Source organism: Armigeres subalbatus, unplaced genomic scaffold, assembly GCF_024139115.2.
Source record: "Armigeres subalbatus isolate Guangzhou_Male unplaced genomic scaffold, GZ_Asu_2 Contig123, whole genome shotgun sequence".
Classification (NCBI taxonomy): Eukaryota; Metazoa; Arthropoda; class Insecta; order Diptera; family Culicidae; genus Armigeres; species Armigeres subalbatus.
The window spans coordinates 128,797-198,394 of NW_026941990.1; the positions used below are offsets into that span (position 1 = coordinate 128,797).

The window sequence follows — 69,598 nt, forward strand, 5'->3', positions numbered from 1 at the left end:
AAATTATGCGCATAATGTATGTACATTGCACAAGCTTTGAAGGAAAGAGCATTTCAAGCATTATTCGCAATTTCTTTAAAACGAACATCATCCTCAAGATTTCCTTAAGATTAATTTGAGATCATAAAAGCATAGTTTCGACTCCGAAATACGTTGGAGGATAGATGATAATTCGCATAGACATATTCTTCCCCACATACTCCCGGTTGAACGTAGTAGGAGGATAACTACAGATGCTTGTCCTGCAAATTTTCTTTAAGTCCAATCCTCAATTTGGCGAAATATTTTTGTCGATATTTGCGAAGGTCTTACGCCAGAAATCGGATGTCATCATTTTTTCTTAAAACATGTTTTATTTCCATAGATACAGAATGCGAAACTCGAATGGATTCTGGCTTTGAAGGTTAGAGCATTTCAAGCACGAGACGAGCCAGCCTTAGGCTGGAAGTCTCATAATGAGGACATAATAAAAACATTTCAAGCATTATTCGCAATTTCTTCAAAACGAAAAGCATCCTCTCGGAATCATTGAGTGCTTCCCGTCGTAATCGCATAGTTTCGACTCCGAAAATGGATCGCTGATGAATTTCCGTCGGAATCTGCGAAGGATTTCTGTTGGTATTCACGAAGAACTTACGTCAGAAAGATAGAACATTTGGAGCACTATTCGCAATATTTATAAACCAACAAGCATCCTGAGTCGATGGTTCCGAAAGCATAATCAAGACTCTAAAACACTTTGGAGGCGACGATTTGACGATTAATTTTTTGTCCGGAACACATTAGACCGGCGGAGTGAAAACTGACGAATTAGTTTATTCGTGCAAAGAGTTACCCAATGTGATGGATGCTTGTCCTGCAAATTTTCTTTAAGTCCAATCCTCTAGTATTTCTAATGTAAACTATAGATAGTGGAATATATAGATGAGCGAGGAAAGCCAATTACTTTAATTTCAATGACGTCACGATTTCAATGACAATTATTTTAATTACATATAAGCAAGTATGAACAGCATTTTAATGAAATTCTAATACATAAACAACAAAAAAACCAAACAAAATATAAAATAAAAAATAAAATATTTGTATACAAATTGCACATAATGTATGTAGAAGCTTTGAAGGTTAGAGCATTTCAAGCACGAGACGAGCCAGCCTTAGGCTGGAAGTCTGCTAATGAGGACATAATAAAAAACATTTCAAGCATTACTATAATGTAAACAATTTACCCAAAGCTGAGTTTAATTCGCAATTTCTTCAAAACGAAAAGCATCCTCAAGCCCTTGAAATTAATTTCAAAATAGAGAATATTGAATTTACTCAAATTAGCATAGTTTCGACTCCGAAATATTTGGAGGATAGAACATTTGAAGCATTAATTTTTGTTCGGAACACATTATTTCAAGAGCATGATAGTATGTCTTGACGTTTGCATCTTGCTCTAGTTTTGTCAACAATCATGGGAAAGAAAGGGAAAACTACCCTAATTTGGGTAATTTTTTCTGCGATGTTCTCACCAGTGCGTATATTGAACTCAAATTTAGGGTTGATTCATCTGTCCGTGACAATTAGTTTATTCGTGCAAAGAGTTACCCAATGTGATTTAAACGCACATTGGTTTAAATTGTATCAACGAAGGCAGAGTCTATTATATATAGAGTTACGCAAAGAGTGAAGCCAAATCTACCTATTGAACTGTCAAACCGTCTACCTATCGAGCAAAGTAAACAAATGATTGTTGGTAAGGCGGAAGTATTGTTATCGCCTGATGATTATTATGGCGAATTAAAACTCATGAATTGAAATGTATTAGATTTGTTCTAGAAACAGCTTCAAAAACTTCAATACACCCCCAATAAAGTTGCAACAAGAAATTCACGTGTTTGCACTCTGTAGGTGACTTTGGTTATAACTTTCATAAATTATGATAATTCGCATAGACATATTCTTCCCCCACATACTCACTTGAAGGGTTGAACAAAAATGAAAGTTTTCAACATAATAACAAGAGCATCATTCAGAATAAGAGTAAGAAGATCCTCTTTGCGCAACTCTATATAATTGAACGTAGTAGGGTTCTTTTGGAGGATAACTACAGATGATTGTCCTCCAAAGTTTTTAAAGTCCAATCCTCAATTTTGGTGGATTGGAAAAGGAAGAACCCAGAATTTTCTTTCAGACGTCATCATTTTTCTTAAAACATGCTTTATTGGTTTAGATACAGAATGCGAAAGTCGAATGGACTCATTCGTTCTGAGGAAATTTAATGAGCACTTATAAGGTTCCAATTTGGACGTCGTTTGAATCTTTAATTCTAATACATAAACAACAAGAAAAAACCAAACAAAATCAAATAGCCTAAGTCTCATAAAACTAATAAAAAAACCTGATTAATCCACCTAGCCGTAATAGTGCCTTTCTCGTGAATTATTAAAAAATAGTATTTTGGCCATTACTCTTCAGCCCATAGTCGATCTGCCCAATTTCCAATAGGAATCAATGGTAGAATATCTTGCGTCGAATGCAATTTGTTGCGAGTAAATCCATTAAGGATAAGTGCCTGAAAAATGAGTGACATTTTTTTACTCAATTTTTCTTTAACAAAGTGGCATTTTGGCATAACTTGAGCATAGTCCGATCTGACCAATTTTCAATAGGAAACGATGAAGAGTATCCTGCGTCGAATGCAACTTGTTGCGAGTAAATCGGTTATTGGGATAAGTGCATGAAAATGACAGACATTTTTTCTGTAATAAAATGATATTTGGCCATAACCTTCCCCCACATAGTCCGATCTGACCAATTTTCAATAGGAAACAATGACAGAGTGTCCTCGTCGAATGCAACTTGTTGCGAGTAAATCAGTTAAGGATAAGTACCTGAAAAATGGGTGACATTTTTTTGGGTAGGTGCGCACAGACGAACACACACACACACACACACACACACACATACACACAGACATCACCTCAATTCGTCGAGCTGATCGATCGGTATATAACACTATGGGTCTCAGCCTTCTATAAAAGTTTGTTTTGAGCGATCATATAGCCTTTACCGTATACTTAGTATACGAGAAAGGCAAAAAACCAAACAAAATATAAAAATAAAAAATAAAAATATTTGTATACAAATTGCGCACCTAATGTATGTAGAAGCTTTGAAGGATAGAGCATTTCAAGCACGAGACGAGCCAGCCTTAGGCTGGAAGTCTCGCTAATGAGGACATAATAAAAAACATTTCAAGCATTATTCACAATTTCTTCAAAACGAAAAGCATCCTCAAGCCCTTGAAATTAATTTGAGATCATAAAAGCATAGTTTCGACTCCGAAATACGTTGGAGGATAGAACATTTGAAGCATTAATTTTTTGTTCGGAACACATTATTTCAAGAGCATGATAGTATGTCTTGACTGCAATCGTTATGACTAAACGGAAACATATTTCAACTATACAATTAGTTTATTCGTGCAAAGAGTTACCCAATGTGATTTAAACGCACATTGGTTTAAATTGTATCAACGACATCCGTTTAAATCAAAACTTTCATAAATTATGATAATTCGCATAGACATATTCTTCCCCCACATATTCATGTTGAACGTAGTAGGTTTTTTTGGAAAGGAAGAACCCAGAATTTTCTTTCAGATGTCATCATTTTTTCTTAAAACATGTTTTATTTCCATAGATACAGAATGCGAAACTCGAATGGACTCATTCGTTCTGAGGAAATTTAATGAGCACTTATAAGGTTCCAATTTGGAGGATAACTACAGAAAATGCAGAGGAAAGCCAATTACTTTAATTTCATTAAATCTAACAAAATTCTGTCTTAAGAGATTTTCTCGCCAAGTTTCTGAATATTGTTAAAATCAACACTTTCGGAAAATTCACATAGAACATAAAAAATTAACCTTTTAGCCAAAAATCCATCAACGAATTCGAAGATATTTTCAGTATAAAACAGCGGCCCTACCCGTTAATCCATACCCGGACAAATCTGATATAGGAATAATCCCGTACACGTAAAAAAAATTTCATGTTATATATTATTAATATTTCTAATACTTTTTTGTCAAAGCAGACGCTTAATGATATGTATAAAAGAATTAGTATTAGTCAAGATACATTCCGAAACTTATACTTTTCATTAAATTATGAATGTTATTAGCTTTTTGATGTGGGGAGCATTCATTAGGTGGCATAATGAAGAGTATAAGAATTTTCTGAATGGTTTTTTGCCATAACATATAAGGTTATTTTTTTACGTAGCGGGGAGCCATTATATTGAGAATCTGATCTCAACATTTTGGTTCGACCAACATACACTGCCAAAAATATCTATATAAGATATATGTGTCGCCGTTATAAAATTTTGCAATAGCTCCACCCTGATATAATCGATATAGAACCACACATAAATTAAATAATTGCTAATTCGAGACCACACATAAAGTTTATTTGGATATATATTTTATTAGTAGTTCGCGTGGAGAATGGTTATGTGTGCACTGATATACATCATAAGTTAAATCTATGGATTTTTGCCAATAAATATGTGTGGATTTTTAGTAGTGTAGCTTTCACCCGCATAATAAAAAACAACATGTTATATGGTCAGAATCATTATTACGATGTAAGATATAGCTTCACAGTTTACGTTGCGGTTATCAAATACTTTTCGGCGATTCAACCATAACTGCTCGACATCAACGCTAAATGTCAATGTATAAATATGCTGTCCTGAAAATGTTTTATATTTCCTGCATTATATGTCAACATTTTATCATACTCGTCGAGCGAAAATTTTGCAGGCGAAAACGGCCGATTTTTTATGGTGACATAACTTAACAACCCATTCAACATATTGTTATTTGTCAAATAACCATACCACAAACTGTTGAAACTTTATATGAGATTGTTCATATACAGTTGTCAACAGTACAGGATACTGTTGCCGACCGCACGGGAAAATGTCCATGTACAGTTTGTAATTATGCGGGCAAGCACATTACAATCAAAGTTGTTCAAGCGAATATTCGCACGTGCATCATGCCGATGGTGTCGATTCTGCCAAAATGAAATGTACACACTTAAATCATTTCACAGATTTCGGTGAATTTTGTTGAATTCCACCTGGAAACTTCAACAGCAGATTTGTTCGGTAATTATTTTCCCAAATTCTCGGTAGATTTTCCTTTGTTCAACTGTCAAAACCACCGAAAATCTGTAAAATTATTCACCGAACAGTTCTGCTGTTGAGATTTCGGTGAAATTTCACAGAAATCTGCGATTTATTTTAAGTGTGTATAGAAGAATTTTCCATCATCTTCCGTTGTCTATTCAAATCTTGGCTTTGTCTCATATCTGAGACTAGAAATACTAGAATAAGAGATCGGCGAAGACGCCATCTTGTTTCCAATCGAACCGTCAAAAGCGGTTCCAATTCGACTTGTTTACTTTTTGCTTCCATAAGAAGCAAGCAAAAAGTCCAAGTGTTGCCAGTATAATTTAACCGATTTCATGCATTTTCATACGTTGCCATTTCGTCAGTTTTTCACTCCGCCGGTCTCTGGTTATAGGGTTGCTATCTGAGACCAGTCTTGCAAAATGTCGTGCACGGTTACTGGCTAAAAACCCATTAATGGGTAAAAAGTACATTTTCGATGGTCCATTAATCTGTCAAAAGGGGTAAATTTTTAAACTGACAACAAGGGTGAAAAAATACCTATATTCAAATCTTGTTTTGGAGAGAAAATGTATATTTTTTTACCCATTAATGGGCGAAAAATAGTTGTAAACATTTCTTCATCTGTACTCCCGTTTTCTTACTGCTAGGGATATTAAATCAACGAACTCGCGTTAAATGTAAGTAAACGACTACAGTCTTTTAAATACGATCTATCATTATTACTAAACATTCCTAATTGCTCCAAGGTCTTCGGGTGCGGAATGCCAGAGAAAAATAGAATCGACCATCTTATATTTCTGCCTGACGATAACGTAATAGAAGAAATGGTAAGTCATTGAAATAAATATGTGAACAGTGCTTTAGATTCATTAGAATTTCGTTAAAGGGAAATCGTGGGGTAATTAATCCATGAAGGACTTGGTCCAGAGAAGCCTGAAAGCCATCTGAAATGCGGGATTCACTAATGGAAGAAATCATTCGGAGACTAACCGTTACCATCCAAGAAGATTTCATTAGGCGTTATTTGCATGCGGGGTACATAATTAGGTGTACATAGTAGATATATTTGGTGAATAAAAATGTGCTTTTTGTTGATTTCTGTTTTTGTTTTCATGTTTAAGAATCTGCAAATAATCAGTATCAAAGCAAACACAATTTCATTGCCGGAAAAAGGGTATTTATTACCCATTTTGGGTAAAAATTTGAGCTTGTCCCTGATGGGTAAAATAATACCCATCTTCTGACAGAAACATGACTTACCCATTAATGGGTAAATCGGTTTTACTCATTAAATGAGTAGTGGCGGTTTTGACGAAAATGGGTGCCATAGTACCCATTAATGGGTTTTAGCCAGTAACCGTGTGACCATCACCAGATGATCAGATATGAAAAAAAACCACCACGCTTTTAAACGATGTTCTTTACTGACAATCCAATGAGAATAGATAGAAGGTGAGGAAGAAGACCAAATGCAAGTGTATTAGTGGATGATAGAAAATGTAAACAGCAAATGGTGACAGCAATTTGCACGGCTTCTTATGGGTGCTCGTTCGAAAATTAATTGGTACAATAAAAGAACAACAGAATTGAATGTTCCTAAATAAAATGTATTGTAATTTTATGATATTTTAATGTAATTCTATTGTATTTTCTTTTCGGGTAATGAGTGAACGATTTTTAGGGGATACTATAGATAGTAGAATCTATAGATGAGCGAAAGCATGGCTGAGTCGATTTTTTGCCCGTGCACACGCGCATATGACGTTACAGCCCTTAACGTTTCCATTGAAATGGTGACGTCATGCTCGTTTGGAGACACGTTTGACAGTTCGTTTGGAGACAGTGGATTTATCTTCGCTCATCTATATATTCCACTATCTATAGGGGATACGTAATATCTGAACAGGCCCTTACATGAAAAGGCCTATTGAGCACAAGGTTAAATGTTGCACTACTTCTATATCTTAGTATTTTACTTTAATCGTGTAACGAACCATTGCATCATGACGTCACAAGACCATTTTTTTTACCCGTGTTCAAATGGGGAGTCAATGTTGTATAAAAAGTTTAAGAAGGATATTCTCGGGTACTTATCCAAAAGGGCGTATGTAATTTTGTAAACAAAGATTCTTACGTTGATTTGTCCAATATCTAATGGCACTCCCACGCAAAACCTACACCACCAACAGGTAGCCGAAGCCCTCCCTACCTGTCGGAGGTGATGGTTTGCGTGGGTGTGCCATCAGAGGGGGAAAATCAAAATCGACACTCACAAAAAACTCCGCATTATATTCATGAGTTCACACATGGATTTTTGCAATGGGGGTAGCGAAATATGGATTCCATATTTTCGATACATATATTCCATGCGCCCACATGCATTTCATGAGTGTTCACACATACTATCCATGTGGGTCATAGTATTCATGTGTGAATTTGTATGCAAATAAGTATGTGCCGACGCATGATATGCATATTTCAAAATACATGGATTTTTGCCATAAAGTATGTGTCGATTTTCCTGAGTGGACGTTTGAATCTTTGTTTACAAAATCACATACGACCTTTTGAATAAGTACCCGAGATCATTTGAATTTTTCATGAGTTGTCCAAAATGGCATCAGGAAGCCGCGCCCGCATCTCAGAAAGCCACAGGTAGGTGACATTATTTTGACTCAAATTTTTGAGTTTTTCTATTGTCTATTTCATTAAATTTTTGCAGACCAAGGCCGGAGTGGTCTCTGTGCGCATTGGTCCTCCATGTCCTATTTGTATTCTCCAGGATGTCTGCAGATGATTTACCTGGTACGGTGGCGAAACTATGGTCTTGCTTGGTCTGGGTAAGGGGGATTTTTTTGGCGGTGGTGGCGGAACGATGTTCAAGGGAAGAGCTGAGCAAAATAGATATGTTTACGTACGTTTTCGACAGTTTCTCCCATGGATAACCATAAAAACGTATCTATTCTGCGCAACTCTGGAGAGGCCAGTTCAAGCGTTAAGCACCAAACACAATAGGGGCAGTAGGGGGCAATATGAGCCACCCTCATTTTGAGCTTATTGACAAGTTTTATCATGTAAAAGAAAAGATATTTTAGTTACTAGATAAAGATTGTCCCTTTGTTCTGCTGTCCGGAACATGTTGGGTACCAAGCTGTCAAATCGTATGAATTTTCCTTCTTTGACATTTAACTCCCCTATCCTCGCCAGCAAAAGATGTTCCGGACAGCGACGACAGCGACAATCTGTATCTGGTAACTAAAATATCTTTTTTGAAAAAGTTATATGATCTTTTAAGAGGATGCTCCACATATGCATCAACGTGAAAAAACTGCATTAAAATACACTTGAAAATGTAAATTTTCGCTGTATAGGCAAAATTATTATAAGATTTGAAGTTTATAAACAAGGTTTTGACACAAAACTGATTCAAATACAGGTAAAAAATACACCACAATCAAAAGATATATTAAAATTGAATATTGTGTACACATGTTTGTATTGATACAAATCTGAATTTATCATAAAACTTTTTTTTCCCAAAACCAGTCTCTATGGAGCAATATGGGCATACCTGCACAGAGCAAGATATCAGGCCTTAAAATGCGAAAAGTTCAAATTTCAGTAGTCAAATAGGGGAAGTGCACCGGTTTTGGCCAACTTAGTGCCTAATTTGGCCAACCATAAAAATACATATTTTCCTAAATAATCGATCAGTTAAAAGCAGCGTTGAATCGTGAGGATATATCTCTTGTTGGAACTAATAAAACCCTCCTGAATTGCTTTATTTTGGAGTTTTTCGCAAAATTGACCAAATAAGGAACATGGCCAAAACCGGTACAGTTCCCCTACAAGAATATTATCATATATGTAAGATTCATTACGGAAAAATTACAACAGAGCATTACTGCGATTGAAACAGAAAAAATGACCATTGATCAATTGAAATGTGGCTGTTCAAACGGTGAAGAGCGGCAAATCGGTTCAGTCCGCTGTTGTGCGGTTTTTTAATTTCATTTGGAATGGAATACTAACAACTGTATACGATACTTTTTTCGCCTAAATAAACGTTTTGGATGAATGGCCCATACTGCCCCAAATGGTGGCTCATATTGCCCTTGTATAGTCGGGAACACACATTGAAATCAATACATTTTCAAAAGTGCATTCCAACAATTTCCAAACGCATTTTCGTCATTCATCGACGTAACATGAAAGGTAACGTTCTCTAGTATAAGTCAACTACATTTGAACGATATTTTTGAGCTTTTCAGCGCTTTTCGGAGCAATTTCCTTTGGTGGCCCATACTGCCCTGATCACTTTATCAGCGGAACAGCGACGGAATAACAAACTTGACTGCCTATATATTTTCTGCCAAATTTGCCATTTCCATTGCCGTTCCGATGGCGTTGTGTTTGATTCTTCACGGTTCATACCATTTACAAAATCAATTTTGTCTAACGTAATTTGATGCCTAGAAGTTATGTTTACAGTGGGGTTGCTTTTTACGCGGTAAGATTACATCAAGCCCGCAGTCCACTGTTTGTCATAATGACAAATATTCAGTATAAATATATACGTGAAGGGCATTAAATATTTGTAAAAGAACTTTTTATATTAGGCTAGGGGACCCATAGTGTTTATTCATTAATCGACTCAGCTCGACTAACTAAGCCTTCAAGGTAAAGTCTGTGTAAGCAGAAAAACTCATCATTTTTGACACATTCCCTTACCTGATTTGCTCATCACAAGTTGCAGGAAATCCTGTCAATTGTCCTGATCGGACAATAGGTTTAAAAGTTGTGGGCTATATGTATGTACATACCACTATGGGGATCCCATACAAGCGAGCAGTCAAAATAAAATTGACTTTTAAAGTGATTTTCCACTTAGTTTTAGCTGTGTATGGTCGGAAATAGCATGAATATACAATTTCCAACCCCCTTTGGGGATCGTCTATGAATTACGTAATTATTTTTTCATAGGTTCGATTAACGTGACAAAGCAAACCTATTTGGGAAGTTGAAATTTCGTGCGTTTTCTTAAGGAGAAGGAAGGGGGCTGTACAAAAACTAAGTTCAGCAATTTATGGACATTATGGCGGCGATCATGTTAAATGACATTAATTTCATGACATTCCGTGATATTTTTTGTTCTCACTCTCATGCCTCACAATTTGTATTTAGGAACAATTTGTTTGACAAAGTACTAGGATCTGAAGGATCATAAAGCATTAAATGTTAATCAAATAATCAGAATTGAAAATAACTTTTGAAAAAGGGTATTAGCAAATTAGAAATCGCAATCCCATGACATTTTTACGTGTACAAGTTATTCAAAAATGAGATTAATATATTCTCAAAAATGTGGACATTCATTGTGGAATGTAAGAATGCTCCATTCTTCCGAAAAGCAAAATTCTTTTAATTTAAATAACAACACTATTTGAATTACTTTGATTTGTTTTCATGATTTCTACAAGTTATATACAGCATCATTCTTTTTCTGTGTCAAGGTTTAAGTCTTCAATGATATTTTCTTCAATTCCATCAACGATGGAAGATGAGATAAATTCATCTAAAGTATTAGAAGATAAAGAACTTTTGAAAATCTTCAAATATTACAAAATTACGCATGGCATAAGAATAACTAAGTGAAAAATTTTTTCCAACGTCTCCTCGTTATCCAAATCGAGCTTAAAATGGATCTGATTCATGTAAGGCACGAAGGAAAATGTCAACATTTGCCTCTCTTGATCATTTTCTTGCATTATGAGTTCTAAATTTCTTCAACTGTTTATATTGACTTTCCGCTGGTTGTTCAGCCAGTGAACCTCAAAGTGTAGATGAGTGAATAAATATTTCCCTACCATTAGCCAGACATTCATGAACACTAGCAGGAATTTCATACGCTCCGTTCTAACTAAGATGTTGTTCGTCTTTACTTTTTGCAATAAACATGTCGGGAATTATTGATTCCAGGAGATTTATAAATATTTACATATTATGAAATCTCATATTTAGTTCTCCATCAGTAGCTAATGAATAGCTCAGAAAATTAGGTTTAGAGAATGACTCAAACCACTCAAGCCCCAAACGCATTTCAGCTGGAATGGCGACGGAAACGGTAAAATTTGACAGGAAATATGAGCGAACTGTTAAATCCTTCCGTTACCGTTGTGCTGCATTGCATTGGGGGTTTTATTCATTTACTCCTTTGAAAAGTTAATTAAATGAGCTCAAATGGTTATAAATAAAGTCGAAGTTATTACCAATAAATGTATTTTGACCATACCCTTTGAGCGCATAGTTCAGTCTGACCCATTTTCAATAGGAAACGATGGGACTAGATTTCCCATCGAATGAAACTTGTTATGAGAAAATCGGACACAAATAAGTGTCTAAATGGCGATTGCGTTCTTTTGCGCACATACATACAGACGCGCATGCACACACATACAGACATCACCTCAATTCTTCGCGCTGAGTTAGTTGATATATACCACTAGGGTCTCCGGGCCTTCTATCAAACATTCGTTTTGGAATGAGCATTAACCTTGGAGTACGAGAGAGGCAAAACACGGTAAAAAACAAATGAAAAAAATCAGAGTGACTTAACTCTGTTAATTGCAAATACTGGCAAGAAATTCTTTCAGGACATTTTAGTCGAAGCTTTGTCCTTGATGTGTATCATAAAAGAACCTGGGATTCCTGAGGAAAAAAGTTCTTCACTATCAAAGTTGAAAATAGCGTCGTTTTGGAAAAAATATTGCTTCCGCATTTTTTCAATTTTTTCACAGTGTAACTATTAGTTTTGCACACCATTTAAAAGCTTATACAATAACCTTTGTAATGATGTATTAACATTGAAGAAAAACATTTAAAAATATTTCAATAAATAGTTGAAAATAAAATATTTTTTCAGAAAATTTGCTAACTTTTTTACCCATTTCTGACTTTGCCACCTTATATCTTTGGAACTAGTGCACCTAGAGACTTCAAATTCAGAATTTCTCTTAATTAGAGTATTGACAATGGAGAGAAAATATTTTAAAATAATTCGGAAGACATGACATTTTCGATTAATGACCGCCCGAAATCCTATAGTGCATACTAATGTTTATGATGAACAAGAAAAGGTACCAAAAGGTCATGGCGAATAAGCATCACATAAAATAATAATACAGATTCCATTCGACTCCATGGCAGCAATAAAAAAACCTTTTTTCATGATTTTAAATGTACACCGGAGAAGTTTTCTACACGGGTTAGACGTATCGCGTAAATCAAAACCATAATAACGACCAAGCATCCGCGTAAATTCTGAAATCCTCGTAAAAAATCCATAAAAATCGCTAATAAAAAAACTACTAAAAGAACCGCGTAAATACCACAATATGCGTCGGAAATAGATCTCTGAAATCGTGTTAAAAACCGTGTACACCTAAAATTTGAGTAAAAATCCGAGTAAAGAAACACGTAAAATCGACTTTGGTGTCACACAAATGAAGATATGTCGAGTAAAAACAAAATTTACGAATTTCGAACGTGCCAAAATCGAATGGGATCTGTCCCAAGTAGCATTGACGAGGCTAGTGATGTGATGACTGAAGTGTAATTAAATCAAGTAGGGTAACGATACCAATAGTGGACCCTCGACCTCCTAGAGGGTTCGAGTCCCTCCAAGACATGTGATTTTTTTTTCGAACGGTTACCCTAGGCAGATGTTTGTTGAGTTATTTGAATTGAACTATGATATATAAATGATATTTCAAGTGATTCAAGAAAAGGATAATCAGATTTCGTGTTCTTTTATAGTTATTTGAGTTTAGATTGAGCTTTTATTAGTTCATTTTGAAATTTAGCTGATATGTAATAGATGTATTATGAATGCTAAGTATTAGTATATGTACCTATGTGTTTAGTACGCTTTCCTGATTGTGGAGCGTATGTATCCACGTTGCGTTTCTTTGTAGATGCAGCACTCTTTCCTAAATGTGGAGCGAATGTATCCAAGCTGTGTTTCTTTGTAGACGTGGCACTCTTTCCTAAATGTGGAGCGTATGTATCCATGCTGCGTTTCTTTGTAGACGTGGCATTCTTTTCTAAATGTGGAGCGTATGTATCCATGCTGCGTTTCTTTGTAGACGCGGCTTTCTTTCCTGAATGTGGAGCGTATGTATCCATGCTGCGTTTCTTGTAGACGTGGCTTTCTTTCCTGAATGTGGAGCGTATGTATCCATGCTGCGTTTCTTTGTAGACGTGGCCTTCTTTCCTGAATGTGGAGCGTATGTATCCATGCTGCGTTTCTTTGTAGACGCGGCCTTCTTTTCCCTATAAGTGGAGCGTATGTATCCATGCTGCGTTTCTTTGTAGACGTGGCCTTCTTTTTCAAATGTGTGCGGCGTATGTATCCATGCTGCGTTTCTTTGTAGACGTGGCCTTCTGTTCTAAATGTGGAGCATATGTATCCATGCTGCGTTTCTTTGTAGGCGCGGCTTTCTTTTCTAAATGTGGAGCGTATGTATCCATGCTGCGTTTCTTTGTAGACGCGGATTTCTTTCCTGAATGTGGAACGTATGTATCCATGCTGCGTTTCTTTGTAGGCGCGGCTTCCTTTCCTAAATATGGAGCGTATGTATCCATGCTGCGTTTCTTTGTAGACGTGGCCTTCTTTTCTAAATGTGGAGCGTATGTATCCATGCTGCGTTTCTTTGTAGACGTGGCCTTCTTTCCTGAATGTGGAGCGTATGTATCCATGCTGCGTTTCTTTGTAGACGCGGCTTTCTTTCCTATAAGTGGAGCGTATGTATCCATGCTGCGTTTCTTTGTAGACGTGGCCTTCTTTTTCAAATGTGGAGCGTATGTATCCATGCTGCGTTTCTTTGTAGACGTGGCCTTCTGTTCTAAATGTGGAGCATATGTATCCATGCTGCGTTTCTTTGTAGGCGCAGCTTTCTTTCCTAAATGTGGAGCGTATGTATCCATGCTGCGTTTCTTTGTAGACGCGGCTTTCTTTCCTGAATGTGGAACGTATGTATCCATGCTGCGTTTCTTTGTAGGCGCGGCTTCCTTTCCTAAATGTGGAGCGTATGTATCCATGCTGCGTTTCTTTGTAGACGTGGCCTTCTTTCCTGAATGTGGAGCGTATGTATCCATGCTGCGTTTCTTTGTAGACGCGGCTTTCTTTCCTATAAGTGGAGCGTATGTATCCATGCTGCGTTTCTTTGTAGACGCGGATTTCTTTCCTGAATGTGGAACGTATGTATCCATGCTGCGTTTCTTTGTAGGCGCGGCTTCCTTTCCTAAATATGGAGCGTATGTATCCATGCTGCGTTTCTTTGTAGACGTGGCCTTCTTTCCTGAATGTGGAGCGTATGTATCCATGCTGCGTTTCTTTGTAGACGTGGCCTTCTTTTTCAAATGTGGAGCGTATGTATCCATGCTGCGTTTCTTTGTAGACGTGGCCTTCTGTTCTAAATGTGGAGCATATGTATCCATGCTGCGTTTCTTTGTAGGCGCAGCTTTCTTTCCTAAATGTGGAGCGTATGTATCCATGCTGCGTTTCTTTGTAGACGTGGCCTTCTTTTTCAAATGTGGAGCGTATGTATCCATGCTGCGTTTCTTTGTAGACGTGGCATTCTTTTCTAAATGTGGAGCGTATGTATCCATGCTGCGTTTCTTTGTAGACGCGGCTTCCTTTCCTGAATGTGGAGCGTATGTATCCATGCTGCGTTTCTTTGTAGGCGCGGCTTTCTTTCCTGAATGTGGAGCGTATGTATCCATGCTGCGTTTCTTTGTAGACGCGGCTTTCTTTCCTATAAGTGGAGCGTATGTATCCATGCTGCGTTTCTTTGTAGACGTGGCCTTCTTTTTCAAATGTGGAGCGTATGTATCCATGCTGCGTTTCTTTGTAGACGTGGCATTCTTTTCTAAATGTGGAGCGTATGTATCCATGCTGCGTTTCTTTGTAGGCGCGGCTTTCTTTCCTGAATGTGGAGCGTATGTATCCATGCTGCGTTTCTTTGTAGACGCGGCTTTCTTTCCTATAAGTGGAGCGTATGTATCCATGCTGCGTTTCTTTGTAGACGTGGCCTTCTTTTCTAAATGTGGAGCGTATGTATCCATGCTGCGTTTCTTTGTAGACGCGGCTTTCTTTCCTATAAGTGGAGCGTATGTATCCATGCTGCGTTTCTTTGTAGACGCGGCTTTCTTTCCTGAATGTGGAGCGTATGTATCCATGCTGCGTTTCTTTGTAGACGCGGCTTTCTTTCCTATAAGTGGAGCGTATGTATCCATGCTGCGTTTCTTTGTAGACGTGGCCTTCTTTTCTAAATGTGGAGCGTATGTATCCATGCTGCGTTTCTTTGTAGACGCGGCTTTCTTTCCTATAAGTGGAGCGTATGTATCCATGCTGCGTTTCTTTGTAGACGTGGCATTCTTTTCTAAATGTGGAGCGTATGTATCCATGCTGCGTTTCTTTGTAGACGTGGCCTTCTTTTCTAAATATGGAGCGTATGTATCCATGCTGCGTTTCTTTGTAGACGCGGCTTTCTTTCCTATAAGTGGAGCGTATGTATCCATGCTGCGTTTCTTTGTAGACGCGGCTTTCTTTCCTATAAGTGGAGCGTATGTATCCATGCTGCGTTTCTTTGTAGACGTGGCCTTCTTTTCTAAATGTGGAGCGTATGTATCCATGCTGCGTTTCTTTGTAGACGCGGCTTTCTTTCCTATAAGTGGAGCGTATGTATCCATGCTGCGTTTCTTTTTAGACGTGGCATTCTTTCTAAATGTGGAGCGTATGTATCCATGCTGCGTTTCTTTGTAGACGTGCCATTCTTTTCTAAATGTGGAGCGTATGTATCCATGCTGCGTTTCTTTGTGGACGTGGCCTTCTTTTCTAAATGTGGAGCGTATGTATCCATGCTGCGTTTCTTTGTAGACGTGGCCTTCTTTTCTAAATGTGGAGCGTATGTATCCATGCTGCGTTTCTTTGTAGACGGGGCCTTCTTTCCTATTTGTGGAGCGTGTGTATCCATGCTGCGTCTCTCTGTACCCGCAGCTTTCTTTCCGATATGTGGAGCGTATGTATCCATGCTGCGTTTCTTTGTAGACGTGGCATTCTTTTTCTAAATGTGGAGCCTATGTATCCATGCTGCGTTTCTTTGTAGACGTGGCACTCTTTCCTAAATTTGGAGCGTATATATCCATGCTGCGTTTCTTTGTAGACGCGGCTTTCTTTCCTATAAGTGGAGCGTATGTATCCATGCTGCGTTTCTTTGTAGACGTGGCCTTCTTTTCTAAATGTGGAGCGTATGTATCCATGCTGCGTTTCTTTGTAGACGTGGCCTTCTTTTTCTAAATGTGGAGCGTATGTATCCATGCTGCGTTTCTTTTGTAGACGTGGCCTTCTTTCCTGAATGTGGAGCGTATGTATCCATGCTGCGTTTCTTTTGTAGACGCGGCTTTCTTTCCTATAAGTGGAGCGTATGTATCCATGCTGCGTTTCTTTGAAGACGTGGCCTTCTTTTCTAAATGTGGAGCGTATGTATCCATGCTGCGTTTCTGTGTAGACGTGGCCTTCTTTCCTGAATGTGGAGCGTATGTATCCATGCTGCGTTTCTTTGTAGACGCGGCTTTCTTTCCTATAAGTGGAGCGTATGCATCCATGCTGCGTTTCTTTGTAGACGTGGCATTCTTTTCTAAATGTGGAGCGTATGTATCCATGCTGCGTTTCTTTGAAGACGTGGCCTTCTTTTCTAAATGTGGAGCGTATGTATCCATGCTGCGTTTCTGTGTAGACGTGGCCTTCTTTCCTGAATGTGGAGCGTATGTATCCATGCTGCGTTTCTTTTGTAGACGTGGCCTTCTTTCCTATAAGTGGAGCGTATGTATCCATGCTGCGTTTCTTTGTAGGCGCAGCTTTCTTTTCCTAAATGTGGAGCGTATGTATCCATGCTGCGTTTCTTTTGTAGACGCGGCTTTCTTTCCTATAAGTGGAGCGTATGTATCCATGCTGCGTTTCTTTGTAGACGTGTCCTTCTTTTTCAAATGTGGAGCGTATGTATCCATGCTGCGTTTCTTTGTAGACGTGGCCTTCTTTCCTGAATGTGGAGCGTATGTATCCATGCTGCGTTTCTTTGTAGACGCGGCTTTCTTTCCTATAAGTGGAGCGTATGTATCCATGCTGCGTTTCTTTGTAGACGTGGCCTTCTTTTCTAAATGTGGAGCGTATGTATCCATGCTGCGTTTCTTTGTAGACGTGGCATTCTTTTCTAAATGTGGAGCGTATGTATCCATGCTGCGTTTCTTTGTAGGCGTGGCCTTCTTTCCTGAATGTGGAGCGTATGTATCCATGCTGCGTTTCTTTGTAGACGTGGCATTCTTTTCTAAATGTGGAGCGTATGTATCCATGCTGCGTTTCTTTGTAGACGTGGCATTCTTTTCTAAATGTGGAGCGTATGTATCCATGCTGCGTTTCTTTGTAGACGTGGCCTTCTTTTCTAAATGTGGAGCGTATGTATCCATGCTGCGTTTCTTTGTAGACGTGGCCTTCTTTTCTAAATGTGGAGCGTATGTATCCATGCTGCGTTTCTTTGTAGACGTGGCCTTCTTTCCTATAAGTGGAGCGTATGTATCCATGCTGCGTTTCTTTGTAGGCGCAGCTTTCTTTCCTAAATGTGGAGCGTATGTATCCATGCTGCGTTTCTTTGTAGACGTGGCCTTCTTTTCTAAATGTGGAGCGTATGTATCCATGCTGCGTTTCTTTTGTAGACGTGGCATTTTTCCTAAATTTGGAGCGTATGTATCCATGCTGCGTTTCTTTGTAGACGTGGCATTCTTTTCTAAATGTGGAGCGTATGTATCCATGCTGCGTTTCTTTGTAGACGTGGCCTTCTTTTCTAAATGTGGAGCGTATGTATCCATGCTGCGTTTCTTTGTAGACGTGGCCTTCTTTCCTATAAGTGGAGCGTATGTATCCATGCTGCGTTTCTTTGTAGGCGCAGCTTTCTTTCCTAAATGTGGAGCGTATGTATCCATGCTGCGTTTCTTTGTAGACGTGGCATTCTTTTCTAAATGTGGAGCCTATGTATCCATGCTGCGTTTCTTTGTAGACGTGGCACTCTTTCCTAAATTTGGAGCGTATATATCCATGCTGCGTTTCTTTGTAGACGTGGCCTTCTTTTCTAAATGTGGAGCGTATGTATCCATGCTGCGTTTCTTTGTAGACGTGGCCTTCTTTTCTAAATGTGGAGCGTATGTATCCATGCTGCGTTTCTTTGTAGACGTGGCCTTCTTTCCTATAAGTGGAGCGTATGTATCCATGCTGCGTTTCTTTGTAGGCGTGGCCTTCTTTTCTAAATGTGGAGCGTATGTATCCATGCTGCGTTTCTTTGTAGACGTGGCCTTCTTTCCTGAATGTGGAGCGTATGTATCCATGCTGCGTTTCTTTGTAGACGCGGCTTTCTTTCCTATAAGTGGAGCGTATGTATCCATGCTGCGTTTCTTTGTAGACGTGGCCTTCTTTCCTATAAGTGGAGCGTATGTATCCATGCTGCGTTTCTTTGTAGGCGCAGCTTTCTTTCCTAAATGTGGAGCGTATGTATCCATGCTGCGTTTCTTTGTAGACGCGGCTTTCTTTCCTATAAGTGGAGCGTATGTATCCATGCTGCGTTTCTTTGTAGACGTGGCCTTCTTTTCTAAATGTGGAGCGTATGTATCCATGCTGCGTTTCTTTGTAGACGTGGCCTTCTTTCCTAAATGTGGAGCGTATGTATCCATGCTGCGTTTCTTTGTAGGCGCAGCTTTCTTTCCTAAATGTGGAGCGTATGTATCCATGCTGCGTTTCTTTTGTAGACGCGGCTTTCTTTCCTATAAGTGGAGCGTATGTATCCATGCTGCGTTTCTTTGTAGACGTGGCCTTCTTTTCTAAATGTGGAGCGTATGTATCCATGCTGCGTTTCTTTGTAGACGTGGCATTCTTTTCTAAATGTGGAGCGTATGTATCCATGCTGCGTTTCTTTGTAGGCGTGGCCTTCTTTCCTGAATGTGGAGCGTATGTATCCATGCTGCGTTTCTTTGTAGGCGTGGCCTTCTTTTCTAAATGTGGAGCGTATGTATCCATGCTGCGTTTCTTTGTAGACGTGGCCTTCTTTCCTGAATGTGGAGCGTATGTATCCATGCTGCGTTTCTTTGTAGACGCGGCTTTCTTTCCTATAAGTGGAGCGTATGTATCCATGCTGCGTTTCTTTGTAGACGTGGCATTCTTTTCTAAATATGGAGCGTATGTATCCATGCTGCGTTTCTTTGTAGACGCGGCTTTCTTTCCTATAAGTGGAGCGTATGTATCCATGCTGCGTTTCTTTGTAGACGTGGGGTTTTTTTCTAAATGTGGAGCGTATGTATCCATGCTGCGTTTCTTTGTAGACGTGCCATTCTTTTCTAAATGTGGAGCGTATGTATCCATGCTGCGTTTCTTTGTAGACGTGGCCTTCTTTTCTAAATGTGGAGCGTATGTATCCATGCTGCGTTTCTTTGTAGACGTGGCCTTCTTTTCTAAATGTGGAGCGTATGTATCCATGCTGCGTTTCTTTGTAGACGTGGCCTTCTTTCCTAAATTTGGAGCGTATGTATCCATGCTGCGTTTCTTTGTAGACGCGGCTTTCTTTCCTATAAGTGGAGCGTATGTATCCATGCTGCGTTTCTTTGTAGACGTGGCCTTCTTTTCTAAATGTGGAGCCTATGTATCCATGCTGCGTTTCTTTGTAGACGTGGCACTCTTTCCTAAATTCGGAGCGTATATATCCATGCTGCGTTTCTTTGTAGACGTGGCATTCTTTTCTAAATGTGGAGCCTATGTATCCATGCTGCGTTTCTTTGTAGGCGCAGCTTTCTTTCCTAAATGTGGAGCGTATGTATCCATGCTGCGTTTCTTTGTAGACGTGGCCTTCTTTTTCAAATGTGGAGCGTATGTATCCATGCTGCGTTTCTTTGTAGACGTGGCCTTCTTTTCTAAATGTGGAGCGTATGTATCCATGCTGCGTTTCTTTGTAGACGTGGCCTTCTTTCCTATAAGTGGAGCGTATGTATCCATGCTGCGTTTCTTTGTAGACGTGGCCTTCTTTTCTAAATGTGGAGCGTATGTATCCATGCTGCGTTTCTTTGTAGACGTGGCCTTCTTTCCTATAAGTGGAGCGTATGTATCCATGCTGCGTTTCTTTGTAGACGTGGCCTTCTTTTCTAAATGTGGAGCGTATGTATCCATGCTGCGTTTCTTTGTAGGCGTGGCTTTCTTTCCTGAATGTTGAGCGTATGTATCCATGCTGCGTTTCTTTGTTGGCGCGGCTTCCTTTCCTAAATGTGGAGCGTATGTATCCATGCTGCGTTTCTTTGTAGACGTGGCCTTCTTTCCTGAATGTGGAGCGTAAGTACCCATGCTGCGTTTCTTTGTGAACGCGGATTTCTTTCCTGAATGTGGAGCGTATGTATCCATGCTGCGTTTCTTTGTAGGCGCAGCTTTCTTTCCTATAAATGTGGAGCGTATGTATCCATGCTGCGTTTCTTTGTAGACGCGGCTTTCTTTCCTGTAAGTGTAGCGTATGTATTCATGCTGCGTTTCTTTGTAGACGCGGCTTTCTTTCCTGAATGTGGAGCGTATGTATCCATGCTGCGTTTCTTTGTAGACGCGGCTTTCTTTCCTATAAGTGGGGCGTATGTATTCATGCTGCGTTTCTTTTGTAGACGTGGCATTCTTTTCTAAATGTGGAGCGTATGTATCCATGCTGCGTTTCTTTGTAGACGTCAATTTTAATTTATCTCGTTTCGAGTTAATCGGTTTTAGGGTATGTGCCATAAAATGAGTAAGTTTAGTTGCGTACTTGCATACATACTCACACAAGACATACTCACACACAATAGTTCTTCCGAGTCGAGTCGATTAATAACACTATGGGTCTCCGGGCCTATCATAAAAAGTAATTTTGAGGTGATTCTATAGATCTTCCGTGTACTTCGTATACGAGAAAGGTGAAAGACTGATTGTATTCAGAAAATGGATTGACAAGAACATCTTATACTCAAATCTATAAATTGCGTAACATTCCGTGGAATTCCATTGTCGGGGGCATGCATCCCGAAAAAGTTCAACAAATTGAATAAATTCTAAAGATATACGAAATCTGACAATTTATTTTTGAATGCAGTCAATTTTTCTGGTTGATATGTTCTTACAATAATTATAGGTAGGAGAACGCTTAAAGTAACTCACTCAGGTGCTCTCAAGCGTGGGGTACTTTTTCTACCCACCAGAAGCACCACTGTTGTATGATTGATTTATATAAAGAGAGTGAATTTTGACCTTTGAAACAGTTTTGAAATTCTTTCATTTATAATGTTATTCCGTTTAGTTTACAGTTTACTACTGATTTGCGTTTTATTTGTTTCTTTTCATGTACCATCGAGCCCAAGATGCAACACTGGTCGAGATCCAGCAACGCCTCGGAAAGAGGAAACAAAATTTAAAAAGAAAAGAATTAATTAAATAACCCATAATAGTAGTTGGATTATGTAGCTAGGCCTAAATTTAGGTAAATTCTTGATGTAAAATGTAGTTATAAGCTAATTTGTATTATTTAAATAATTGTACCTTGTTGATATACCAAAAAGATGAGGAGGTTTTGCGCCCGTTTGAGTGAGAACTGAGAATTGTTCAACTCAAGCGGGCTTTTCCCTGCTCCCAATAAAATAATAAATCACAAAAACTAAATAGTAATTCTAAAATTCTTTTGTTTTTGAGCTGCATTAGGTACATGCATATTAAATCGCAATTCTATTATTGCATTAAAACGAAATAATGAAGATATCAAATAAGTCAAAGGAATACAGTTTTGGATGTGTTTTATTTATTATATATGAAATTTTGCCAACATTTGTATACAATATCTTGAAAATCGTTTGAATTTAAGAACTTACCTGCAAAAATATATCGTTTTCTTGAATCCCTTCATGATGTAAATTTCAAATAGAATCACCAACGATAATCGAGTTGCAGCAAAACACCACAAACACTTTGAGAGGAATACAGCGAAATCACACGCACACTTTCTTATATTTTGGGAACTCAATAGATTATTCAGAAAAAAATATCTAAATAATGTATGCGTCGCATTTATAAGTGTTTGCAATAATATTACCCAAGTCTAATCGGAATGGATCCACACTTGAATTAAATTCTTTTCTTATTTGGGACCACAATTGAGTTATGTTCGAATAAAGCATTTGTTTTTAAGATGCGTGGAAAAGGGTAATGTGTGTGCTTATATACCGTTAGTAAATCTATAAATATTTGTCAATAAAATGTGTATTTTTAGTAGTGTATAACATTGTTATTTGTCTTGTGATGAAGAAAATATTGGAAGAAACATACATCAAATGATTGGAACCTGGGACGGGACTTGCAAAGAGGAAAAAAGTGTAACTTCATCTGCTGCCAGTCAACCGCTGTCACGAACTGTCAGATGCTGCCAGCAGCTTTTTGTGTGAAAGTATTGGTATCCCAAATAATATATTCCGTATGATTTTTGTTTTACGAAGACTTTTTCACTTTAGCGAGTATCCCAAATCATCCGAGTCTCGTTTTGATCGTCGTCCAGTGCAGTTGAGTTCTTTCGTTCTACTTTTGTGCGGCGATTCGCACTAAAAGTAGAACAATAGAACCAGAGCATTAATTGCGGTCGAAACAAAAGTGTGTAGGAGCTGCCAACATGTTCGTGCGAGCAAAAGGTTGATCGATTGTTGTCAAGGCAATGCCCTGGCTAATAATTCGATCAATCCATTGCGAATGCGCACATGTAAAGCGTAAGGATTATTGGGGAAAGAGATGAGATTTTGATAAAGTATGAATAAACTTAAAGACACTCTCACCCGCACACGAAAGGCACACATGCACATATGCAGATTCAAAACACCTTAAAAAAAGTAAAAAAAATACACATGCATATATACTGATGGACTTGGGTGTTCGTCATGTTTTTACAGTAATTTCTGTGAAAACATGACGAATACTGTTGTCCGCCAGTGTCTGTTATTTGGAAGCGCTTGGATGGGAGGTCCACGCTTTCTTACTTCCCTTTCGATTCCAAGCTATTGAGCGACCTCAGGCATTCCTGGAGTCGCTCGTATCTAGGAGTCATCTCTGTGGTACATCCCATGCAGCACAGGTCAGGTGAAACTGGTTGCAGCAACCTTATTCTGACTGAATCTGGTCACATATAAGTTATTGTGATATATATGCATGCATGTGCTGCTCGGGATGCTGCGTAGTTGGCCTGGCCATATGAAAAGAAAAATGACGGAATATACACGCCCGTTTCAAATCACTCAGAGACTGAGTGAAATTGTTGCCGTCTCTTTTTTTCTCACGGAAAAATTACTCAATTTTCGTAAAAAGTAGAACTACACAAATATAGAGTTGCTCCACTTTTTAAGAAAATGGAGAAAATTTTCCGTGGGAAAAAAAGAGACGGCAATACCATTTCACTCAGTCTCTGAGTGATTTGAAACGGGTGTGTAGAAACCGTCATTTTCCAGGATGCTTTCAAGTATTGGCTACGCCAGTATGAGATTAGATTGGCGAGTATCCCAAATCATCGGGTTAGCGTATTATTAATCAGTTATACACGTTTGTAACGTGTGTATAAAAATCCTAATTCACTAATTCACGAATTTGATACATTTTTATTGTGCTCAGAAGAGTCTACCTGGGGCTTAGGTGAAACAGTTGAAAATCGATGGTCAACTGTGATTCAAAGAAGAACAAGTGGCAAAACAAGGGAAAAGAAGCAGCGCCTTTGCAAGTCTCGTCTCAGACTGGGGTGGTATTGTGCACCTCGACTCGAAACGAGCAAACCATGCAAACTCTCATACGAAAGAGCTATCGAAAGAAGATGCTCAATGAGGCCCCTGGTTTCTTGGGATGGTTGTGAAGAAAGGCGGTACCTTTGAAGTCTACCTCTCATCGTTTTGGTACCCATGGTTTGGAATCCACGAGTCGAGCGGTGTAGGTTGGGCGATTGACGCGTGTCCGGCAATACAACTTTCCTAACGAAAACTGGCTATTGTGTTTCCTCGAGCTGTTTGTGTTTGTATATATCTTATTCGTCGAACAATTTCATTTAGATGCCTCTGACACTCTGATATTTCCAGAGTGAACAGGGAAAATACAAGAACTTCAGTTGCAATATTGATCCAGATTAAATGCGCGAGCAAGGCTGCTCGACCCATCGAGCAAGATTGCTTGACGACCCATTGCTGCTCGATCCATCGCGCAAGATTGCTCGAAAGCCCAAGCAAGCGAAGTTGCTGATAGCGCATCTTGCTATCAAATTGTGCCGCTGAATGAAAACTATACCACCCACCGCTGGCAGCATCCAGCCACCAACAAAAAATATGTACAAATAGCAGCATGAAACAATGCAATGGCTTGTTTTCATATTCGCTAATCATATCGGACAATGCACTATCCGATAAAATTATTGTGAAATAAACATAATGTAAACGGTTATTAGCATGTGAAAAATTCCTGTTTACATTATGCTAATGTCGCGCTAGTATTGCCGATTGTTCATTGTCCGCTAGAACTAGCGAATATGACCACCAATCAATTGAAAAGAAGAAAGTTAAAGTTAGAAAAGTTAACCCTTGTTTTCTTTGGAAGAGGACCCAATATTCATATGGACCAATGCAGGAAATTTGCTGAATAAAATACAGCAATGAAACAACTATTCAAGCACTTCTTTCTCAAAACCCCTTGCCTAGCCAAACATATGACACCTGTAGGCACCATCATTAGTGTCCTTTGCTGTCTCTGTGAATTCCAGGAGGGTGTTTTTCAAAAATTGAACTTTTCAATAGTTCGAGCAAAGACGATTTCGATGGAAAATATGAGGAAAATTAGCAAATTTTCAAACACTTTTTTCTCAAAACCCCTGGCCTAGCCAAACATATGACACCCGTAGGCACCATCATTGGGGTGTCCTTTGCTGTCTCTGTGAATTCCAGGAGGGTGTTTTTCAAAAATTGAACTTTTCAATAGTTCGAGCAAAGACGATTTCAGTGGAAAATATGAGGAAAATTAGCAAATATTCAAACACTTTTTTCTCAAAATCCCTGGCCTAACCAAACACATGACACCCGTAGGCACCATCATTGGGGTGTCCTTTGCTGCCTCTGTGAATTCCAGGAGGGTGTTTTCCAAAATTGAACTTTTCAATAATTTGAGCAAAGACGATTTCAGTGGAAAATATGAGGAAAATTAGCAAATATTCAAACACTTTTTTCTCAAAACCCCTTGCCTAGCCAAACATATGACACCCGTAGGCACCATCATTGGTGTGTCCTTTGCTGCCTCTGTGAATTCCAGGAGGGTGTTTTTCCAAAAATTGAACTTTTCAATAGTTCGAGCAAAGACGATTTCGATGGAAAATATGAGGAAAATTAGCAAATATTCAAACACTTTTTTCTCAAAACCCCTGGCCCAGCCAAACATATGACACCCGTAGGCACCATCATTGGGGTGTCCTTTGCTGCCTCTGTGAATTCCAGGAGGGTGTTTTTCCAAAATTGAACTTTTCAATAGTTCGAGCAAAGACGATTTCAGTGGAAAATATGAGGAAAATTAGCAAATATTCAAACACTTTTTCTCAAAACTCCTGGCCTAGCCAAACATAATGACACCCTGTAGGCACCATCATTGGGGTGTCCTTTGCTGCCTCTGTGAATTCCAGGAGGGTGTTTTTCCAAAATTGAACTTTTCAATAATTTGAGCAAAGACGATTTCAGTGGAAAATATATGAGGAAAATTAGCAAATATTTAAACACTTTTTTCTCAAAACCCCTGGCCTAGCCAAACATATGACACCCGTAGGCACCATCATTGGGGTGTCCTTTGCTGCCTCTGTGAATTCCAGGAGGGTGTTTTTCCAAAAATTGAACTTTTCAATAATTCGAGCAAAGACGATTTCAGTGGAAAATATGAGGAAAATTAGCAAATATTCGAACACTTTTTTCTCAAAACTCCTGGCCTAGCCAAACATACGACACCCGTAGGCACCATCATTGGGGTGTCCTTTGCTGCCTCTGTGAATTCCAGGAGGGTGTTTTTCCAAAAATTGAACTTTTCAATAATTTGAGCAAAAGACGATTTCAGTGGAAAATATGAGGAAAATTAGCAAATATTCAAACACTTTTTCTCAAAACCCTGGCCTAGCCAAACATATGACACCCGTAGACACCATCATTGGGGTGTCCTTTGCTGCCTCTGTGAATTCCAGGAGGGTGTTTTTCCAAAATTGAACTTTTCAATAGTTCGAGCAAAGCCGATTTCGATGGAAAATATGAGGAAAATTAGCAAATATTCAAACACTTTTTCGCAAAACCCTGGCCTAGCCAAACATATGACACCCTGTAGGCACCATCATTGGGGTGTCCTTTGCTGCCTCTGTGAATTCCAGGAGGGTGTTTTCCAAAATTGAACATTTCAATAGTTCGAGCAAAGACGATTTCGATGGAAAATATGAGGAAAATTAGCAAATATTCAAACACTTTTTCTCAAAACCCCTGGCCTAGCCAAACATATGACACCTGTAGGCACCATCATTGGGGTGTCCTTTGCTGCCTCTGTGAATTCCAGGAGGGTGTTTTTCCAAAATTGAACTTTTCAATAATTTGAGCAAAGACGATTTCAGTGGAAAATATGAGGAAAATTAGCAAATATTCAAACACTTTTTCTCAAAACCCTGGCCTAGCCAAACATATGACACCCGTAGACACCATCATTGGGGTGTCCTTTGCTGCCTCTGTGAATTCCAGGAGGGTGTTTTTTCCAAAAATTGAACTTTTCAATAGTTCGAGCAAAGACGATTTCAGTGGAAATCATGAGGAAAATAGCAAAAATTTAAACACTTTTTTCTCAAAACTCCTCGCCGAGCCGAACATAAGACACCATTACGCACCATCATTGGGCTATCCATTGCTGCCTCTGTGAATTCCAGGAGGGTGTTTTTCCAAATATTGAACTTTTTAATAGTTCGAGCAAAGACGATTTCAGTGGAAAATATGAGGAAAATTAGCAAATATTCAAACACTTTTTCTCAAAACCCTGGCCTAGCCAAACATATGACACCCGTAGACACCATCATTGGGTGTCCTTTGCTGCCTCTGTGAATTCCAGGAGGTGTTTTTCCAAAATTGAACTTTTAATAGATCGAGCAAAGACGATTTCAGTGGAAAATATGAGGAAAATTAGCAAATATTCAAACACTTTTTCTCAAAACCCTGGCCTAGCCAAACATATGACACCTGTAGACACCATCATTGGGGTGTCCTTTGCTGCCTCTGTGAATTCCAGGAGGGTGTTTTTCCAAAATTGAACTTTTAATAGTTCGAGCAAAGACGATTTCAGTGGAAAATATGAGGAAAATTAGCAAATATTCAAACACTTTTTCTCAAAACCCCTGGCCTAGCCAAACATATGACACCCGTAGGCACCATCATTGGGGTGTCCTTTGCTGCCTCGGTGAATTCCAGGAGGGTGTTTGTCCAAAAATTGAACTTTTCAATAATCCGAGCAAAGACGATTTCAGTGGAAATATGAGGAAAATTAGCAAATATTCAAACACTTTTTTCTCAAAACCCCTGGCCTAGCCAAACATATGACACCCGTAGACACTATCATTGGGGTGTCCTTTGCTGCCTCTGTGAATTCCAGGAGGGTGTTTTTCCAAAAATTGAACTTTTTAATAGTTCGAGCAAAGACGATTTCAGTGGAAATCATGAGGAAAATTAGCAAATATTTAAACACTTTTTCTCAAAACTCCTGGCCTAGCCAAACATATGACACCAGTAGGCACCATCATTGGGGTATCCATTGCTGCCTCTGTGACTTCCAGGAGGGGGTTTTTGCAAGTATTGAACTTTTTAATAGTTCGAGCAAAGACGATTTCAGTGGAAAATATGAGGAAAATTAGCAAATATTCAAACACTTTTTTCTCAAAACCCCTGGCCTAGCCAAACATATGACACCCGTAGGCACCATCATTGGGGTGTCCTTTGCTGCCTCTGTGAATTCCAGGAGGGTGTTTTTCCAAAAATTGAACTTTTCAATAATTTGAGCAAAGACGATTTCAGTGGAAAATATGAGGAAAATTAGCAAATATTCAAACACTTTTTTCTCAAAACCCCTGGCCTAGCCAAACATATGACACCCGTAGACACCATCATTGGGGTGTCCTTTGCTGCCTCTGTGAATTCCAGGAGGGTGTTTTTCCAAAAATTGAACTTTTCAATAGTTCGAGCAAAGACGATTTCAGTGGAAATCATGAGGAAAATAGCAAAAATTCAAACACTTTTTTCTCAAAACTCCTGGCCTAGCCAAACATATGACACCAGTAGGCACCATCATTGGGGTATCCATTGCTGCCTCTGTGAATTCCAGGAGGGTGTTTTTCCAAAAATTGAACTTTTTAATAGTTCGAGCAAAGACGATTTCAGTGGAAAATATGAGGAAAATTAGCAAATATTCAAACACTTTTTTCTCAAAACCCCTGGCCTAGCCAAACATATGACACCCGTAGGCACCATCATTGGGGTGTCCTTTGCTGCCTCTGTGAATTCCAGGAGTGGGTCTTTCCAAAAATTGAACTTTTCAATAATTCGTGCAAAGGCGATGGCAGCGGAAGAGATCAGGAAAATTAGCAAATATTCAGACATTCTGTTCTCAAAACCCCTGGCCTAGCCAAACATATGACACCCGTAGGCACCATCATTGGGGTGTCCTTTGCTGGCTCTGTGAATTCCAGGAAGGTGTTTTTCCAAAATTGAACTTTTCAATAATTCGAGCAAAGACGATTTCAGTGGAAAATATGAGGAAAATTAGCAAATATTCAAACACTTTTTTTCTCAAAACTCCTGGCCTAGCCAAACATATGACACCCTGCAGGCACCATCATTGGGGTGTCCTTTGCTGGCTCTGTGAATTCCAGGAGGGTGTTTTTCCAAAATTGAACTTTCAATAGTTCGAGCGAAGACGATTTCAGTGGAAATCATGAGGAAAAATAGCAAATATTTAAACACTTTTTCTCAAAACTACTGGCCTAGCCAAACATATGACACCCGTAGGCACCATCATTGGGGTGTCCTTTGCTGGCTCTGTGAATTCCAGGAGGTGTTTTTCCAAAAATTGAACTTTTCAATAATTCGAGCAAAGACGATTTCAGTGGAAAATATGAGGAAAATTAGCAAATATTCAAACACTTTTTCTCAAAACCCTGGCCTAGCCAAACATATATATGACACCCGTAGGCACCATCATTGGGGTGTCCTTTGCTGCCTCTGTGAATTCCAGGAGGGTGTTTTTCCAAAAATTGAACTTTTCAATAATTCGAGCAAAGACGATTTCAGTGGAAAATATGAGGAAAATTAGCAAATATTCGAACACTTTTTTCTCAAAACTCCTGGCCTAGCCAAACATACGACACCCGTAGGCACCATCATTGGGGTGTCCTTTGCTGCCTCTGTGAATTCCAGGAGGGTGTTTTTCCAAAAATTGAACTTTTCAATAATTCGAGCAAAGACGATTTCAGTGGAAAATATGAGGAAAATTAGCAAATATTCAAACACTTTTTTCTCAAAACTCCTGGCCTAGCCAAACATATGACACCCGTAGGCACCATCATTGGGGTGTCCTTTGCTGCCTCTGTGAATTCCAGGAGGGTGTTTTTCCAAAAATTGAACTTTTCAATAGTTCGAGCGAAGACGATTTCAGTGGAAATCATGAGGAAAAATAGCAAATATTTAAACACTTTTTTCTCAAAACTCCTGGCCTAGCCAAACATATGACACCCGTAGGCACCATCATTGGGGTGTCCTTTGCTGCCTCTGTGAATTCCAGGAGGGTGTTGTCCAAAAATCTAGCTTTTCAACAGTTTATAAGGTCAGTGCAAAATTCGATACATTGAGTTTGTTTGAAACCGCAGAATAGAAAAAATTTGCTAGCGCAATTCAGCGGCACGATGTACCAACACTTAATGAACATCAAATTGCATAAATTGAGGCCCAAATGGGGTTTTCACGTTTTAGCACGCTTTTCCGAATTTTCCATCATGATTCTTGTTTCGATTGCGAAATGCATGAGAAGTGCATGATATGATCTGTTTGTGAGATTGTTTGTTATTATAAATTCAGTAGAAAACCGAATTATAGCCGCCATCAAAATTGGACTTTTCCCCCAATCCGTACGTTAAACCTTATTTCCGAAGCTCTATTGCACATCACCAAATAAAAACAGCCCACTACTTCCGCAGTTAGGTGTAACTTATGGATCGTGAGAAAATCCAACTTCGTTAGCGGTTATAATTCGGTTTTGCACTGAATTGATAATATTTTAGTACATATCGATTGGGGTACTCTTTGATGCCTCCGTGTAACAGAAAGTTTGCTTTCGATTGTTCTGTACTAGGTCGGCAACGGAATATTCACCCCGTCGTATTTTTCTAAACCTTCCAATGCCATTGAGAGCTGGTAAAGCACAACTTTATTTGAATCCATCTGCTGATTCAGCCGTCCCTGTGAAGCCAGTCGATAGATTTATCAAATATGAAGACCTGGAGTTTAGTTGCTGGAAAGAAAGTGATCAAATCAACAATAAAATAGGACGGAAGGATCGACGACATAAAGAGCCGATGGATGATCCTAGTGCGACGTTTTCCTATAATTCTGCCGACGGGCAACGATGCAGTTCAAGCATAAAGCGCGCCGTAGTATGACGGAAGATCTCCTCTATGAAAAACACCGGAGGCGAACGCACTTCTCTATAAGAGCAGATAAGTGAAATTTTCAATTTATTTTTCATTTAATTTCTTTGGGAATGATAGAAATAGACAATTTCTAACCCCTACGCTATTTTCTTAGTTCTGTTCAGTGGCGCCGGAGTGGGTAGGACAAGTAGGACATGTCCTACGCACGAATTTTCCTGGGTGGGACTGGGACAGTCAAGGCATTGTGTTACCCATTATTCTGGTGAGAGCATATCATTCAGGTATTTTTTTGCAATACTGTCTGATATGTCTGATTACTAGTTCTACAAAAATATAATCAAATTTTAGGGAGTTAACGTTTCATTCGTTTTAACGGATTAATAGAAATCTGGGAAAAAGTATTGTAGAAACCTAAAAGGATTAATCTAAGACTAAAATAAAAACTCCCCCTAAAAAATTAGAAAATTGCCAATGAAGAAATCAGGGTATAAGCCAATACATAAATTCAAAATTTCCACAAAACAAAAATTCCATAAACAAATAAGAATTTTCCACAAAACAAAAATAAATAAGCACTTTGAAAAGCAAAAATTTGCAATTATAAAAGAAGAATTTTCCATAAAGAAATTAAAATTTTCCACGAAAAAAAAAAACAAAATTTCCATAAATAAACCACCGTTAGCAATAAACAATAACAAAATTTTCCACCAAATAAATATATTTTTACAATAAAAATATAAAAATTTTCCACAAAATGATCAATAAAGAGCAATAAAAAAATAAGAAAATTTCCATAAAGAAAATAAAACCCAGACTAATCCACCTAGCGGTGATGATGCCTTTGTCGTTTTTTTCGAGTGAGTAATTTCTACGCACTTTTGGTTAAAAAAAAGTATTTTGGCCATAGCTTCTGAACCCATAGTCCGATCCGGCCAATTTTCAACAGGAAACAATGGGGCCGGATTCTGCATCGAATGTAACTTGCGAGCAAATCGGCTAAGGGTAAGTCCCTAAAAATGAGTGAGATTTTTTTGTAAAAAAATGTATTTTGGCCATAACTTCGAATCCCATAGTCCGATTCCACCAATTTTCAATGCGAAATAATGGGACAAGATTCCGCGTCGAATGCAACTTGTTGCGTGAACTTGCGAGCAAATTCATTAAAGATAAGTGCCTAACAAATTAGTGAGAATTTTGTATGTGTTTCTTATGTAAAAAAAACGAATTTTGGCCATAATTTCGAAATTTATAGTCCGATCTGTCCAATTTTCAATACGAAACAATTGGACAAGATTCTACATCGCCCGCCAGCTAAGGGTTTTGTACTTAGCTGGTAGTGCAGCTTCCTGGGCACTGTTGTCCTTGTGACATCAGATAGAGTGAGAGGGTGCGACCAAGGGGATCATCGTCCCTAACCCCTAATCCCAAGGCGTTAAGCGACCCGTGCCGAGGGGATGCATGGCCAGGGGGGTGAAATAATGAGCTAGGCCTTTAACGGAGCCTGTGGGTTTTACCTGGACACCCTCCACAGTAATTGTCCCTTACCGCGTCATGCTGGGCTGTGGCGTGGTGGACCTTTTTTCACGAGCAACTCGTGGGATCAAAACGGAAAACCAAGTCAATTCTTCTTCAATTAGTGATTGTAGGTGACAACCCCTTCGCAAGAGGTGGGTTGTTCAGGTCTCCGCCTAGGAGGTCAGAGGCAATAGTCGGCAGCTCGGTGCGCAGCGCTAGCGTGGGTCACTTCACCTTCTCCCCGGCTTCCATTGGCGTAACTACAGGGGGGCTAGGGGGGGGCTATAGCCCCACCTAGAATCAAGTTAGCCCCCCTTAGAATTCCCACGACTTTGCATGGATATGGCACATATCTAGCGCTCTGATCATATCTGGGCGTAACTGCAAATAATGAATAATTCATATTATTCATCTTATCATCTCTCTCTACAGTAAGTTGAATATATTTTATCATGTTTTCTAACTTCGAAAAATTGATATATCTTGGGTTAGGAATGCTAAACACGAAGGATATTACGCTCTTTTTATTCTCAGTCACATATATAATTGCTTAAGGTGAATTGCGTACGAATCTAATTTCTGAAGTAATTACACTTTCGGAGGCACATAACGCCAAAACACAACTCGTTTCCAGCGCGCAAAATGTTTTTTAAATGTGCTTTTTCACCTAGGGAATGTCGGCTTAGGCAGGTTTTGTTCTTTTATGTCAAGGGGTTTTGTTGACCAAATTTTATGAAATTTGGCCATAATATTCTTTGATCTACAAAGAATGTTTAGGCCAAATTTGAGCATAATTAGTTACAGAACACCCCTGATAATAATAGAACAAAACCTCTAAAGCTGTAATTTCCCCTATGCATTGACATTTGTGCTGCCAAAATGAGAAATGAGCCAAGGTGAGAGATAGGACGGGCATGGTTACAGTCATTTTGGAACTCTGTCGAGATAAATGTTGGAGTTGGAACAGTATTTTCATGCTGATTCAATGCTGATTGAATAATAGAAGTAACAGACTAACAGAACAAATTTAATAGCTAAGATTTTGATTGAATAAAGAAAATTCAAGTAAAATAATAAACTGCCTGTAATATTTAGACAACATGGAAAAGACAATTGTTTAACTTGAGCAGGAGACACAGGATGCTTAGGTTACCGAAGAATTTCTAACAGCTCAGCTCAGCTCAGCAAATCATCAACTCTTTAAGATTTTTATGGTTACATTGCGTTGCATTGCATTTGAGTATTATTTTTAAAAGTGTGCCTTTGACCTCAAGCTTTCCCTTGAAGATGCATGGCATTTCTGGAAGGATTATCAAGAGAAACCATTCGGTATTGAGATCGCTGAGTACAACGTATCGTATGCTTGTAATAGCAGACATTTTGAAGGCATTTCTTTTCTGCAGATTTATCTGGTAAAGTATTCAAGCGATGTTGCTGCTATTTCCCGAAAACTTTGAATTTCCAATTATCTTGATAATCCGAAAAAAAATTCCATAATTCTTGAAATCCGAAAAAAGCTCGATAAACCCTGAAATTTCAAGGAGAGGTAACTAAAATGTAAGACAGGAACACCATCTTCGACAGCTTAGACAGTCGTACAGACTGAGCAATAACCACTTGGCATGAGACAACGGACAGGATACATAACACCCAGTGGACCAGTGGAGAATTTTTCGATCACGAAAAGTTTCCTCTTTACCGGGGGAATCGAATCCATACTCCCTAGCTCATGCGTCTAGACGATTGACGTCGCTAACCGCACGGCCATGAAGCCTAAAGCTCTTCAGTTTTTTACGACATTTCCAGATTTTTATGTCAGAGCTGTTCAAGTCGTCACTGGATGTATTGAAACAGCTATTTGGTAGGCCAACTTGCGGACAGTTGAACAACAATAACAATAACTTTTTGTGTGTTTGACTGTAAGAATAGAATAAAGTAGGCCCCCCTAGAATTATTCCTTAGTTACGCAAATGCCGGCTACGCCGGTAGTGGTTATGGACGGCACATGGCTTGTGGAGGCGACGAACCGCAAACGCGATGGGCTTTCGGCCTTCTAGGTGGCGACGGAACAGCTGGACGCCATCATCGACTTTGCGTCAACGAAGCATAATATCAGTAAGGACCTCAAGAGGAGCTTGCTAAAACTTCGAAAGTCGGTGTTGGATGCCAAGCTGGAAAAGGCGGTCGGGACGGCCAAGTGCGAACCCGTGAAATCTGTGGAGTCGAGGTCTACCCAGACTGAGGCCCAAGAATTCGCGGATTTGGGCAAGGTCGAATCGACCGATACGGTGGTGCCAAAGTCTACCCAGACTGAGGCTCAAGTATTCGCGGGCACGTCGGGGGTGACTGCTCCAACGGAGCAGACACAAAAACGGGGGATACAGTCTCCAGGGGATGAGCTCCTGGGGCCGCTCCAAAACGCGGAGGGTTACTACCCCGAACAAGGGTAGAGGGCTGGGAAGCTGAACCTCGGCCAGGTACCTCCAAAACCGGGGAGGAAGGACCTGGAAAGGTCCGTCCACCCAGGAAAGACAGTGGTAAGGGGTTACGGAAGGCTGAGAGCTCTCAGCTGCCCCAGACCAGGGAGACTCCCACGCTCGCCAAGTTTTGAACCTGGTCTCCCCATCTCGCTCGCTGCGCTCCACGCCGTCTCGTACAGGGTTGCTGTCCGGCATTCTTGCAACATGTCCTGCCCATCGTACCCTTCCGGCTTTAGCTACCTTCTGGATACTGGGTTCGCCGTAGAGCTGGGCGAGCTCGTGGTTCATTCTTCGCCGCCACACACCGTCTTCTTGCACACCGCCAAAGATGGTCCTAAGCACCCGTCTCTCGAATACACCGAGTGCTTGCAAGTCCTCCTCGAGCATTGTCCATGTCCCATGTCCGTATAGGAAAACCGGTCTTATTAGTGTCTTGTACATGGCACATTTGGTGCGGTGCCGAATCTTTTTTGACCGCAGTTTCTTCTGGAGCCCGTAGTAGGCCCGACTTCCACAAATGATGCGCCTTCGTATTTCACGACTAACATTGTTATCAGCCGTTAGCAAGGGTCCGAGATAGACGAATTCCTCGATCACCTCGAAGGTATCCCCGTCTATCGTAACACTGCTTCCCAGGCGGGCCTTGTCGCGCTCGGTTCCGCTCACAAGCATGTACTTTGTCTTTGGCGCATTCACCACCAGTCCAAATTTTATTGCTTCACGTTGGGCGATAGGCGGCAGTTAACGATGGTGGAGCGATGGTCGGCCAGCCTCATTGGAGTGAAAATTTTGCCCGGTTGCGGTCCAAGCGACAACTGCTGCCGCGTTGATGTTGATCGCGTCGTCGATGGTGGAGCTGCGGTAATTGTTGATAGTAAATGCAGTCATTTAAAGTAAATCGATTCTTTTGATTACCATGATACCTTGGAAAAATGTTGTTAAGCTGAGAGGATTTTTCCGAAGTGCAACAACTAGTGACCAGCACACTCTTGGAGTTCAGTAAATTCTTCTAGCAAGATTCTGAATTTGGTTATGTTCTGTTAGTGATTTCCAATGCGTACCATTGAGATAAATAACAATATAAAATTGGTCAATTGGAAACAAACTTCGATTAGTTACGCAGAACTTCGGTTAGTTCAAAAATTTAATTGCATGGATGATATCAGTAGCAGTCATCATTTTTGCTGTTGGGGATTGGAATTGCGCATTATCGAAGGTTAATCGGTTCTTTTTATAACCAAAATTTTATTCAAGAGAATTTTTATCCGAAACTATTTTTATTCAAAGTGCAAATAGGGATGGCGACAGTTCAATCAAAACGATGCCGTCAGTAGCGAAATCGCGAGGTGCGCCTTCAGCGATTTGACGGTAATTATCCTTGATTACGGACATATCAATGGTTAAAAACAGTAAAGATTGCAATTTCACGTGACTAATTGTTATTTGTAATAGAAATAGGGTAAAGTGTCCATTAGTGGACTGCAAACCAATAGTGGCTCCTCTCGACATTTTTTCATTATTACAGCAAAATGGAAACCTTTTCCTATGAAATTCCATCGGGAGAACCTACCTTACAGTCCAGTCCTACCTTACATGATTTGATTACATGCATTGAAAATGCTATTGAAAGTAAAATTGGTTGATTTTTATAATTCTATAGAAAATAAACACAAGAGTGTCCATTGTAGGAATATTTTGGGGGGACCATAATAGGGAAGAAGAACGTCCCGAAACGAAACATGAAAATCAAATGAAGTGTCGGCTATAGGGAAGCAATTATAATAAAAGTCTGGCATCACTGCTGTTAACCGTTTGATTATCACTGAAGCTCTGGGTTAAATTGATAAAGTGCAGTGATTTTTGAAGCGATTATTTCTACAACATTGAGCAAGCAGATAAGCATTCAAAGGAGTGTCGATGGCATCATTCTACAATCTGGATTTGCAACAATATTTCTCATAAAAAGAGAATCAATTTATCACTGCCATTCCAAGTCATCCCCATACCGGCTAGTCGTTACTGTATTCACTGTATATGTGTGGTCACGAAATATTTCAACAATCTGTCCGACAATAATCGTCACTGTCAAAATAACATAACACATCGTCCTCATCACAATATTTCCCTATACCGTTGTTGTCAAAAATTTGTAAATTATGTCTGAAGATATCATCTGCGTTTCGTGTAAGAAGGAAGAAAAAGACTCAAAGAAAGTGATTGAGTGCGTACAGTGTCACAAGTGTGAACACTTCAAGTGTCGTAACATATTTGGAAGTGCAGTTCGTAAATTGAAAGAAAAAGACTTCTTTTGTTCGGCGGATTGTCAGGACTTGTTCCAGCGAGCTTCACGGACTCCGGCAGCTGATTCCGAAATATCCCGTGAGTTGCATGCTCTTCTCCTTGAGGTAAAAGCTACACGATCGGAGGTCCATGACATGCACAACACGATCACCGAAATGGAAAAGTTTCAAGACTTTCTTTCACAAAAATTGGATACGCTGCTATCAGAGGTGCAATCACTGAAAACGGATCAGGCTACTATGAAGGCAGAGGCGGACATAATGCGGAAAAAACATCATGATCTATGCTGCACTGTCAACGAGCTGGAGATGGAGGTCGAGCGGCTGAACCGAATGAACTTGTCAAAGAATATGATTGTGCTGGGGATACCAACTAAGAAAGACGAGAATATCAAGCAGATCATCGGAAAAGTGTCCTCTGCGATCGGCTACGATCTGCCAGAGGAGGCGATCCTAGAAGCAAAGCGACTGTCTTCAAGCGATGCAAAACTGCGTACAACCGAATCGATTCCAATAAAAGTTGTATTCGTGGCCGAACGGTACAAAGAGGAGCTTCTAGCCAAGAAACGGATTTTCGGTCCTTTACTGTCTGCAGCGGTGGATACTGTTCTATCGGACGGTCAAAGAAAGGTTGTTTTGAGAGATGAACTAACACCACGCAGTATGGAGCTGTATAAACAAGTGAGAGAGATTCAGGATAGTTTGAACTTCAAGTATGTATGGCCAGGCCGGAACGGAATTATTCTAGCGAAAAAAACGGAAAAATCGAAAACTGAGTTCATCCGCACTCGGCATGAGTTATTGGGATTGCAGCGAAGCGGGGCAAAGAGGAATTTGGATACTTCATCATCTAACTGCGGCATTCAAACGTCGCCCGTATTGGAACCGGCTGCAAAGCGACGTTAAACGAAGGCCCCCGTCCTGTGGACTCCATAAATATAAATTTCAATGTATTCGAACACATTTTATGATAGTATTGAATCGTGGCTTAAAAATAAAACTGTCATCAACACAAATACGACTTTAAGAATCATTCAATTAAACATCAGGGGAATGAATGAACTATCAAAGTTTGATTGCGTTGGAGAGTTAGTAGATCGATGTCGGGAACGAGTGGATGTCGTTGTTCTGTGTGAAACTTGGCTGAAGCAGGACAAGATAGGGCTGTATAATCTCAATGGATATCTCATGCAGAAATGATTCACACGGAGGTTTGGTAATGTTTGTTCGTCAAGATTTAGTGTTCAATTTACTTAGGAACAGGGCTGTTGACGGTTTTCACCACATCCACGTTGAAATTAAAACTAAGGGCAAGCTGTTCGAAGTACACGCCATTTATAGACCCCCCAGCTTCGAAGCGAGACGTTTTCTATCTGAACTTGAAACCATGATTTCGACAGTCAGTAGTAATCAGGAAATTTTGCTAGTCGGAGATGTAAACATTCCAGTGAATCTTCCATCAAATAATATTGTTGGGGAATACATTAGGCTTCTGGAATCCTACCATACATTCGTAACAAACACGATGACAACAAGGGAGGCTAGCGGTAACATTCTCGATCACGTAGTTTGCTCTGGGCGACTTGCTTCTAAAGTAATTAACGAAACAATATCTACTGACTTGAGTGATCACTGTCTCATTGCTACCACTTTGAACCTTAAAGATGCACCGAGTAAACAAACGTTCACTAAAAATGTGGTGAATCATGAGCGTTTAAATGAATTATTTATTCAGGCTTGCTTACAGATTCCCTGTAACTATGATGCTAACAGAAAACTGGAATATGTGATGACAACGTATAATGCATTATTAACGCAATGTACAAATACAGTAACTATAATGACTAGACTAAAAGGCCATTGTCCGTGGATGACTTTTGACTTGATAAAACTGATTCGAATCAAAGAGAAGGCATTAAGCAGGCATCGGAAGAACCCAGGAAACCTAGCAATGCAAGAAGCGTTCCAGCATGCATCAAGATTGCTTCAAAAAAAGAAAATGCAATGTAAAAGGGATTACTATTACGGACAACTGGAGAGAGCAGATATTAAGACTGCATGGAGATTCGTCAACGCCAACCTAGGAAGGAAACGGAACGTCAACAAAATATCCTCACTGGAGGTGAACGATCAGGAAATTTCGGATTTCAAAAACATCTGTACTGTCTTCAATGACTACTTTTGTAGTATAGGGCCGTCCTTGGCAGCCAATATCACAAGTGATCATTGCATCGATAAATTCGGTACCCTCGTTCCCTTATCTAGTTCGTTCTATATGACCCCCACAACAATCAATGAAGTAACAATTGTAGTCAACAACTTAGAAGCAAAAAAGTCAGCAGGACCCGATAATATACCCGCCATATTTGTCAAAACCCATCACCAATTTTTCACACAATTCATGATGGAAGTATTCAACGAAATTATTTCCACCGGACAGTATCCAGAATGTTTGAAACTTGCGAGAGTAGTTCCTATACACAAGTCTGGTAATAATAAGGATCCCAATAACTATCGACCAGTCTCCTGCCTGTCCGTTCTGGATAAAATACTGGAAAAATTGTTGGCCACGAGAATTGTCAGCTTTGTCCAGCGGTTCCAGCTGATCTGCGACCATCAATACGGATTTCGTTCTGGATCAAGTACCCTAACGGCCTGCAGTGATTTAGTCGATAATATATACGATTTACTCGATCGTCAAAAACTGGGTGCAGCACTTTTCATAGACTTGAAAAAAGCGTTTGACACTATTGATCATCGTATGCTAATAACCAAGCTTGATGCGTTGGGATTCCGAGGCGTTGCAAAATCGTTAATAACTAGTTACATAACGAATCGACGCCAATTTGTTTCTATCGGAGAAAGTAAAAGCTCTCTAGGTCTCATTGAAACTGGTGTACCCCAAGGTAGCAACCTAGGGCCGATTCTATTCCTGCTGTTTATCAACGATATATCCAAGTTACCTCTGAAGGGTAAGCTTCGACTATTCGCTGATGATACCTCATTACTTTATGAAGCAAACTGCGTTGCGGATCTACAAAGACAAATCAAGGAAGACATCGTTGTCCTACAAGACTTCTTCAATACAAATCTGCTTTCTCTAAATCTCGCCAAAACAAAATACATGGTTATCCACTCCCCTCGTAAACGTTTGCCTCCACGAGATACTTTGGAAGTTCATGGATGTCTGATCGAGGAAGTTTATGAATATTCTTTTCTTGGACTTATTTTGGACTCGACGATGAAGTGGACTGCACATATTAATATGCTTAAAAGCAAGTTAAGCTCCATTTGTGGAATATTCCGGAGGATTGTTACCTTTATACCCAGGAAGTGGATGATAAGGCTATACCATACTCTATTCCACTCCAGACTTTTGTATCTGGTTACTTGCTGGGGCTCATCTCGTCGATCTTCAATGAAGGAACTCCAAGTAATTCAAAATAGGTGTTTGAAGATAATCAATGGTAGACCATCGCTATTCCCAACAATCGCACTTTATAGAGAAGCTGCTGATTCAATTTTGCCGATAAAGGCACTTCAGGCTTTTCAAATCCTGGTACAAATACGCAAAATTCTAACCGATCCCTCAACGCACCATAACACGAATATCCAAAGAACTGTTTACAACAGAGAATCAAGATACGAAGGAAGCCTCACCTTAGCAAGATTCAATACGGAGTTTGGTCGCAGAAAATTTGCCTATACCGGGAGCAAGCTGTTTAATGAACTTCCTGCTAACTGTAAAACGGCTTCAAGCCTCAACATGTTCAAAAAATCGTTAAGAAAACATTTGAAAGAGAGCATCCATTTTTACCTCCTATAATATCGCGACCGCACTTTCCATCCACTTTTGAACATTCACCGCTTTTTCTAATTTGTATCTCCGCCAGCCGCCACCCATCACCACCCATCATGCATCGCCACCCACCATCACACATTGCCACCTACCGCCATCCATCGCCACCTGCCACCTATATCAACCAATCACCACGCACTGCAAATTACCACCATTCGTCGCAGCTTTCCATTACCATCAATTGTAACTCGGTCAACTGAATTTAAATTGTGTTATATCTAATGTAGCAAAACTATGAAGTACCTTCTTTAAAGAGAAAAAATTCTCACTGAAGGTACCAAATATTGTATGTATGATTGAAAAGATGAGGAGGTTTTATGCCTCTGGGAGAAGGTGCTTGAAAGGAACTCCACTCCCAGGGGCTTTTCCCTGCTCCTGAAATAAAGAAATTAAAATAAAAAAAAAAATTCCTATTATGGACTTCCCCAGGGATTCTACTATAGGGCATATTTAGTCCGACTTTACAATGTTAATTTCAATGAATAACGTCGTGTATTTGAGTGTTTTATGCATGTATCGTGAAGAGGAGATGCAGAGCTTGATATTAGATAACACGCAAAATAATTATTTTAAAAATTTCCACTCCTTATGCCAGGAAGAGCAAAATTTCGCTACTAGGGGGTCCACTATTGGGCTTTTTACCCTACCCAAATTAAGTTAAGCTCATTTAGAAGATTTTTCGAAAAATAAAAAAAAACAATGAAATTGAATTTTTAAGTGAAAACCCTAACAAATTAAACAAACAAAACTAAACTTCTCATATTATACAAAACTCGAGAATTTAACAATTTTGACTTAATTACATAAATATATCAGTTACTTTCAAAATGTAAATTTTTAATAGTCGTTATCCAACAAATTTCATGTTTTGAATATTGCTCGAAACCAGTGTTGTCTCAAAAGGAATCCAAAGAAAAATTTTGTAATATTCATGAATGATGGGACTTTTGCTAGGTTCTTCATTTCGTCAAACTGTTTTACGTAGTTAAGGTCACTCCTGTCCTGACAGAATCCAAGTTTCAAAGTGCTCGCGTTTTCGGGGGCACACCACTTGATACGGAGGCGGCAGACAACTGTAATTGTTGATTCAGCTTTGCTGTGTCAGTTGTGCGTTGCTTCCTTACCGATTGGTGTGCCCCGAACACGCGAGCACTTTAAAACTTGATTCTGTCAGGAGTGACCTTAACGTCGGGCGGTCGTGTCTTGTACAACCAGAAGTTTTTTAGCAAAAGTGATTGTATGAAGATTTGTGAGCTTCTTCCGACTATTCATAAAATATATCATGCATTCATATCATCCATTGAAACTGCGATTACGCAAGAAAGTCAGCTATTAGGAAGGGTATCCAATTAACCTATATGTGTATTGCGAAAATGCATTCCGCAATCGAAACAAGAATAATGATGAAAATTCGGAAAAACGTGTTAATACAATGTGCAGTCATTTACGTTTGAGCCTAAATATATGCAATTTGATGTTCATGAAGTGTTGCTACATGGTGCCGCTGAATTGCGCTAGCAAACTTTTTCTATTCTGCGGTTTCAAACAAACTCAATGTATCGAATTTTGCACAGACCTTATAAACTGTTGAAAAGTTCAATTTTTGGAAAAACACCCTCCTGGAATTCACAGAGGCAGCAAAGGACACCCCAATGATGGTGCCTACGGGTGTCATATGTTTGGCTAGGCCAGGGATTTGAGAAAAACGTGTTTGAATATTTGCTAATTTCCCTCATATTTTCCACTGAAATCGTCTTTGCTCGAACTATTGAAAAGTTCAATTTTTGGAAAAACACCCTTCTGGAATTCACAGAGGCAGCAAAGGACACCCCAATGATGGTGCCTACGGGTGTCATATGTTTGGCTAGGCCAGGGGTTTTGAGAAAAAGTGTTTGAATATTTGCTAATTTTCCTCATATTTTCCACTGAAATCGTCTTTGCTCGAACTATTGAAAAGTTCAATTTTTGGAAAAACACCCTTCTGGAATTCACAGAGGCAGCAAAGGACACCCCAATGATGGTGCCTAAGGTGTCATATGTTTGGCTAGGCCAGGGTTTTGAGAAAAAAGTGTTTGAATATTTGCTAATTTTCCTCATATTTTCCACTGAAATCGTCTTTGCTCGAACTATTGAAAAGTTCAATTTTTGGAAAAACACCCTCCTGGAATTCACAGAGGCAGCAACGGACACCCCAATGATGGTGCCTACGGGTGTCATATGTTTGGCTAGGCCAGACGTTTTGAAAAAAAAGTGTTTGAATATTTGCTAATTTTCCCCATATTTTTTACCGGAATCGCCTTTTTTCGAACAATTGGAAAGTGCATTTTTTGGAAAAACACCTCCTGGAATTCACAGAGGGCAGCAAAGGACACCCCAATGATGGTGCCTGTGGGTGTCGTATGGCTGGCTAAGCCAGGAGTTTTGAGATAGAAGTTTTCAAAGACCACATCATTTTCTGGGCTTTTTTAAATATTCATTCCGTTGTGAGCTGTTGTTCCATCTTTTTTTTTGTTTAGAGCCTCTAGTTTTCCTTTTTGCTCGTTTGTTTTCTCTGAAACAATCTGTTTTTTTTCTGGAGCCAATTCCAGAAAAACACCCTTTACAGTTCAAAAGCAAATGTGCTTAAGAAAATCGTTTGTTCGACAATATTTTATACATAATTTTTCGCATACAAATTTTGTTTGCTCAGTGGGCCGGCCCAGCCACTCTTGAACTGCTAAAAGTTAGCTGCTATGGAAAATGGAATGCTTAACGGTTTGTACTTGGTTTTATTTCACACCTTTATTTATGCAAAGCTTTCGGGCATTCATATTCGGAAGTGTTCATTTCGGCATTACTCAAGTGTCAAATAATGAACTTCACACATCGCGATTCAGCGGCACGCGGACATTTCTTGTGCGATTCAGCGGCACATTTACTTCGCAGGGATGCCCTATCAGCATCTCGCTTGCTTGCGCTGTCGAGCAGTCTTGCTCGATGGATCGAGCAGCCTTGGGCCATCGAGCAATCTTGCTCGATGGATCGAGCAGCCTTGCTCGCGCATTTAATTGCGATGCAATATTGGAGTAATGGTAAGTAGAGGAATTGTCCAACCTTTCCTTGGCCTTTGGTTACGATGACATCAGACGAATCTCATGGGTTCAAACACACGCAACCTTGCACAAAACGAATGATTAATTAAATGTTGCTTTTTCTTCAGTAAATATTTAAGTTGACGCATTGCTTTCATGATCTCAAAGGTCCGAGGTTCATGTCGACTTGTCAATGCTTCCCATTTGAATTACACGATCGTCTTACGCTGGAATAGACGAGATCGTCTTCGACTTTCGAGTCGTCTACAAATTGCTAGAGAATAGTCAAATACTGATGATGGTTTTCAGATTTATTTTCATTTACCACTTTTGTAACTCCATAAAAAATAAGCGTAATAGCACCGCCACAAGTCGTAATCCATGGGATCTGATTCCTGGTCTGAATAACGTGGTATGAAGCAGCAGGTGTCAATCTGTTACATAGAGCGGCAGAATGGACTGAGAGATGTCTGTGTTGGTAGAAACATTTTGTGAAAACCAAGTCGAGTAGCCTATATTAAGTTAAACAAAATGATGATTTGCACCAGATCAAATGTCAAGATAGCTTCGCTAAAGGAACGCTAGATGCGTTTGTTACCAGATAGCCGTTGACGTCAACATAGAAGCTCCATTGAAGATGAGGGATATTATAATCCCCAAGCAGCAGGATAACGTCATTAACTGATGATTTATCAATTACCCTCTGCATGGCCTTACAGTGAGTAGCATAAAGTTTGTAGTCGGAATACGGGCGAAGATAGATGCTGAAAATATGCAGAGAGATATGAGGAAGTTTCAACGTGACTGCGACTTGTTCAAGCGCACAGCAATGTAAAATGCAAATTAACGTTTGACTGTAACCAATACGCCACCACCTCTAGAAAGACCACTGGTAAACTCGTTATGGTCGCAACGGAAAATTGAGTAGTCCGATGAGAGTCTCAAATTACAAATATCAGATTTAAGCCAAGTATCTGATAGAAATAGAACAACATCGTAATCACAGGATGAGAGTGTAGCTTTAAATGGTTGACTTAGTACGCTGACCCCTGACGTTTTGTAGGTAGACGCGCAGGTAGCGGGAGTCACCTGTAACGACGGTTTCTGCTGTGAAGATCCAGTTCATGCCGTCGGATGACTGAGTGCCAGAGAGCCCTGCACTGGAAAGGACGTTTGAGCAATTGACCTGTTCGAATCTTGAAGCTTCTGCCCGGTAAACGATTTTGGAAGACCCCTTCGCCAAACTCAACCTTAGGGCCGGGTCGGTTGATGAATGTTGGTGGGATGGACACGACTGAGTCGATAGGGCTGAAGTCTTCCAACAACTTCTTTGATAGGAGCGCGTCCCGGAGTCTTAATAACTAAGGGGCTGAATGGTGTCAGTGACGGCGTGCAATTTAGTGCGTCTATAAGAGCGTCTTCCGCTGTGTGACCTCTGCTGCTTTTGGAGGATGCTGACAGTCGTTGGACCTCGGGAATTGAGACGAAAGGATATTCAGGAAGGGCATTGCACGCAGTGCTACTTGCCTGTAGAATTTCGTGATTTCGGAAGAACCCATCTTCTAGCTCACACACAAACCTGGGACGGCTGCAGGTTGCTGGCGGGAAAAGCACAACTGCGGTGAGAGAATTAGAGGCCTCCTTAATGCATGTGGCGAATCTGCGTCCCGGCATATTCTCTACATATGTAGAGCACGAATTTTAAGAGTAGCAATCTTGACCTGTGACAAGGGGACGTCGCGGAGTCCAAAGTTTAGAAGAATTTGATGGTGTTATAGTCGTAAGGCGACTTAAACCGGGAAGCGAATCAGGGAGCGAATGTTTTTTATTAATAATTTTTCATTTGGTAGGTGGTATTTGGGTGCTTTCGATTAGCAAAATGCGCATAATGCTGGAAATGTTCTATCCCCCAAAGTGGATTAGAGTCCTGGTTATGCTTTCATTACCTCAAATGAATCTCAGGGGACAGAGAATGCCTTTCGGTTCATACAAACCGTTATTAATGCTTCAAATGTTCTATCCTCCAAAGTATTTTGGAGTCGAAACTATGCTTTTATGATCTCAAATTAATTTCAAGGGCTTGAGGATGCTTTTCGTTTTGAAGAAATTGCGAATAATGCTTGAAATGTTTTTTATTAGGGCTGGCTCGTCTCGTGCTTGAAATGCTCTATCCTTCAAAGCTTCTACATACATTAGGTGCGCAATTTGTATACAAATATTTTTATTTTTTATTTTTATATTTTGTTTGGTTTTTTTATTTATTATTAAGGAGACTTGCAGCCCCAGGCTGGCTCGCCTCCGATTTTGTTTGGTTTTTTCTTGTTGTTTATGTATTAGAATTTCATTAAAATGCTGTTCATACTTGCTTATATGTGATAAAAATAATTGTAATGAAATTAAAGTAATTGGCTTTCCTCTGCATTTTCTGTAGTTATCCTCCAAATTGGAACCTTATAAGTGCTCATTAAATTTCCTCAGAACGAATGAGTCCATTCGACTTTCGCATTCTGTATCTAAACCAATAAAGCATGTTTTAAGAAAAATTGATGACGTTTGAAAGAAAATTCTGGGGTCTTTTTTTGCAATCGTTAAATTGAGGATTGGACTTAAAGAAAATTTGCAGGACAAGCATCTGTGGTTATCCTCCAAAAGAACCCTACGACGTTCAACATGAGTATGTGGGGGGAAGAATATGTCTATGCGAATTATCATAATTTATGAAAGTTTTGATTTAAACGGATGTCGTTGATAAGAATTTAAACCAATGTGCGTTTAAATCACATTGGGTAACTCTTTTGCACGAATAAACTAATTGTATAGTTGAAATATGTTTCCGTTTAGTCATAACGATTGCAGTCAAGACATACTATCATGCTCTTGAAATAATGTGTTCGAACAAAAAATAATGCTTCAAATGTTCTATCCTCCAACGTATTTCGGAGTCGAAACTATACTTTTCTGATCTCAAATGAGAGGGCTAGATAATGCTTTTCGTTTCATAAAAGTGCGAATAATGCTTCAAATGTTCCTATTCTCCAAAGTATTTCAGAGTCGAAACTATGCTTTTATGATCTCAAATTAATCTTAAGGAAATCTTGAGGATGATGTTCGTTTTAAAGAAATTGCGAATAATGCTTGAAATGCTCTTTCCTTCAAAGCTTGTGCAATGTACATACATTATGCGCATAATTTGTATACAAATGTTTTTATTTTTTATTTTTATTTTTTGTTTGTTTTTTTTTTTCTTGTTATTTGTGCATTAGAATTTAAAAAAATGCTGTTCATGCTTACTTATATGTGATTAAACATAATTGTAATGAAATTAAAGTAATTGGCTTTCCTCTGCATTTTCTGTAGTTATCCTCCAAATTGGAACCTTATAAGTGCTCATTAAATTTCCTCAGAACGAATGAGTCCATTCGAGTTTCGCATTCTGTATCTATGGAAATAAAACATGTTTTAAGAAAAATGATGACATCTGAAAGAAAATTCTGGGTTCTTCCTTTTCCAAAAGAAACTCTACTACGTTCAACATGAGTATGTGGGGGAAGAATATGTCTATGCGAATTATCATAATTTATGAAAGTTTTGATTTAAACGGATGTCGTTGATATAATTTAACCGAATGTGCGTTTGAATCACATTGGGTAACTCTTTGCACGAATAAACTAATTGTGTCGGTGAAATCTGTTTCCGTTTAGTCATAACGGTTGCAGGCAAGACATACTATCATGCTCTTGAAATAATGTGTTCCGAACAAAAAATTAATGCTTCAAATGTTCTATCCTCCAACGTATTTCGAGTCGAAACTATGCTTTGTATGATCTCAAATTAATTTCAAGGGCTTATGAGGATGCTTTTCGTTTTGAAGAAATTGTGAATAATGCTTGAAATGTTTTTATTATGTCCTCATTAGCGAGACTTCCAGCCTAAGGCTGGCCTCGTCTCGTGCTTGAAATGCTCTATCCTTCAAAGCTTCTACATACATTATGTGCGCAATTTGTATACAAATATTTTTATTTTTTATTTTTATATATCAATGCTGGTTCAGTTACGTATTGTAGATATTTTGGCAGTGTAGGATAAGGTAAGTGATAATTGATGGCAGCTGAAATAGTTGAAAAAAGCATTTTTTCACTAGAAACTCTACCAGCAAAAATCAATCATATCCATTATGTGTGTACATAAATTTTGACTATAGCATTTCCACATAATGGCTATGTGAATTTGCATACATATATGTGAAACACACTATAACCGTTATTAACTAATAACCTTTATGTGGATTCTACTATAGCGGTGGTTATTAACGCACATAAAATTTATTTGGAATTTTCTTTAAATTTTTGCCAATAAAAATGTGTGGATTTTTTATTAGTATAGATAGTAAAGTGGCGGAACCTTGGGTGGAACAGAACACTTCACCTGCATCAAGAATTTTGGGAGCGATTATCTAAGAAGATGTGCTCAACAGTACAACACAGAATATCTGCGGAACCGAACGATCCATAGATACACCACTTCATAGTGTATATAGTGTGACCAAAAAAATGAAATCAAGTAATTGATGTAGAATAATGTTAGAAGTTTGATCCGAATACTGTGTAATTCACTATCATATTTTCATAAAATAAACAGCAATTATAATCTGTTGTTTTGTATTTACTTCAAATTTCCTCAAAAATATTACAATATATTACAATTTCAGGAATAATTTTGAAAAAAAAATATGGTAAATTTACATTTTCTGCTAGGAGGCAAGGCGTATAATTTACTCATTTTTTGAAGTTCGATGGAGTACCCATTAATGAGTAAATCGATTTACCCATTAAATGAGTTATGCGCTTTTCTTCGAAATGGTACAGAAAGTACCCATTAATGAATAAATGGAAACTTCTTGGCAGTCACAGGGGCTTCAGACCTGTCAAATCTGATATTCAATTCGGGCAAAATCAAAGTGAAAAACAAAACGCTTTGTGTTAACAAAGCGTTTATAGATCATGCGCGCGGCAAACCTAACCCACTATTTTGACAGGTACTGGTCCTGTTGTTTACGTTTCGGACTTAGAATTTTTGATCCAAATTAAATCTGCATATTTCACGACGTTGAAGACATTCCGTACATTCCATTGAAATATTGGTAATTATCGATGAGGTTTAGGAATTATCGATCAGAAAATCCAAATAATGATAAGTATCTGAAAATTAAAATAAAGTCGTCTGTAAACAACAGGACCAGTACCTGTCAAAAGTCGTGCGTGACGTCATGCAATGGAGTATATCGTTGTTGGATCGTTGCTGTTTCTAAAAGTTATTGATATTCTAGTTTTTTTGTGTTTTACTGTGAAATCACACTAAATTTATTGGTTATTGACACCAATTGCTGTTCTTCATATCACCTTTGCGTGTAAGTAAAATTAAATATTCAATGTTACTGCTGAGTAATCGTACTTCTTTTTGGCGCAGGAAGTTTCCATCCTGGGAAAATGGCAGAAACGTGGTGCCCAGTCGGACCTGAACCACGACAATTGGAACCAAGAGGAAGAACCGGAGGCTGGTAAATTTGCTCTTCCGACGATGAAATGAAGACGCGTAATTAAAACGGCACGGCGTCGCGCAACCGGAGCGGACTCGGATCGACCACTGTGGTTCCTCTGTTTTCAGCGGTTTTAGGGTTTCTCCGCCGTCACTTCCACTCCGGCAGCTCAACGGTGGTCAAGTCCTCGGAGAGCCAGTCCGTTTTCGTTTTAAGTACCATTAGCAAACCGACGAACGGAACCGCGCACCGGCAACGGAGGTTCGGTTGCCAGTGCGACAACCTCAGCGCTCGGCGCATGTATCGCTGCAACAGATCCTAGTAAGCCCTTCTCTGGGTTTGAAGCCCGCCGAACAACGAGCGAGCTGCAAGTTCGGCGGAGAAAAAGAAGCGATAAGGGTAAAACAACGATGTATGTGGAAATCAAAAGCGTTGAATCAGTCGGTAGCTTCGTGGATTTCGGACAAGTTAAGGAGAATCCGCCTGCAAGTTGATGATTTTTAAGGATTATGACACTTGCGTAAGTTGAAGCAAAAGATAAGAAGAGCAAGGAATCACCGGCACCAGGCTTCCAACAGGATTCACATTTGGAGGCGCGCGCCCGTCGTTCGGTATAACGGACACAGCTCCAGCAGAGACGACGTTTAGTTTTGGAATTGGAGCGCCAACGGCTGCGTCGACTGCACTGGATTTACATTTGCCAACGTTAAACCACCGGTGGCAGATAAAGGCGGACGACAAAGAAGAAGGTGAAGCCAGTGAGGATGAACCGCCGAGGTTGAATTCACACCGGTTGAAGAAAGGACAGTCTTTCTCAAGCGTTGTAAGTTGTTTGTGAAGGTAGATAACTTCGGTGACCGTGGCGTTGGGACAGTACACATCAAAAGGTGGACGCAAAGGTACAGGTTCTGGTCGGCGGACCAATCTGGAGCAACATACTGCTTAATATCATCTTGAACGAGGCGGTTCCTTTGCAACGAATGGGCAAAACAACGTGATGATGATTTGCTAACACCAGATCGAAACCACCACCGACATCAGTACTGCGGGTGAAAACGTCGGAAGAAGCCGATGAGTTATTCGGGCGCTCAAAAACCTAAGCCCACCTAGAGCGGGTGAGGTCAACTAGCGACAAAGCATCTGATGATGGATAGCAAATAAATGAGGTCCTATTGATGGTTAAGAGAGTTCGAGTTTTTTCTGGCTGGCGGATTGATGACCGTTTGACGTTGTCGTGATGGGTTGGGAGTAGGTCCTGATGGGTCTCATAGTTAGGGTTTCGCTGTCAAGGATCCGTAACGGTGCCTGAATGTTTCAATAGCATATCGTGATTTCGAGTTAAACTAAACCGAGAATTCACACAAATTGCGTCCAGTTTGGAATCTCTCCTGGAATTTATTTCTCACCCTCGTTTTCAACAGTATTTCTGATTGGAACGGTCCAGAATCCTAGTCTTCCGACTTAAACAAAAGATAGAGAACAGAAGCTGACGCGAGGCCTTGACGGCGTACTTTCGGGAACTTGGCGCGCTTTCGCTGTTCTTTCAGCGTCAATCGGCACATCCGTGGGGAGGGCCTTGCACGTGGCGCGGTCTTCTTTGGGCGCAGATCCAGCGGACGTACTTCTTGCCTTTGCCAGTTTGCGCAGGTTGTCCCTTGCTGTTTTCATCCTGATAGGAGCGCGGGCGATGGCCTTGCGGACAACACGGCTGTAAAATGGAGGAAACGAAACGCAGTCAGAAATTGGATTTGAATAAAATTTAGCAACAACGATGCCTACTACGCCCTGGTTAAAATTTTGATTGAAAGACTTGGTTTCTGAGTTTCCAAAGAACTGTAAGGTGCAATAAGAGTTAAATACGAAACATAACCAGGCCATTGATGACCTGAACGAAATTTGGGCAACTGAAAATACTATGCACCGATGAGGAATAAATTGACCAGAATTGCATGAGACTATTTGGAGGACTTGGGCTGGAAATCTTTCAATAGATAAAAAAATCATTCCTCTCGAACTACGCAATACTCACATCTTGGACAGCTTGGAGGGAGCTCCACCACTTTTAGCCACACGCAGATTGACAGCTCATGTAGGCTCCTCAGCTCTTGGTCTTTCTTCTTGTCCTTGGTCCGCATTCGAGCATTTCTTTCACCTGGAACAGAAAAAACATCTCAATATCAACAAAATCGCGCTGACATAACCTCACTGGCCGCTTTCCGAGGAAATATTGTTTAGGTGTCGAAATGGTGAAAGTATTTTTTATACATTTTAATGATAAATATTGACGTAATTGTAATTGATTTTTAAATTTAGCTAATAACTTGTTTTTTGTTTTGTGTAATTTTTGGTGAAAATAATCATCGCTTAATGAAACATTACACTGACGTAGCAATAAGTCGATTATTTCCGCATTTAATAAGTATCTGAATAAGTTCTGCCACTACACCTCCGAACATTATTTCACCATTTCCTACATTTTCACTAATTTCAATCCAAATAAAGCAAAATATTAACCATTTTGAACGCTGGGGAATGCACTGGCTTCCACTATTTTCAACAGCTAGGTTGGAAAAGAGCTGTAAACGGAGCAGATGACAGTCAACTCGTGACGTCACGTCCCCTGTCATCATTCCGCTTGCACGCACTGAACTGAATTTTATAGCTCAATTGTTACCGGGGTGATCTCACCTATACAGGTTTGTTTGTGACCGATAATCGCATGACTTGCTCGTTGCGGCATTTCTACCTCAGGCTATGAACCATTCCCAATTCGTTTAACTTTTAGTTCAAATTTGACACCTCGATGGTTATTTTCCCATCGTGGTTAAAATCTTAAACCGACCATTTGACTTTTGGATTGATAGTTATTCGGAACGAAATTAATTTGGCATTTTTTCAGGCGAACAAAGTTTTATCGAACTGTCAAATCTAACATCTCGGAGCAGGGTTATTTTAACCACGGTGAAATAACCATCGATCTGTTAAATTTTAACTAAAAGTTAAACGAATCAGTGGAATGGTTCATCCCAGAAATATTGCCTGATTTTCTCAAAATTGCCCGCAGCGAACCCTTCATGAAGGTACCGCCGCGCTTTCTGCGCCCGTTTACTCACTGAGGGAAAATGGACGTTGATTTTCAATCAAACGCCTTATGAAATTTGCCACAAGGAATCGGTATGAATTTCAATAAGTTGCCTTATGAATGATGATTTTCATTTGAAAAAAAGTGAAGTGCGGCAGACTGGATTCGAACCATGGACGTCGGGGTCGGGAGGCCTTGTGAACCGCCCATCGACGCTTGATTACTAGGAAGGTAACTGCGTATAAGTCACGGTTGGTGGAATAATCAGTCGAAGATTCATAAGGCGCCAGTTATGAATTTCGATAGCCAGTTCGCTGAGTGCTTGATTCTTATGGGTGAATAGCATTGCGGTGTATCGTTTGGCGCGGCTGTACTTTTCGACTGTCATTCGCCGAGCGAAGTTTTGTGCAAGCCATTTGGGAACATTACAAACGCCGCGCAGTGTATCATATCAGAAAATCTGACAATATCTAGGCTTTGGTGAATTAAGATTCGACATAGTTGATAGTTGTTTCATAGGGCCGAAGTCGCAAATGTAAACAAATCGAGTTTATGCCATAGATCGAACCTCCTGAAATGTACTACAGTATCCCCGCTTCCGGACCTCGCTAGTCCGACGACTCGTTAGTCCGGATCTCGCTATCGAATTTTCCGGATTAAAGGTACCAACACTCATTTACACATTATGCTGTCAGTTTTTCAAATTTGTGCTGTGATTTTGTTTTGGTTCATTTGTATGGATTTGACAGTCGGATTAACGAGAGAAACCCGATAGTCCGGCCACACATTTTCGGATCAGCGGGGGATACTGTATATGCATATGCATATTAAAATGTACAAAATGTTGTTTGTTTTGCTGTAAAACAGAAAAATACAAGGGCGATATTACATTTCCGTTGGATTTTTTTCTTGGTGCGATTGCGCCCGTTCTCTCCATAACAAGGGGCTAAACTGTGCTTCATTTTGCATTATGACACTTTGTTCTTGCACTAAAACATGTGAGCAAAAGGGATAAACGGTACTTTGAAAACACAACACAATAGGTTGACAGCCGGGCGTGGAATTTGGGCGCGAAAGGATGTTGTCAAAAACCTTATGGCGCATTTCTGAAGGGCGCAAGTGTACACTGTTAGAAAAAGGACGACTAGTTCTTTAATCATATTTTCAAATCGAAATCAATCCAAAGTAAATTTTATTTATATGGGGCTTCAATGATTAGATGTGGATGTATTTCATGCAAACTATTAACATTTAAAATAACATCTAATTTTCGAATTACAATTGAAAACATGTCATGGAACATTGGAACCCATTTATGAAACAACTGTGTCGAATTCGTGAATTAAAATCGAATTAAACTAAAAGTGACAGTTCGAATTTTTTCAAATAACCGTGCTTGCAGAGCAAATTACTTTGTGACAGATATTGAATCATTTTTGATAGATGTTTTGTTGGTCTTGCTGGGTAGCCCAGTCATTTTTATGAGCAGGGATTTCATAATTTCAAACTGTCTCTTTTGAGTTTAATTTTATTTTAATTCGCGAAACGGACCAAACCTTAAAGTAAAACTAAATGCTTTTTTACCTTTCTCGTATATGGGGTGATTTCAAAATATCCCTCTACCAGGTTTTAGACCCAGGTTTAAGATGAAGAAATTTCACAGATTTTGATTCATGTTGGATAAAATTTAACATTAATCACATTTATTTCTCACATTTATTTATTTATTTCACATTTAAAACTTTAGAACGTGAAATCTTAATACTACCCATGAAACAATATCAGCTTCCGGTTAAATCTCGATGCTATAAATTTTATAGTGCGCTTTGACGATTTTGACGTTTTAAACGTCACGACAAAGTTGTTTTTCATCCGCGTCGCAAATTTCACGTAAGAGATGTTCTCGTTGTAAATTTCTGGATTTTCGTGGAAGTCTCGTTCTCAAAATGTCCAAATTTACGCATTTAGTAGTCGACGACGGCTTTCATCAAAATGCCCAACTTCAGGTAAAACCGTTTGCATAACAAAGTTTGAACCTGATTAATCGTGCATTGTTTTGGTTTGTGTGGGACGTCGCCAGCTGCTACACCGTGCAGGGTGTTGTGGACGAAATTAAAATGATCGGCAGCTAAAGCGGCTGATAGTGCTGCCCTACAGCTTACAGGTGCGGAACCAGACCCGGAAGTATTGGCCAAGGTAACTGGTATGGCAAAAAGACGGGAGATTTCGCTACGCTTTCGTTGGTGGATTTGAAGGTGCTGGCTTTGACGTATCAGCTGGAGCAGGAGCATGTAGGAACGGAACATCTGCGGGAGGCCCTAAACAGACTAGAACGATATCGTCAACGCAGAGGCCGCAGGAGCTAGGGAACAGGAAAAGTGCTGGGATTTTACGATGGTAAAAAGAGTGAAGGCAGACAACGGGCGAAACGGAATCTGAGAATGTTTCAACAGAATCAGTTGAAAGGAGTGATGATAACGCCGTAATAAAAGATGAGGATTTTAAGAGTAAATTCGCTGAGTTAAGCATAGAAGAAGCAAAAGAGTTGGAGGAAGACATTTTAGATATGATCAGACAACAAGAGGGTTGAAGACGAGTGTAGATGATGGATGTGATGAGGAGGAATCGGATGAAGAAGAAGGTGAACAAGAGGTGAGCGAAGACGGATGATGATGATGGTGGATAACTCCATCAAACATTAAAGTAAAGCGCGACTATGGTACAGATTTGTTGGAAGAGTGTCTCTCCTGTCGCTTGTATGACAACCGATTTTGCAATGCAGAACGTCCTGAAGCAGATAGGGTTACATAGCTGCGCTGGACGGTCGCGTCATCAAACATGCCCGAACATACATTTTGCGGTGCTACGCGTGTTTCAAAACCACTTCTGATTCTTCGAAGCGGTTCTGCCCCAACTGTGGCAATAACACACTGAAGAAAGTAGCCGTCAGCTTAGATGCGGATGGTCAGCAGGTGATTCACATTAATACGCGCCGGCCATTAACGGCTCGACAAGAACCGACCGGTAGCAAAGTTTGATGGAGGTAAACACGCCCAATCCGTTGCTCTTCGAGGATCAACCGCTCCCACAGCAGAGAATATCGGCCAAGGCGAAGGCAAAGACCAACGCCCTCGGAGATGACTACACGGCCGGTTACTCGCCGTTTGTGATGAGGATGTCGATTCGCGGTCGCGGTCTTGCGTGGAAAATCACCTGAAGCAATGGATGAAGACCACGAGTATGATAACCACCGAAGGGGTTATAAAAAGTGAATTAGCTCGTTAGGAGTAAGTGAATGAGTAATAAAGGAGCGTTTACCTAAGCATAATATTGCATATGTTTCGTTAAAATTTGACACTCGATTACTAAACGTAAAGTGCATTACATATCAGCGATTCCACGGGAAAATAATAGAGTTGAAAAAAGTTGTCCAATTTTGCTCAAATCGCTTGGTACGTTCTTCATCGAAAACCGTATTTTTTATTATTTTTAATTAGTGACCATGTTCGATATAGGGTTACCAGAAAAATCGCTTCGAAATTTTTATTTAAAAAATCATAACTTGAACCACTGGATCGATTCGCAACGTTTTTTTGTGGATAGAAAGCTTATTACTTATAGTTCTTACTAAAATTTTTGGTTCGGTGTATTGGTAGCTTCAATTTGCTCAAATGTTTACAATGTTATGAAAACTCATATGTGGTATGTACGTTATGTGGAAGATATTGATTTGGAAAATTGTAGGTAACCACTTTCCTTCGATGGGACTCGAACCCTGACCCTACATTACGCTAGACTGGTGCTTTAACAACTAAGCTGAAGGACCTCCGTCGGCCTTCGCAACCTGGCGGCTACTGAACGAGCTAAATTCCCAAATTGGAAGCATAGTCAAATCACTCAATCCATTTCTCAAGCCAACACTTCCACATGTTATAGTACAGTCCACATTAGAGGAGCGTGAGTATTTAGAATGTCTGGTGTAGAAATGGTTACCGCTACATTTTCCAAATCAATATCTTCCACATGACGTACATACCTATTCACATATGAGTTTTCATAACATTGTAAATTACGTCCAAGTCGGTGTTTTTTTACCATTTCGTTTTTATTAGGCTCAATTGTTTAATAGAAAACTACGGAGCAGAAAACATTAAACATGAAATAAATTATTCGGAAGAAGTATCAGACGCATTTCTGCGGGAAGTCTTCTTCGGTGGAGATCGATCTATCGATCCTGCAACTAAACGGTCCCGTATGACTCGTCGACTGCGCTTTTTGCTTCCTCCTTCCTCTCTCATTTTTCTATCTAGTTTTCTGCGAGCAGTATGCCGTCAGCTTGCCTGCGGTTAGTCTCTGATTTGACATTTGTCAAATATATTATATTAACAATATGGTTCACTTCGAGTTTTCCCATACAACGAAATGGCGAACAATTTGCCGGTGATAACAACATCATCTAGCGAGCAAAGAGGAATCTAAACATGTTTTTTCTAGTTTGCGCTGAAACCCTCCTGCCATCTTCCGGTGAGATCATACAGTTCAACAAAAGGGAAACTGCTTTTGTAAAAAGTTCTCACGTCTCTAGTGGGCTTATTTGTGCTCACCGCAATCCAGCTTAAATAAAAAGAGGTTCGATGCTTCCATCAATGGTGTTGGATTGCGTCAATAACCACCAACGACGAGCTTTTGTTCTAAAGCAGTTACCCAAATTTGTTGATTCGATGACATTTTACGGTGTGGGATGTCATACATTTTCAATAAATCGATTACCGGAATATCGACTTTGTAAAGCGAAACACTACTGTAAATATTTCGATGAAGCAGTGCAAAGAACAAACTACACCTTTGCTTCAATCGTTCAAACTGTGAAAGCCGTTCCGCAAACATTAAAATGATTGTTCCAATGTAAACATTTCTATCGTTTTCTTCAGCAAGAAATTTGATTAATTCTTTCTGAATATTATCGATATTATTCCATTGCATCATTCTTCTTCTCTTCGGTGTCCTAAATTCCTACTGGAACTTAACTTCGTTTCAATATTATGAATTGAAAACTTTTTGCCCACCATTGATTAAATATGTATCTTGGAGTGGAAAGCCATGAAGATGACACTCATCCGATTGCGTTTTGTTATGTTGCGCTTATCATAATGGGTATGATTATTTTGTTACATTTAGACTGGATAGTGAATTGAGCGTCGCTTGATTAAACGCGCCAAACACCTTCGCTCAACTCACTTGAACGGACAGATGAATTGAACATGTTCAACTCTCGGCAATAAATTGCAATCAACTAAGTTGTTCAATTCACTGCCTTTCAAAGATACGTGAGATATTTCGGCTAAACTTAATTACGCCTATTTTATTGTGCTTTCTCGATTTCGTATCCAATATCAGATATTTTTGGGATTTAATAGATTATTTTCGATACTTTCGCAAGAAAAATAGTTGAACGTACCTACCTTGCTCGGCATTATACTACAGTCGCTCTCCACATCTCGATATTGAAGGGACCATCGAGATAGGGAGATATCGAGAATGGAAGGAAAATTTAAAGGGTACTAGATTAAAACAGCTTGTTGCTATGAAAACGACAACAAAACAAATATCATTACTTATTGTTGATCTGTATTGTTATCGTCCCAATATGGTCTATAGCCTAAAAATTTGAACATATCGACATAAGAAGAGTGAATCCAGAACAAAATACGATTACAACACATCGGATAGAAAGATTTCGAGATAGGAAGTTATCGAGGTGTAAGCCAAAATGTATGTAGATTGAAGGGACCGAGGAAACCATCGACATAGGCAGAGATATCGAGATATAGAACATCGAGATTTCCAGGTCGACTATATTTTGCTCTTACTGTCAATTGTTGAGTTCATTCAGCGCCGCACTCTAGAACATTTTAGCGCGATCGTATTGGGTACTGCTACTCGCATCAAAATTGTATTTTCACATTTCTCAACTTTCTCCTCAAAATTTAGTGATATTTTACTTACAGCAGTCCTCAAGACAATCAATTAATGAGAAACCGTACAAATCGGTCAACCCGTTCGTGAGTTATATTGCCTCAAAGGAAATGTAAACTCATTTTATACAGAGAGATTGTACCCGTAATTATGTTTGAATTGTATTTATATCAGACTCTCATATCGAGTTTGTCCACAAAAGTTCGTTTCTCTCTGTCAAATCATATTCAAAATTGATAACAATTTGGGAATTCTCAAAATGGGATTATGCATGCGAGTTAATTTGAAAAGAAATCATCATTGGTTTCATAAAATCGGTGTAAAATTTAACAACGCGGTGTGTGACAAAAATAAGCATCGCTAATACTTTCACTACGTGAAAATATTGCTCTTATGGGCCAAACACAATAGATACGTTTGCGTGCGTTTTGGCAGTTTTCCCATGGGAAAAGCTTTCATTTCGTGACTATTTGAAAAAAATCTACCGAGGAGTCCCAAACAACTTTTATTTCTCCCTTAAACGGAACCTTTTAGTTGTAAAACAGTCAATTATTTACCACGTGAATAAATGAATTTCCTCGATTTTTTCTTCCAATCATATAAAAAAAATTAAGGAGGAATCGATTATTACCAAGTTATAGTCCAAACAACTTGTTTATTGACGCTCAAGCGTTAAAGAGCATAACGAAGCCAAACTCGATAAATGTATGTAATCCTCTGAAAATAGCTGAGAATCGCTTGGATGGAGATTATGCACTGGTTCGATATCTTTTTACATATATACCAAATTCTTTCTCAACACCTGCCAAAATTGAACTTGGTATGCGAATAAGTTTAACTGGTGTCATAAAATTATTCAAAACGATTGATCATGCTAAACAATAATCTATATATACCATAGCAATATAAAAGCCTTCCTTAGCCATGCGGTGATATCCCAACAACATTACAAGTTTTATTCCGTTCTAGGGATGGTTTTCAAGATCAATTTATAAGATCTAATAATAAACAATATTACGACAACTTGATGACCACTATAAGTGTAAAATATGGCCAAGTGGCCCTCTCTAGATAACCACTGTTACGGCAGTAACAATAATGACAGTATCCGATTTCTTAACTCGTTTATTCAGGGACGGTTAAAAATTCCTATAATGAAATTTACATCGGTTAGGTTATTTGATTATGCGGCATATTCTATACATACGTTTCATGAGTTCAAGTAACTTAATTTCCGTGACCTGAATTCGTGTATGGGACTTGCTAGGGGCAGCGATGTATCTAGGGTACTTAAGCATTAGATATTAAGTACATTTTAGGTTTAAGTAGTTTACCTTTTTTGCTAGAAAATTAATTAAGATTCCTGGATAAATATGGGTTTTGTAACCTCAATCCGAGCCTCGATCTCGGTAGAGAAAATCTAGAAATTAATTTAATAATTGGCACAATTCATAATTTCTACAGGGATTCATATACCTGCCAATTCTAGTTGGTACAGATTAATTGCACATACGGTGTATTTAATAACTTAGAATAACAAATTATAAATGTTGAAGTTCACGTTGCGATTTCATGATGTGCACATTAGTTTGTGTTTACGATTGCTGACAATTCCCCTGACAGCGTTGTCATCTTTGGCGCAAGTTCTGAAGTCCAGGTAGACACTTCGCTGATAACACTGTGTGGTGCTGTGACGTACCAAGTTTGTACTTAACATTCTCCCCCAGTGGTTGGACCCTGGTCCGGCGCACATTTTGCACCTACATCAAGTACCGCTAGATTAACTGCTGATCTTTGAAAAATCCTCCAGAAGTCTGCACAGTTGCTTGTCGGACTTGACCATCCTTGGCGAGTAGCGTAGAACACTCTCCTTTGGCCAACAATTCCTCGGTTGCTTGGGATCGACGACGATGACTATATCACCACCGAGATAGGTTTCACTGTGCAACCATTTGGTCCTCCAGTGATAATCGGAGATTCTCACTAATCCAGCGCTTCCAGAAATAGTTGGCGAGAACTCGATGTCTTGAACGTGCCTCAAAGCAGCTTCACTGGCATCGAATGGCACTAGAGGCTTGAGTCCGTTGGAGGATCCTACCAAAAATGATTGGGAGTTAACGCTGGCGATGATTCATCCTCATTGGCACATGTGAGTGGTCTGCTGTTCACTATGTTTTCAATTTCTATCAAGCTGTTCCTAAGAACTTCGTCTCTGGGTAAGCGAGTTGGCTGAATCTCGTATAGGACCTTTTTCACTGATTGTATCAGCCTTTCCGAGCCACCCATATTGGTGTGGCTGGAGGATTGAACACCCACGACGTTGACGGTGTTGTGAACTCTCTCTAATAGACTCTTGGTTAATCGCCGCTAAAGATTTCTTTAACTCCTTTTCGGCACCGATGAAGTTAGTGCCTCTATCACTGATTATTTGCACAGGGACACGCGACGCAAAGCAATTACGCATAGCCATAATGCGAGTTTGTGTCAAGACTGTGAACTAACTCGATGTTATGGCACGCACTGTAAGGCATGTCACTAGAACTCCCCAACGCTTTTCGATACGACGTCCGACTACCACTTGAAAGGGCCGAAATGATCAATTCCGACGTATGAGAAGGGCCGGATGAAAGCTGCTAAGCGTGCTTTGGGAAGCCCCCACCGCTGGTGGTGTTGGTTGCGCGCGGCGTCTTTACAACGCTGACACTCAGAACGGACCTTTTGCATTCCATACGAAGTTTGGGGATGTAGAATTTCTTGCGTGCCTCGTTGACAAAAGTTTCGTGACATTGGTGATGGTACATTTCATGTATCTTTGGAGCACCAACTTGTGAGTGGATGCCCTCTGGTAATATAATTGGATTTGTATTGGTTCCGACATACTCACGCATCGATGCGACCATGAATACGTAATATTTCATCGTCATCAATAGTAGGGCTAAGTTTGAATAGCCGATTACTTTTCGGGAGTGTTTGGTCACCTGTCCTAGGAGCTCTCAAAGGGCCATTTCATCACATACACGTCCTCTTGTGCGCCTTATAGTGGAACACCGCTTTCAGAAGTTCTGTGCGCGTTAATGGGCCAACAGAAAGGGTTCACCAGAAATTTTGCGTTTTAGATTATGTGGGAACCTTGTCACTAAAGCGGTTACTCGTCTCAAATGATTCCAATTAGAATATGCTTCTGGTTGTAAGCAATCACGAAGAACTGGAACTGCTGAATGATGCAGCATGCACCGTCCAATTCTGATGCTGTCGTGTTTTTAGAGATGGTTCCAAGGGCCAGAACTACTTGGTCTCCAAATGAACGATGGTCCTCTTGTCCATCTGCTTTCTGCATCGAACCTTGGTTGTCGTTTACACTTCGTGCCTTCGTCCGCTACGTTTTTTTTGGTTGGAACATACCTCCACTCCGCGATATCAGTGTGCTCCAAACCGCTCACACGATATGCAACAAATGTTGAGTATGCACGATGGTCTGAGCGCAACCAGCACAGTACATCTACAGCATCTGTCCAGAAAACGGTGTGCGATACGAATGGAATGTCCTTCTTGGATGCTCTTAGCGAGGCGGGTGCCGATTACAGCTGTTCTAGGCGCGGAATAGAGACAAATTTAAGCGGCCAACCCTTGTTTGGCACCTATTAACGCACACTCAATATAGTCAGCTTGTTCACCGTAGATAAGACACGGCACAATAACCGAGTTCGCTCGCATCCACAAATGTATGCAGTTCGATGTGCATTGTTCGTATGATGGTTTCGAGATATAACAGCGAGAATTCGTACAGACGCAGCTCGCGGAAGGTAGCTCAACCACAACTTCCATTTATGTAGGTGACAAGATTCAATCGGTTCGTCCCAGGTTACTCCTGATCCAAATTTCCTGTAGTAACAGTTTCAATGGCATGAGAAAATTCGCAATCAGACCGAGAGGGTCGTAGATAGACATGAGCATGCTGAGTATTTCTCGCTTAGTGGGGTGTTTTGTGCCAGATAACAGGTCCACATGGCGTTCTGTGCGAGTTTGAACTGAAACTGATCTGCTTCAATGTTCCACCACATTCCCAATACTTTCTCTATGGCGGTTGCTTTGTTGAAGTCCAAACTTTTCGGGGGTGTCACTACCGTTCAGTGCCTGCATGACTGCTGGAGAGTTGGAGATCCAACCTCTCATGTTAAAACCCTTTTCGGTGAATGAAATGGACTTCCTTTGCCAGTTGATAGCTTCCGCTTCAGAGTTAATGCTAACTAGCATGTCGTCCACATAGTGGTTTTTCCGAATAGCTCACTGCTGTAGGAAGTTCTTCCGAAAACGATTTGCGTTTTCATTGATGACGAAATTTGCACTACTAGGCGAGCAAGTAGCGCCGAACGTCATGACGGTCATAATGTATTCATCCGGTTCACCATCCATATTGTTCTGGAACAAAAATCGTTGGCTTTGTTGATCCTCTTCCTTATCTTGACACGGTGGAACATTTCTTCGATGTCTCCGCATGAGCGATTCGGCGCTCACGAAATTTATACAGTACGAATGGCAGAGGTTCCAGGTGGTCTGGACCCTTAGAGTACGGAGTTCAGCGACGTGCCAGCTACAGCAGCAGCGGCATCCCAAACGATACGAACTTTGCCCGGTTTATTCGGGTTGAAGACAGGAAAATGGGAAGGTACCAAGTCGTGCCACGTTGCCGTATTTCGTCAGACGAAAGTTTGCGGATATACCCTTTCTGCGCGTAATCGGCTATCTTCTTCTTCAGTATTTCACCTGGGCTGGTTCACGTGTCATTCTTTTCAAAGGCAATCGTGGCGTCTAGTGCCATAGCTTTGTTGTTCGGTAATCGTATGTCGTCATATTTCCATAGTAGGCGCGTAGTGTATCGACCACATTCAAAGTGTGTATTAGAACGTGGATCGCCATACACGCTCGTCTTCTACCGATAACAGTTCCTTTGTCGGTGCCGTAATGCCTACGTTGTCAAGGGCGAAATAATCTTTGACCGCGTCGTGCAGCGTATCTTCTCCGAAGTTTGAGTGCAAACATATGTGGAAGCTGTAGGGTGCGGTTACTGGTTTGTGATCATCTGAACAGGTTCCAAAGATAGTCCAGCCAAGACGTGTTCTAGTTGCGATGGTTCGTTTTCTCTACCCTCACGGCTATCCAAAGCTGACCGAGCCGGATGTTGTTCATTCCAATAAGCAGTCGGGACGAACATTGAAGTAAGATTCAACGGATAGCCCTCTGAGGTAACTATATCGTTTACGCAGTTTGTTTGCGTCGAGTGACTGTGTTGGTAGTTTCAGGTCCTTTACCGTAAATACATCAGGTAGTATGTACTTATGGGTTTTGTTACCTAATCCGGATAGCAGGTGAAACTCGCTCGGTAGAGTTTTCAAAACGACAGTGATCGGCAGTCCAACGGATGCACAAGGATGTTTTTCACCATGCAGGTTCAAATCAGCGGCTAAATCCTCTTCGAGTAATGTTATGTCGGATCCGCAGTCCACGAATGCGTAGGTATGTACTTGTTTCCGTTGTGATGTAGAGCAATAGGAATATATTGAAACAACACCGATTTCTCGTTTAGCCTGTGAGTATTACGTTTTGTTGGGTAAGTTGATGTTGGTTTTGGGTTTTCACCTACATAAGTTGTACAAGTTCTGGCGCCGTTGAATGCTTCGTTGCGTTCATTATGTAATGAACGATGCTTGTAGGTGCAGCCATTTTTGCCGCGAGATGTCATTGCATCGACAAGGTCCTCGATGCGTTCCAAGGCAAGTTCTACAAAGCTTGTTCGCGTAGTGTAGTCCAACGATCGGAATGGTTCATATTTAGAAACTCTGGGCAAATTTCAGTAGCACTGCAAGATCGTTCAAACGACACAGTTACCTCTCGTCGTTGTGGCGATACATACCTTTGTTGGTTTTCGGTGTGGACGTTTAGAAATCCATCCTCTCTGGCCCCTTCGACGGGATCTTGCATCGTTACAAACAGACGTAGCAGGCGACATCGTGACTGTACTTGCTGCTTCTGCCATGGTATATAACAATCGCTGAACTCAAGTGATACTGTTCCAAGCCGTACCCGGTGTGTCGCCCAATTCAGTTTAACCATTGTTGGCAATCGCTCCACTAGGCCTTGGAGTAGGGTGATGTTATATAGATGCTCCTCCAAGTTGCAAGCTTTCACGGTGGCAACCATGTTTCTCACTGCGAGGGCGAAGTCTATGAGCGTGCCGAGTCTGTCTGCTCGAGCGCCGGAATTTTGTTGATCTTTTCGATAAGGCTGTGAACTATGATTTCCGGACGCCAAACAACATTCGTAGCGTAGCAAGCGCGTGTTCCAAATTAGCCGGGTGTAATAACTGGCACTGACTGCCTCCAGTGCTTTGCCGCGAAGACATCGTTGTAACCGGACCATTTCTCTTCGCGTGTATCCGCATAGTTTGGTTGTATTTTCATATGTAGCGATAAATGGGCCATTCCTCTGGCTCGCCACTATAAACGGTAACTCTTTGACACTGCATGACGAGCAGCAATTTGGCTAGAATTCAGCAATGCTGTCTCGTTCTCTCTTGTACCTTCAAGGAGATGGAGCTCGGGTGCGATGGATGGAACTGGTCGTAGTGGAGAGGGTGGCATGGTGGATTGCTGTCATCCGAGTGAGAGTGTGTAGGATGATTCGCGGTTCTGGAAGCTTCCATCATTAGCTGGTATTTTCGCATAAGATATTTTCGCTCAATGGCACGTTCTTCTTCGAGCATTTTAGCTGCAAGTCTACTGATAACTGGAGAGGTTGTGATGTTTGAGCGGTGCGACCGGTGGGCCAATTTTCGAGGGCCGTCTAATTGCTCAGTCTCCTGAGGCTTCGAAGCTTTGGACGTTGCACCAGTAGATTTGGATGGCGGATTTAAGGCATCTGTTTTCGTGCATTTCAGACAAACCCAAGAATGGTTGGCGATATCGTCCGTCACTCCGACGCATTCGAAGTGGTACCATTCGTTACATCGGTCGCACTAACCATGGCTATCGTCATCGAGTTGCAGCGGACAGTTATGTTCTGTGTCCAAGCTTTTATATTTGATTTGCACGGGAAACGAATTTTTTAATTTGTTACGGCAGTACAATAATAGACAGTATCCGATTTCTTAACTCGTTTATTCAGGGACGGTTAAAAATTCCTATAATGAAATTTACATCGTTGAGTTATTTGATTATGCGGCATATTCTATACATACGTTTCATGAGTTCAAGTAAACTTAATTTCCGTGACCTGAATTCGTGTATGGGACTTGCTAGGGGCACACGATGTATCTAGGGTACTTAAGCATTAGATATTAAGTACATTTTAGGTTTAGTAGTTTACCTTTGTTGCTTAGAAAATTAATTAAGATTCCTGGATAAATATGGGTTTTTAAACCTCAATCCGAGCCGATCTCGGTAGAGAAAATCTAGAAATTAATTTAATTGGCACAATTCATAATTTCTACAGGGCTTCATATACCTGCCAATTCTGGTAGATTTGTATTGCACAAATTACGGTGTATTTAATAACTTAGAATAACAATTATAAATGTTGAAGTTCACGTTGCGATTTCATGATGTGCACATTAGTTTGTGTTTACGATTGCTGACAATTCCCTGACAGCGTTGTCATCTTTGGCGCAAGTTCTGAAGTCCAGGTAGACCTTCGCTGATAACACTGTGTAGGTGCTGTGACGTACCAAGTTTGTCTTAACAACCACTATAAACCTAGGGTAAAAGACCCAATATGGAGGAACTAAGCACGATCCACCCTATTCGTTCGCTTACACCACGCCTATACTTTATTTCGCTTACCTTAAGTACGCATTCGGAAGCTCATCAAATATATTTTAAACGAAGAGTTATCCGATCGCTGCATAATTTATCTTTCCTACCTAAGATACCTCCAATTATTGGTGAGTGCTCAATAGTTGCGGTATTAAATTCGTGTTCCTATAGTTGCGAATCCCATTGTTTTCCTGTAGGACTCGCAACTATAGGAACACTACTGCAACTATTGGTGCAAAACCGGAAAAAATATAAGGTATTCTAGTGATATTTTACCGATGTTGATGCAATTTTCAATCTGTTTTCTTCTACTTCGTGTTATGACAGATCAACAAATTGATAGAATGCATGGTTTGCTGCGTTTAATACATAGATTGTGTAAAAACAGCACTACCGCAACTATAGGAACACCCGACAATCGGAACTATTACCCTATTATAAGAGTATTTAGGAAAAAAGGAATTTGGCTGCCGTAAAAAAAAGCTTCAAAACAAAATTAACTCCACGCACTCTCAAAATAATATAGTTTTGAGCATTCAATTTAAAATAATTGTAACAGCACTATCCCTGATCTCCTTGAATATATTGATATTTGTCCCTAATATATTTATTATGCAAATCAACTACCAAAAAGTGTTTTGCGTGGTGCATTTGTTTAATCATGAATTATTGGAAAAATTAATTGAGATGCGGTTTTCACTGAGTATTGAGTATTCCTTTAAGCTATGTAGGTTTCTTTTAACCTGCGCTTGATGGGAAACGTCATTAACAGTACAACGAAAAATAATTTTCTCCATACTAATTTGCATCAAACTTGAAACGGCCTTTGCTAAATCAGTTTTAATCCAAATGAGCTCAAATTTTCAGAGGAGACTCAGAACAAAGAATCAGATAAGCACTGTGGAGCAAAATCAATTTTTGAACCACCTAATTCTCATCTCACAAGTAGGTAAATATTTTTGGTCATATCATCCTTGAAAATGTGATAAAATCTCACGTTTTCAAAATCCTCAAGTCTTGAATGTCGGAATTCCATCGTTTTCGAGCTCAAACAATCATTTTGTAAACTCTTATGCATCTATATCTATAAATCATAAATCTATAAATCTCTACGAATTTTGTTAATTTACATTTAAATTCAAAATGTGTAACAAAACATAATAAATTGATCATCACTTCCTTCCTGTTTAAAAATACCAGTGAGTTTAACCATTGGCTGGAATGTTTGCTAGCCAAATGTTGAATTCAATAAATTCGCTCCGTAATTATAACGATCGTCATATGTTGGTAGTTTAATTATAACGTGTATCGAACTTTTTGGACGCGAGTTGGCGCCACTATGGGTCACCAGAATTTCGTGAGATGAATCTATTGTTAATATATTATGCATCTCGAAATAAAATAGAATACTGCGTCTTCCTGCTGGTTGCTATTCAGGTAATCGCAACGGTCACTAAACACAACAGTGTCAATAGAAATCTCACCCACTGTATGCGCACTGATAAACATTCTCCATGTACTCAGTGACTCGGTTGCCTCTCACTAATACAATCGAGCACTGCTGTCATTTCGCAAAAGCACGTGGTTTTATTTTGAGCGGGAAAATTCTGCCTATCTTTTAACACGGCGGCTATCTTGACGTTTACCTTCGCAGTCGAGCCTGCGAGTGTAAGACCCCGCAGCATTCTAGAAAAATATTAGCGCGACAATAGTATATTTGATAAAAGTGTTGCAGTCAAATGAGCAAACACAACATGGTGTGCGAAACAGAGAGCGAGTAGGTATAATGCTAGAAGAATGTAAACTTCCACAGCAACCTCGTATAGCTCTTCAACTGCTTTAGCGTGCGTCAATTTCGATCGGCAGTCCCGCCGGATACAGTTCAACCAGGGATGCCAGATACAATTTTAAATGCCTGTGTTAATCTCAGTAAAATGTCTGTATTTGTCTGTATTGGGCAGAGGTATACTAGAAATAGAAAATTACTCAAAATCACATTTCTGATATCATCGAATATCAAGGCTTCAATAATCTTAAATTCGAAATAAGTTTTCATTCCATGGAAATGTATAATAAAAATAATTGTAATTTATTTAGAATGTGAACTTTGAACTTTGTTCATCTTTGTTAAAATTTGACAGCTCGATGGTTATTTCTTTGTGGTTAAAAATAACCCTGCTCCGGAGCATGGTTCGATTTGACAGTTCGCTAGTTGACTTTGTTCGCGAGAAAATTGACAAATCTATTTCGTTCCAATAACTATCAATCTGTCAAAACTCAAATGGGACGGTTTCGGGTAAAATTTTAACCCCGATGGGAAAATAACCATCGAACTGTCAAATAACTAAAGTAAACGAATCGCTGGAATGGTTAACAGCCTTGCTTAGCGATTTCCAGCTGAGGTTCAGCGGCCACTCCATATTTCGATTCCCCGGATTCACAAAACGCCAATTTAAATTCTGCGTTTTCGCTTCAGTTGGTTATTTTATCATCAAAAGCTTTCCAACTCCCCAAAATCTGGTTCTTGGGTTGATCAACCAAGCATGGTCTGATCAGATCTTTCCGATGAATGGCGGAAAACCTCGTTGTACCCATCCATAAAAAACATTTCTTCTCGAGATGTCACAATGTACCGGACTATTTCTCAAGAGGTGTCTTCAAAGCCGTGGAAAGCTTTGTAAATCATACTTTGGATATCTGGAAGATGTACTGCAGAACGCCTACAACGACTGCAAGCACACGGATCAGAACATTTCAAGGCCTTCATCAGGACTTCTAGCAGTGGAAGAATGGGATTTTCCGGCAACCTCCTTCTGTTCGGAACTTGGTAGACTCTTAAAGCAAATGCGTTCGAGGAACGTCCTCATTCCGCTGGTTGGGTGACTAACCCATCTCAACAAAAAGATTGTGGAAGTTCTTGGAGTCTCCATTGATCGGAGACTCTCGTTCCTTTCGCACTTCCACGAACTC

The 69,598-nt window shown here is 39.9% G+C and overlaps 1 protein-coding gene, 1 long non-coding RNA gene and 2 pseudogenes across 2 annotated transcripts; 3 read left to right on the plus strand and 1 right to left on the minus strand.

Annotated features, from left to right (window-relative positions):
• Nucleotides 1-5,788: 5,788 nt before the first annotated feature.
• Nucleotides 5,789-6,222, plus strand: LOC134202450 (uncharacterized). The gene is made up of 3 exons (XR_009977230.1): nucleotides 5,789-5,870; nucleotides 5,940-6,020; nucleotides 6,080-6,222. It is a non-coding gene; the product is annotated as an uncharacterized LOC134202450 (long non-coding RNA).
• Nucleotides 6,223-36,793: 30,571 nt separating this feature from the next.
• Nucleotides 36,794-41,493, plus strand: LOC134202453 (uncharacterized). The gene is made up of 2 exons (XM_062677436.1): nucleotides 36,794-38,246; nucleotides 41,190-41,493. The coding sequence occupies exon 1, from the start codon at nucleotides 37,153-37,155 to the stop codon at nucleotides 38,200-38,202; it is 1,050 nt and encodes a 349-aa protein (XP_062533420.1). The 5' UTR covers nucleotides 36,794-37,152; the 3' UTR covers nucleotides 38,203-38,246; nucleotides 41,190-41,493.
• Nucleotides 41,494-50,941: 9,448 nt separating this feature from the next.
• On the minus strand, nucleotides 50,942-52,502 carry LOC134202449 (large ribosomal subunit protein uL29-like; annotated as a pseudogene).
• Nucleotides 52,503-54,790: 2,288 nt separating this feature from the next.
• LOC134202448 (RNA-binding protein NOB1-like) lies at nucleotides 54,791-56,116 on the plus strand (annotated as a pseudogene).
• The last annotated feature ends 13,482 nt before the right edge of the window (nucleotides 56,117-69,598 follow it).

What these genes read in the sequence shown, in the direction of transcription:
- LOC134202453 (XM_062677436.1), top strand. Translation starts at nt 37,153, where the DNA reads ATGTCTGAAGATATCATCTGCGTTTCGTGTAAGAAGGAAGAAAAAGAC.